This window comes from Cariama cristata, unplaced genomic scaffold (assembly GCF_000690535.1).
Source record: "Cariama cristata isolate BGI_N322 unplaced genomic scaffold, ASM69053v1 scaffold39050, whole genome shotgun sequence".
Lineage (NCBI taxonomy): Eukaryota > Metazoa > Chordata > Aves > Cariamiformes > Cariamidae > Cariama > Cariama cristata.
The window spans coordinates 1-59,953 of NW_009595954.1; the positions used below are offsets into that span (position 1 = coordinate 1).

The following is a 59,953-nucleotide window of genomic DNA, read 5'->3' on the forward strand; positions in this document are numbered from 1 at the left end:
GCACGGGGCGCCTCCGCCCGGCGGTGACTTTCCTCTCCAGCAGATGGCGCTGCCCGCCCGCAGCCCGCCCCCTGCTGCCGCCCGGCACTCGCCGTCGGTCTCACGGTCTCCTCCGCACCGTGACCTTTGACATCAGTCTGAGCTTTAGATCATACGGAAAAGGAGCGTTACGTACACCCAAGTTGAATATTCATTAGTACCTTAGAAATGCGCGGTTTTGAACTTGAAATGCTTTTAGCAATAGTGGCTCCGTATCAGTAAGGACTCGGTACTACCACTTCACAGCTGCAGAGTTGTGAAGAGATGGTCTCACGTCAGTAGTGCCCGGCAAATTTTTTTTCTGTCATAACACAGACTGAAATGGAAAGCATGCAGCTAATGCATCGATTCTGCTTTTTAATATGATTATCTTACCATCTCCTCTAAGTTACTGGAAATATCCACATGACACATTTCCCCTTCCAAAGATCAATATGTGGTATAAAAATAAATGCTGTTCTAGATGGAAAGCTGGCATTCAACAGCACTTGATTTCCACTTGCTATTTGCTGTTTCCAGTAAAGCTAGATACATGTTAAGACATTTAACAACCATATGATCTGTGCTTTGCATGAAGTGTTGACTTTTCTATAGAAAAATCTGTACTATCCGTTAGCTTATTGGTTTCTAATGACAAAATACACCACTTCATTAGTTAATTATGCTCTTTCATGCTCTTCCCCCTGTAAGAATACAAACCTGTCTTTTCTGAACCTTACTAATCAAATCACTCATATTTCATGTGGATTTAACTCTGTGTTTAAAGGGAAGGATGCAGAGTGTTGTAACATATTCTTAAGGAGAAGATGGACCGGAGTGGTGGGATGTATCAGCAAGCTGACTCACTGCCGTAGTCATTCTGGGCCACCAGCATGGTCAGAGCCATGGACAGCAAAGAGGGGAGCGGGGTAAGAGAAGAATACTTCCAAAGTAACTGGACGTGTGAGAAATAAAATGGCAGCAACTGTTACCTGGTCAACTGCTGTGTGAAAAAAAGCGCAAGTCAGGAGATGATGCTGCACTGGGCCTTTGCTCTTGAGTTCACATCCACGAGGCACAACACAGGATTCCAGGAACTCTGATCCCAACCGCTGGCTGAGCATTCCCACAACATCAGACCTCTGGCTCTGGGCTTGGGTTTTGAGACTTGCACGCATGTACAAACCTGCACATTGACTCTATTTAGGCAATGTCCTAACCAGGTCCCGGGCACTGGAATTGTAAACAGCATGACATCAAGGCACAAGGGGAATAATAAAGTAAGTAGGATGGGTCTTGAGAAATTTACATATTCACTTATGTATTTCAGTCAAATATCTAATTGTAACATCATGCTGATGTAAATAAATTTCAGATTTCACATGTAATGACTTCTAGTCATGCATGTTTTGAGGGTAATGCTTCTAAAATGTGATGTTTTTTCTTGCAAAATTTAGCCATCACCAATAACTAAGTGTAGTCTGAACTGAGAACAGCGTATTATTCTACTTATAATTTGCATCAATTTTGTACATACAAAACTGGGACTCTGCAGATTTGTTCCTGTTTGTTTTCTTTAAATTAATAAATGCAATGAATCAACATTTGCTGTGGAATCTGGTTAATCTGTCTGAAGTTATATGGAAATATGGGAATAAAGATGAAACAGCAATCCTAATTAACTACGGATGCTCATTTTGTGATTAAGTATGAAAACAGTCTCCTGACATTCTTGTGCAATTTTCACTTGAAGAATCATAAAAACTTTGGCAAACCAAATTTAGAAAACATACACACTAACACCATGAAACTTAAGATATAAAAGCCATTTATTCAAAAAAATGTGGTGGTGTCAAATCACGTACACAAGCCAATATTGAGCTACAAACACAGACCAAACAGTTCTATAAACAGAAATTGGAGTGTTCATATACCATAGTACCTGAAAAAGACCGTTAATAAAAAGGAGTCCATAAGTATTTCATTTCACTTTTTCTATATGGCTCCTTGCTGAATGTCTTTACCTAAGTTAGTGTACAATGAGCCAGAGGTAGAGTCCCAAGTAAAGCATCTAATGCCTCAGGGCTCCATTAAAAACCTTTATTCTTCTAAACAAAAGGAAAGCCTAGCCTATAGTTTTCTGTATGACACTGAAGTAAAGCCTCTTTGCTTGAACAGTACGGCACTCCCAAGTGCATTTGGCATTAACCTAGATTGAGACTGTGCTTTGTTGAACCGTCTCAGTTCTCCTCCCCTTCAGACTCCGACTCTAGAAGAGAAGTAAAAGACTTCATGTAGGTTGCACAAGGACAGATGTGAGTAATTCTATAAAAATAACAAGATATCCTTCCAAAAATCAAATGAAAATTTTCATCAGACCTACTTCCTAGGAAGGGCTGGCAGATTAAACAGTAAACCAGAAAGAAACACATAGCTTCAGAAGACGAAGATCTACTCTGCTGCCCTCCACTGTGGAGCTCTTCATTTACAGATCTGTCACTAGAATTTTAACCAGATCACTATGAAGTATTCTCTAGATTATTCTGAATATCACAATGAATTATTCTGCTCATCTGCAGAGCCATGCAAGGCGTATCTGAGCTTAATAAAGAATAAGCATTGTTTGCTTGCTCTTCTAATCTCTGAGTAGGCTGTACTGCTATCATCCAGGAAGCGCCCTTTAAACTTTTTGCTCTGCAAATATTGATCATCATCATCCAGCCTATCTAGAAAGGCATATGTGGTATTACCCTACAGCAGGTATGAAATCTGTACAAACAGAATTTTTTATGATTTGTATAGCATAAAAGTAATCTAGAAGTAGAAGGAGAAGTAGAAGTAAGAAAAGTAGAAGTAATTTAGAAGTAAGAACATACACGGTGTTTTTGTCACCTAAAGCTACTTTGCATCATACTATGTTTCTGTCTGTGTTCACCTGACAGGAAAGGGCTTGCTGCCAACAAATATTACACATTCGATCAGATTTCTCAGAGCAAACATGGTCTACACGTTCTTACAGTAACATTTTGTCTCCATTTGTACCGGACATTGTAATTAAGGACATCTGGCAGAGGGGGCATGCAGGAAAGGATAAAAATAAAGAGCAACAGAAAGGCATACAAGCAGAAGATTAAAAAGGGGAAAAATGCTTAATTAGACCAAGATTGCTAGTCCAAAGTCTCAAGTGTGAAAGGAGCTACCATTTTTATACTGCTACCTGCACACATGATTTGCGGCAAAGTTTTATCTGCTCGTTGGCATTACTACATATTCCCTCCAAGCTTTTAAAACTAATAACGTTCAATGGATACAAATGAACACTAATAATTATATCCCTATCTTTACACATGGATTGATCTTCCCAATTGATGTGGAATCCTTTTCTGTGCAAAAAAGATAACTTATTTATTCAGTACAAACCAAAATATTTCCCTATGTAGAACATGAGAAAAACAAAGTTAGGGACTTAAGAAACTAGTTCCTGTCCCCAATAACCATTTTAAAGCAGCAAATACAGAACACATATCAGCCTGACCGTTCAGCTAAAAGCAATTTCAACTGCAGTTGCACAGGCAGGCTTATGCTATATTTATGTCGCCAGTACAGATGATAATAGCAGAAAAGGCACTGATACAGAAAACTGTTTGATTGCGCATGCTAACACCAAGGTGCTTCACACTGTCATCAGTGCAGCGTTCCTCTCTGCAGAAGCTTAAAGAATTTATCTCCAGACAAGTGGTACCTGATGACTTAAGGACTTCACAAGGGCACCACAAACATTAAAAAACAGCAAGCGTTGTTAGGCTCAGGCATGACTGGAAACAATCTGGAGCAGTCAAGCCTGCTATTTTCTGTTCTAAGTCTGTATACTTCATATGCCCGGTACAACTAAAAATCTGGAAAAATAAATTTGATTTGCAAAGAGACTACCATAATTCTTTAAATAAATCTGTACCTTCTTCAGCGTTTTGCAGCCACTCCACAAATTTCTTCATCTGGTCAAGAAAAACACTTTTGCCTTTAGCAACATGCGCTTCTTTATACCACTTAAGGATAGCCTCTTCACTCAGAACATCAGCTGAAATACAGATCAGTGTTTTCTTACAAACAATGTATTTTTTAGAGGTTAGAAGATTTTGAACATGAGGGAAGAAAGATTTTTTAAAAGGCATCATAAAATAAGTTAATGTGATTGCAGTGGAACAAGTTTGCATGAACTATATTAGGCTACAACTACAGAATCTTCTGATGCATATAAGGGATTCCAGATGCAATAAAATGTGTAACATATTAGGCTTAAAGTACCAAACACTGTGCTTCTGTAAAGGATAGTTCTCTATTCATCTGCTTTAAATACACCACGTAAGATCGTTGGATTAAAAAAAAAAAAAAATCTGCACATTTTAGAAGTTACCACAATAAGAAATACCATGCTTTTTCTTGCTGTGGGATCACAGAACTGTGTATGGTTCTAGAAATCTGAAGTGACAGACACCTCCTGATTGAACAGTTAAAAGATGGCCAGTAGGGACTTTTTGCTATCATTTTTCCCTGAAGGTTTTATATTGTTTTTAGCTAATAAGCTTTAAGGCCACTATTCAGACCACCCATTTTAAGGGACTGGCTCAGATGGACAGCACTGCTGACATTTTTCTGTCAAGCATCAAGAACAAAATAGCTGTCAGTGAGGGAATGTGAGGCTGAGAGAGATTCAGAATAAAGAAATCCTAATAAACAGCAAGGACACTTATTGTTTCCAACAGATGCAAATTTAGGTCTAGCTCTAGCCCCAGGAACAAAGCTCCTGCAATCCAGCCAAGCCAAGTATCACAGTAATTGATGGCTGTGGAGGCAAAATCTGGGATCCACAATGGCATTTTGGCAGTTACATAATACAAGAGGCAAGAACAAACAAAGAAACAAAAAAATCAAACTGTATTTGTTCTACACAAGGACTAAAGAGAGCTTTCTACATCTCATTAAAATTTCCATTCTCTTTGTCTTTGAACAAACTACCCTCCCTTGCTCTGCAAACTCAACATATTTACGTAGAGTTCTTCACTGCTTCCTTGAGCTCCTTGGTGCTGTTCCACCCATTTGGCATTCATTTGCCGAAGTGCTGACCCTGACCGTCACCTTCTGCTTCAGCCTAAAGGTTATAGCAGATGCAGCAGGGAAGGGAAGGCGGCAAACTGAAATAAATGACACCAAAACCCCAAAGCATCTGATCAAATGAGATAGAGTCAACCAATTTCACATATGCTGTTGAATAATAAACAGATGGAAGCAACAAGGGATACATTTGAACTTAATCAAAACTATCCCAAGACATCCAAGAGTAACTGAATATGAAAGTCTCCCTGAAAACTTTGAATTTAGTGAGTGCGTGTGACTGGAAGTTACCTTGTCTCTCAGAAACTTTTCCAAAATAAAACCTCTTTGCAGTTTACTGCAATTGACAGTAAGCTGAAGATGCAGGGAAAACAGGACTGAGCTGGTTGCGGGTTTTTTTCAGTACATATAAAGCTGCGCATAGTGAACGCCACAAGTGGCACATAAAGCCGTGACTTCCTGAAATCACAACTCACCACAGTGAACTTTTCCTCCAGTGTAACAGAAACACTGGAGCCAAGAAAGAGGTTTCAAACATGTGGCATTAAATACTTGCCAGTAGTCTTCAGCAGCAGCTCAAAGGCATTACAGCATTAAACAAATCAGGATTTTCATTTAGCTAACCTGGAAATATTTCACATGGACTCTCATGAAACTGCAGTTTAATCCCTGCTTGTAAAAAGCTTACATTAACCACAACGTCCTGAAGTTCACAGAACTACATCTGCAGAATTACTCAGGGTGTGACACGTATTATGATCCTTAAGGACAGGCAAAGCGAATCAGGAGAGACTTCAGGAGGGGGAAAAAAGAAAAGGAAAAAAAAAAAAAAAAAAAGAAAAAGAGTAGAGCAACACCCTCCCCAGCTGAAGCTAGCTCTTGGCCATTGTGGACATGTGAAAACATGAAGTTGCTGTATAGAAGAAGCTGCAGAATCCCGTTGCTGCATTACAATCCATATTACGATACTGTACAAGGAAGTGCCTCCAGGTAGGCACGTATCTCAGTCCAAGAATAATAGGATTTAAGTTTAGTTTTTTGATTTGCAGACTGTAAGCTCAATGGGTTTGTTGCCGAAGCAGAAGGGGGAGCTTCTCCCTCCCTCCTCAAAACCCCAAACCTGACAATAGCAGCATGCAGCCTCACTGTGTGCCTCAAATATTAAAACATTCTCAAGTCAGGTGGATGAAAAATTTGCCTGTATAAAACTCCATAGCAATAAGCCTCCTACACTAACAAAGAAGAACAAAATGCATTCAACTACAAAAAGGATAACTGCAACTCTCCTTTAATTTCTGAGCAATATTATTTGTAATACATTCATGCCTCCAGTGCTCATAAGAGATGATACTCTCCTGTCAGCCCAGAGATGCTCAATTAAACAATCATGCAGGACAGGGTGTAGTTAATCATACCTCTAGCTTGCTTGGAAGCAATGGGAACACTTGGGGGGATGGGAGGAGGAAGAGAATGATTCATTTTGTGTATATATAGTTATTCCTCATTAAAGCTGATTATAGATACATTTTAACGACTGGAGCTGAACACTGTGGTTTGTGGGCATGTGCACATCATTTTCACTGCAGTCCCAGGTGATGTCAGCACAAGGGAGCTGGTTTTCCTGCAGGTGCAGCCAACTGCCACTCAAACCACCCACAGCCAGAACCTCGAGGGACATCCCTCATGAAAGGGAGAAGCTGCAGAGCAGAGAGACTGAAGAGCGCAGTGTCTTTACTGCAGGATTAACGGGAAAGTTATTTGAAGTTCAGGTCTCAGCTTTGTACTAAATCACCCAGTTTGAATGAATTTCTGCTTTCAACTCAAACTGCATAGCCATCGGCAGTAAAGGGAAAAGCACACCCTGTCAGCTGCCCACACAGTCAATCAATCTGCAAAATTCAACTCTATTGCAGCTAACTCAGTTGGGAGGACAGAGCCTTAAGGCAAGAGCTCTTTCAGTGCACGGAATGTCACCCACAGTATGGTTATGGTCTTTATGGTATATTTTTTTCTTTGCTGGGAAAATTTTGCATCCAGTACCAAAAGGAATTACTTGAATAATGAAGATATTTAAAGATAATTGTGTTCAATGAAAAAACAAAACCTGTGTATCGAGTGGAACTTGAAGATTCAGTTCTTTTAAGCGCAGGATTCCCACAGCATTTGAGAAGACAGTCTGCATCATTTGGTTACATCTCCATAGTGCAGAAGGGTATCTCTGAGGCCTAATTACGCTGCCACAAACCAGAGCACTACTTCACATGTACTTGTGATTTTTTTTTTTTTTATCCAATATTTTCTAAATGTTGTCTTGAATTCTAATGCAAAAGTACACAGAGGCTTTGTGCCTGCTAAGGTTGTTTGCTGTTCAAAGGGTGAAATTCTGATCCTCATGAAAGGAATAGTTATTAATTTCAATAGTGTTAAGATTTCACATTTGAAATTTCCAAGTTGGACACAAACTAAAAGAAAGGAGATTCTGCAAATGAATACAATATATACCATGTAATCCAATAACAACAATGCTTGTTTTGCCCACAGTTAAGCAACATGGAATAGATTAAAAACCAACGTACATCGTACAGTGCAAGCATAACTAGCAAGGAGGCTGGCAAACTTATTAGGTGTCACTCATAAGGATTCAGTAATTCTTATTCTGCAACTGGCTTTTAGATTATTGGTCAAAATGCAGCTGGCAGATTTATAATTGCACTGGCTTTAAGTGATAACTGAAGATACCATAGCCAGGGATCAGTACAGAACTGGACAGCTTATTTTTCTCTATATTGTACCAGGAACACAAAGATATAATAATAACAACATCAAGAAGCCTTAACTGGCTACAGAACTGCTTTTGCAGACTGTACCTACAAGCTGGTAGGAAGCTGCTGCCACATAAGGGAAAACAGAACTTCGGCTTTCCTTGTGGGAAAAGTGGATATTCCTCTTTGTTTAGAGATAGAATAAAGAACACAGGCTTTCAAGACCTTCTAGGTCCTAATAAGCCCCACTCTTCCTGTTAATGTGTTTAGGTATTTCCAGGTAATTCCCAGCAAAGTAATCCAAAGGCTATTTTATGAGAGAAATATGAGAAGGATTTAAATGCAAAATGTTGGACATGCTGATGAGAGTAGTCATACAAATAAATTTGTCAAAGCATGAGTGGCATTTGGTGCCTATCATCACTGATGACTATCTTCATGCCCAGGAAGCACTCCCTCATAATAAGCAATAAACTGTCCACATTCATGCTGGTAGGTAGCTGCATTTCTGGCTGCCCATCCACAGATACTTCAGATGCCTTTATTTCGGACAAGAGGAAACGGTCTTGCACCAGGGGAGGTTCAAGCTGGATATTAGGAAGAACTTCTTCACTGTTAGAGTCGTTAGGCACTGGAACGGGCTGCCCAGGGAGGTGGTGGGGTCACCATCCCTGAAGGTGTTCAAAAAACGTTTAGATGTGGCGCTTCGATACATGGTTTAGTGGGTTTAGCGGGCATGGTGGCATTTGGTATACGGTTGGACTTGATGATCTTTGAGGTCTGTTCCAACCATAAGGATTCTATGATTTGTCACTAGAAAAAGTTCATTAGGTACCCTGAAACCTCTCCAGATCCTGTGCAGGTTACACTTGAAGCACAGCAGAAAGGCGAATATGAGTGTCTGCCATTCCCTCAACACCAACATAGCCAGTAACAGCTTTTGGGGGCTGTTATCCTTGACTATTAGGAAACAGAAGATATGCCATCAGCATCAGATTATCTACAATAAAGTGTACGTCTCTAAAAAGACTTGATGTCTTGTTTGTAGTGGATAGGTAGGTATGAACTGGGCAGAAGGAGAGGGTGAGATCTGCCAGCACTGAAATGAAGCAGAGGCAGCCAGCATGGCTCCTGACAAGCCAAAGCCATGAGCCATTAAAGCTTGGTAATATCATGTGGGAGAAACAGGAACTGGAGGACTAGCGTTCCCAGAATCTTCCCTGGTTAACACAGTAGCATGTCTTCACTTAATGGACACTGTTTAACTCCAAAGCTGCCTTAAATAGATGGAGTTGATGACTTCCTTATTGTGTCCAGCGCTCAGAAGGGCCCTATTGCTAGTGGCTGTAAGGTCAGATGAGCAGTTGCTAGTAGGCAGCAGTAAGCCTGCCAAAAAGGGCAGACCCAGCTTCAGCCTAAATGGGGTCAGGAAGGACTGGCAGCTGTGCCGCTGCATGACTGTATCAGATGGCAGAGAGGCAGGTGCTCTGGCACGCCTGCCCAAGATATTCCAGGCAGGAACACAGGCACGGTGAGTATTGCACATACTGGACAAACTAAACTCACGGCTTCCACCGACAGGCCATGCGGTAGCTCCAAACATTCTTCTAGACATCATGTGAATCCTAAACAATATTGTGGCACCTGTAGTGCTGAGGCTAAAGTCTTCTCACCCTTCCTAACAAGCCTGCCCAAGTACATGTCCAGAGTCAGAACAAGAGCATGCAGGGTGAGCGGAGTAGATGGGAACTGGGTTCTTAGAGCATGTTATGTTTAATGTACAATTTAGTGATTTATTTTCTTTTTTTTTTTCCTAAATATTTTGGAATGTCAGGGTTGTTCTTGCAGGCTAACACAGTAATGAATTTACAAAAATTTTGAAGGGAATCCTACACAAGACTGTTTCTGGTTTAATCATCACCTATGGTCGGAGTGCACAGAGTTACAGTGCTCATTCACCACGTCCAAAGTGAATTTTCTTTTCCAAAGAAAACTGAATAAAGTGCTTGCTGCAGGTTGCAGTTTCAAGTTTGTCCTCAGACATTAACAGTGTTCACAAGTTGTAGAAGTTGAGGGCAGAGGGACAAGGTATATTGCTTTTTCATTTGAACTTTTGAGGCCACGCTATATCGATACAAGGATGGAAATAAATCCACAATTCACTTATTTCATGGCTTCAGAAGCCATGAAATTATTTTAACAGTCTGAACTTGTTTGCCTTGAACATGTACCTGGACACAACAGGGTGAATAAAGATCAATATTGAGTTTCTACTCCTGCTGATTTTTCTCCTTCAACTATTTATAGCAAGAATGTCAGAACAAACTGCTTGGCACCCACCCATCACACACAGTGCAAGACCATTAGTCTCTATGACAACCCGATCAGAATAAACTTGTGAAGAAGTCAAACTCATAATAAAACTTAAATCCCTCAAACTATGGCACTTGCAAGAAACTGGCAGAGAAAGAAAAAGGGAAAGAAGAATAAGGAAAGCTCCTTCTGGCAGGGAGAGAGTAACAAAAAAAACCCAAAACCTAAAAAACTGAAAAATCATCCTGCCAAGAGGGTTTGCACTTTCAAGGTTTCTTAAAGCCAAGCTCTAATCTCCTTTTTAAATCTGTCAGGAATTTATAGAAATGTCTTCCTCAAACGGGTTTTATACAAGGACTAAATTGCACTTGAACAGACTGTGGACGGTGCTTGGATCCTGCTAATGCTTCTTGACTATGGGATAAACACAACAGAAAGAGAAGGGCTTGTTTCAGCTTTTCCTGCTGTCACACACTCCTTTGAACTATTCAAAGCGTAAGGTACTTCAGAGTTCAATTCCAACACAACCTTCTCACGTGCAATACCTGGTGAACGTCTGTTTCCTATTACATCATAGGTGAGTGGTTGGTAGAGAGAATCTACGCACAGTATACAACAGTGGATATAGACTTTTACCTTTATAAAAGAGTACCACTATCTTCTGAAAGGCTTTCATGAAGTGGATGTTGTCGTAACAGTACTCCTGCACCTTCTGGAGAAGAATCAACTCTGACTGGCCTTGAGTGCTGAACACAGCAAGCAGGGGGGCATATTGCTGAAAGGAAGAGAAGGTAAAAAGCAAAATGCATGTCAGCATACTGAAAAGAAATAAAAAAAATTTTTTTAATGCATGTATCATGAATTTCATCTCTGAAAATCTGTTTCACTGAAACCTTAGATTTACTTGCCAATTGTGTTTACTTAAGCACATGCAATGCATATACATAAATATCCATGAGCTTTTTTAAGATGAGCTGCATGCTGTGAGCTAAAATTCAGTACCACTTATAGATATTGAATTTTGTAAAATCACTTTATGAAGTCCACATCTCCAAGTACTGCTGTTCGCACATTTCACAAGGTAGCATGCTGCTGATTCAGGATTGATACTTTATTGATGTTCACAACGTAAGACATCCAAGGATGAAGTGCATGAAAACACAAATCTCTAGTTTCACAGGGGTTTCAGAATTCCCAGGAAATGGAATTAAATTAAAATATTCCAGGTTAACTGTGATTAAGTATCATTATTTTTTCCTCATTATCACTATCAGACTATCATGACAACCTTTGCTTTGGTAAACAGCAAAGTTTTCAAAGCACAGTATGAACTGCTAATGTTATTCTGTCAAGACAGAGGCAGTACATTTCATTGTCTTTTCCCGGAGTTTATTAATATAATAAAAGATAAAGCAAAAATATTTTTATTATGCGATTTTCCCCCTCTTATTTCAGATCTTAAAATTAAAAATTAAGTTAAAGGACCATATCCTGTTTCACTCTTTAAAAAAAAAAACGACAGTGTTTCTATCCGTATCGCTCCAATTTCCTTTCCTCTTAGCCTGTGATGAGTCTGGCTAAGACTGCAATCATAAATTTAAGGTAATATTAAGACCGCTTTTCAGAGCTAAAGGGAAGACAAATTACCTTTGATCTTCAGAGCCCCTGGCTAAATATACATTAAGGTTACTATTTAAATTGGTCTTACACTGATCAGCTCAGCCTTTCTTCATTGTTTTCAGTAAGACTCTCAGTTTGACATCTTTCAGCTGGATTTGCAATTGCCTGATATTGCAGAGTTCTGGTCTGTGCAACCAGGGCTGCCAATGGACGCGGTCAGGTCACAAACCACCCATCACCAGTGGCACCGATGGACATGTTCAAAACTACATACACTCCAGGACTTCTCTACAGGAGGCTAAATGCTGCGGGTTTTACTCAACATGATCCATGGAAAAAACTATTAAAACACATGAACATCAACTGAAATTTGAAAGGTTGGTTCAGAATGTCTTTTGCAAAATAATTATCAGCTGTTAATTTAAAGAAAGAGAGAGCAAGAAACCACACAACCACCTTTAACAAGAGCGGCTAGGCAGACAGACAGTGTTACTAGTTTTGGAAGAAACTCCTTTACAAAGTAACTATGACAAATGACTCGATGTAGCTACCATCAGAGGTTGAGTTTTTCCCACTCAGGGCAGGTATAGCCACATCTTTAGAAACAATGTTACTGTTTTGGTAAAAACACTGCAAAACTTGTGCAGGCTTTGGGTAGCAAGACTCTCGCTTTTTCCCCTTTTGGCCCTTGAAGCATCCAGCTGGTATCTAGGCAAGTTGCAGGGAAACAGGGCAATATACATTGCAGTTCGTTTATTTAATAGCCTCAGCAGAACCCACTCCCACCCACAGGTTTGTGAAGTGCTCCAGTCTATAAGCGCCAAGTAATTTATAATAAAAATCCTATCTTTTCAGTTTAGAAGAAAGATACCTTCATTTTGCCACATCTGACCGATTCACTTCGCATTCCTCTCTTGCTCATCAACTGGTACAGACTTACAACTATGTTTCACAAGTGTCTAACTGAGTGAGGAACCATAAAATTAGCTTCCTCTCATTGCTGTCTGAGCTAAGTGGCATTATTTTCCATTCACCTCAGGTTAGGCAGCAGTGGGTCAGCAGTCGCAGTGCCATGAAGCTCACACCACGGCCTTGCCTGCGGTGCCAGTCGTCCAGAGGGTGCTCCCCACCCACAGTGAATGTCTCTTCTCTGCACTGGAGGTACCTTCGGGGCTAAGCCCCCATGTCACAGCAAGGTTACTGGGACAATGAGGAGTTTATCCTGTAAGATTCAGGGTTTAACAGCTTGCCCCATCTCCTCCTGAGTTCAGCTCCTGCCAGTCCTGCCATACGGATGGCACACCTGACATTTAGCGTGCTGCCCAAGTACGCCAGTTCATGGCTGCTCGCCACCTCCATTAGGAAATCACCCATCCAGTAAGGCTTGTTAAGAACTGTAAACTAGGTCAATATTCTGTGCCTTGATACATCTTTTCAGGGGTGCCTTGTATACGGCTTACTAAAAGAAATCTAATAGACTGGTACTCAGATGTCAAAACTTTGGGAACTGTGCTTTGTGAAAGTTATTTGTCAGGTACAGCCATACAAGAATAGATCACACCACCTGGAATGTCTCATGTCAAGTATGTATTTATACACATCCTGACTCACGCCACCAGGGCAAGACAGCTCCAAGATTGTTTCAGGGCATGTCGACACACAGGAGGGCACAGGAACACGGCTCTGTGTCACACTCACAGCGTTAATCTGATTTCTGGAGCTGGCTCACACATTGGGCCAGCTGAGAGCCCAAAGAGAGGAATCCACGATCTGTCCCTACCTATCCATAGAGGAAGAGTGCACAACAAATGCTGTTCATTTTTGAACACCGAAATGTAAAGAAGCAGCTAGTAAAGTCTAAATTTCTATTTCTACTGCTTCTGTCAAAATCTTACCTGTAAGTGCAAATAGTAAATACCCCATACAAATTTGTCCTCTGTTTTTAGACAGTGGATGTAGCTAGAAAGATGCCTATCTTATATAGGCCAAATGACTTACCTAATTTAGTGGGGTTATATACATAGGTGATGGCTTGGGTCAGTGAGATGCATAGGACTAAGCATAAGGTCAATAATATTTGTACAAAGCCAGCTATGTTTCTCTTTTCCTAATGTTCAAATATTCCAAAAAGTGTTTGTTAATTTGCCCTGTGGTACCAGACAATAAATCTCAATGGATACTCTGTTACAACTCAAAGAGATACAACCAATTTTTACATCAAAAGAACAAGAAAAACAATGTCTCTTCCCCTTTCCGGAAACGATCTCATTTTTCTACCACTATTTGGGTCACTTGAGAAGACTTCAAGGCATTAAATCTTACCATCAAAGACTACAGAAGATCCCAAGCGACTACATTTCTAGGATGACTGATTGGGAAACCAAATTCAGATGAAAGGACAGCAGTAGTAGGAGCTAAACCAACATGGGAACTCCCAAGTATGGAGAGGCATCCAATATGAAGAAGAAAGGAATTCAGATCAAGCTTAAGATCCATTTTACCATAAGGAATAAAGTACAGATTGTTTCTGTCCTAGGGCAAATTTTTGCAGCCCTGGCTATGAGGGAGTATTCTCTTGCTCATGGTTTACCAGCTTAAAAGGACTAATTCTGCTGAAAAGCCTTTCTGCCTCTGTTCTCACAGTGTCTTGCATCACACAATTCCTTCAGACTTAGATGATGAATACCAACCACAGCAATGACACTGATGCTTCTGCATTGTTTTTAGGTTTCAGGGTTTTTTTCCCCTCTAAGGTCATAAGGGTTTTTGTACCAACATGCAACTCTGATACTGCAATCTGTCATCACTTAACAAACTACAGCTGTCTTTCTACGCATTCAGTTCTCTCATCCAGCAGGACAGTACCGGGAGAGTAACCACACTATACAGTGCACATGCTCTCAAGCCAGCTCCTGGCTTACTAGTTGACAAGTTGCCGAGTATCCAGCTCCCACAGTGAACATTGGCAACAACCATTTCACATATTCAAAGTTCAGCAGTCCTGCCTGGATCTAACCAGGTCTGTGCAACGCCAGCACAGGTGCTGCCTCACCATGCTCCCAAAACTTCTTCGCTTCTGGCAAAGACGTTGCAAAGGCAGTTCCTGCAGGCTTACTAGTCAGGTCGGAGCAGAGCTGAATCTCAGCATTTACTACCATTGTTCCCAGTGCAAGGAGCCTCTCAGGATCCAGCACACTGAGAAGGCACAATGCAGAGGTGCTCAGGCTGTGACCACCTCAGTTTGCCCTGGCTCTCTGCACTGTATGCCTCAGGGCATCCAATAATCTGAACTACCTCAATTTTGCATTCTTTTGACTAAAGGAAAAGGGACTATACACAATGCCTGGTGAGCTCAGTGTCAGCCCTCAAAACTCTAGTTGAGGGCCCTAGTGTTGATTTAAGTCTTTGACTATGATTATATAAACAGAACCTCCTGGATTGAAACAGGTAAAAACTTGACAGCTGTAGAATGTATTCTGTTAATTCACAGCAGCTCTTCCCTTCTTCACCCATCTACGCACCTTTAGATGTTTGAGGGCTTGCTCTGCAACTAGCTCTTCTTTCTTGTTCCATTCCACAGCATTCATGACACAGGTCCACAGGAGACCGATCACTGCTGGCTCTGGCAGCTCATTTCTCTTCATTTCCTCTTTTACATAAAGCACTACCTGGAGCAGGAAATAAACTGCTGTCTTAAGCAATATTTCCTATCAACCAGAAATTATGCCGACTTACCAAATACTTGCAGACATTTATAAATAACACCATGGTATAGAAGTAATAAGAAACAAAATTAGAACAAGAAATAAAAGGAAGCATTTAGCATGTTTTTATTTTGCAATATTACTGTAACTTGACTACAAGTTTTGTCCCTCCCCTCCAACCTAACAGTTAATGCAGTTAAATGAAACACATTCTCATCAAGCATAACTGAACAAACCCTCCACCCTGTAGTCAGCTGCACCTGTAAATCCAGAGGATGTTCTGTTGCTTTAGTCTTAAGCACAGAGTGAACTGATGAATAAATTAGAATCATTTAACAAAAAACAGAGGTGCTCATATCTGTTCCTCTCTACCCAGTGTAGATTTAAGTCTTTGACTATGATTATATAAACAGAAAGTTGTAAAAAAACACCCTTTACCTCTTTAATTGGGAATTCCTGAGAGAGACGTTCTTGTAGCTCTTTTTGAAGTTCTTTACGAGTCCCCAGTGACTGTTGAACTCTAAGGAAATCTGAGAGCTCTTTTAGACCTGCTTCAGTAAAATACTTGGCAAAATGGTCCACATTCTGCCGGTTGGCTGGAAATAGTTCCTAAAAAGACAGGAATGCTCTCTGTTAACTAAATAACCAACTATGATTCTTGACAGAATGGAAGGAACATTTTTTAAGAATGAACAGTAGGAATCACTTGGTACTGCACTAAAAAAAAAGTAAATTCTTGTATCAACACTGGAATAGTCAACACTTCATTCATATTGTTGTGTTTCATTATAGTGGAAGGAAAAAATTATAGCCAGCTATGCAAAAAACCTAACACCCACTCCACACAAAGTGCATGTACTTATGAATAGCTGTGAGTTACAATACTGCTCAAAACAGTCCTCAGAGAAACTATATCTTTTCCAGAGTCCAAGAGTCTTATAGGAAAAGTACAAAGGAATAGATGGTAAAGCCATTATACGCAAAGCACATTTACCATGCCTTCCCAGTGTGTCCACACATTAACCTCTTAAGAAAAATACACTTAGCAATACATAAGTGGCCCAGGCACCCTGGCCTGATGTTGCTACTCTGCTGAGCAATGATTACCATTAATGCATCATTTAACAAAAATCACAAAACCCACTATGTGCTGTTAACATTCGATCAGAAATACCTACAGGAGTTAAAGACATTGTCAATCTATGATTTATTAAAGTCCAGCTACTTAGAAAAGTTAAAATTATTCTTAAAAATTGCTACAGCAAATGCCTCATCTTGGCAAGGATTCAACGGCATTTGCTTACCATTGAGTTCTTGGTGTCCAACAATCATTTGTGGAATGGACAGCACTTTTTTTTTTTTTTTTTTACAAAGAAGGTAGAGACCCTCAATCTTACTGAAAATGAGATTAAGAAGAAACTTTCATGAAGGCATCTATGCTAGGCAACATCATCTGATACTTCATAGGTGTTTAATATAGCAGCATAATGAGAGCCAACAGCTGAAAGTTTAAGTCAGTCAAGTTTGAAATAGAAATAAGATGCAGTTTGCTTTTTTCCCCCTTTCTAATAAACAGTGCAATTAGCCCATTTCACAGCTTCACAGCAAATTATTTATGACTTGGACTCTTAAAATCAAATACAAATTGAAGAGATGAAGGGGTGTGGAAGGCTGCTTCACTTTTGAAAGATTCTTGCTTAATCACAAATTACTGAGGTAGAAACAGGAAATATGCTGAGACTCTCCAGGCAGTGCTACACAGGCTGTAGTGTACTTGATTGGATTATCACAGCAGCAATCTTTTTAAGGATTAAAAAAACCTTATTGCTCTTCAGAAAAACACTGGGAGAGAAAGACACATGACATCGCTGCATATTCACACATACTCTTAATACCTCAGGCCATTGCTACAAACCCAGAATACGGGCTTTGAGTCCAAAGCATTGCTCCTACTAGGTCTGCTGTCATCACAGCAGGACCATTTATGCTACCCAGACAGCTACTGCTGCAGAAAATTAGATTACCGTGCTTTCGCTATACTATTTAAACACTGTTGCTTTGGAAACTTACATTCTAATCATAACCGTTTATACTTTCTTTATTATCCACAAAAGTAAAACATATTTCAAAAAAATAAAAGCCCTCAGGCACAGTTGCTGGTGGTGTGTGTTTTGTTAGCAGTGGTTAGAAAAAAAAACATTTAATTAATTCACATGCCTCATATATATAGTCATTTAACTACAGCAAAAATAGACCCAGAATGTAAAAACATGTGATATTTAACATTCCTGAACATGTATCAATGCTACAGCTATAACAATATTGCTGTGATTCAAAATATTTTAAAAATGCTGAGAGTCTGAGGGGGAGTTAACATGCTTAGAGCAAACTACCATCTGCAGTTTCTTTCCTTTCCCAAGGAGAGATAAGTATTATTGAAAATATATTACACTTACTAGCAATCTCTTATCAAGGTTGGCTTTTCTTAAAGCAGAGGTAACAGAATTGGCATCTTTCTCTGCCATCCATGCTTTAAAAAGCTTTACAGCAAAAGAGGCTGCAATCCCTGTTTGAGAAAAAACACAAAACATGCTTCAGCAATTTTCAACATGAATTAGAGATGGCTATAAGAACTACAAGGTTACAAAATGATTACAAGAATATGGAATGAAAATACATTTATCACAACAGGACCAAACACGTAGAGCTGAAATGTTCATTTTTTTTCTTTAATGCCATATTAATTTTCTGAAGTATGCTAGATTGTTTGAAAATCTTTTCAATCTATCGCCCATCTCCATTCAATTGTTCAAAGATTTTCTTTGCAATTATTTTTTCTACCTCCCCAATTTACAGACCAAGTCCAATGCAAAAGGAAAAATTATGCGTTAAATCAGTTAGGAAATGAAGGCACAAAATAATAAAGGATAGTCAGGAATAAGAACCGGAAAAAAACGTATCTTCAAAAGGTTTTTTAGCAAGTCCTGGAATAGGGTTAAATAACTTTGCAACTTCAAGGTAACTGACTGTACTCCATCCTCCTAGGAGGCATTTAGTAGCTGGTAAGACCAGGCACAAATACTATTTTAAGTGGAAAAATTCCTTCCTCAGGGCACAACTTAGTATTTTGTGCATTAAATCAAATGAACTCTACCTCTGCTAGCTGTAGCCTTCCCAGGGGAGCTAAGAAACCATTAGCCCCACACCTCCTCTAAAAAAAAGTCCCTTCAGCAGCACCACCACAGCTCTGCTCTGGCTTCTCCACTGCAAGTGGCAAGCGCAGGGAGCTGAAGGAAGCTGAAAGGTCTCAGAGATGGAGACCCAGCTCATCCTTGAGGAAGCTCCCCTGTAGGCCAGTTATGTTTCTCCATACTATAGTCACATCAACATTTACAGTGCTATTGAGGGTGGTGATAATGGTATCACTATGCTATAGCCGGTCACTACAATTTTGTTTCACCTCCAAACAGTCCTGAAGCTCTGAGAGCTAGATGGGACCTACTGGTAGGAAGTAGCTTCATCATTCTTTACCACTTTATTGATAAACATCCATTCTTTTTATTTCTAAGACACAATGATTAAATGAGTTATCAAACAAGAACAGAAGAGATTATTCCCGGAGCAGTGTAAACTTCATTAACATTCATTACAGATCTTGACTGTTATGACAGTTTTGGCAACCTTATTCCAGAGCTTAGTCGTAAGGCACGATCCTTAGAGAAGTACTATACGGAACCGTGGATACACAATGCCACGCCAAGAGAGGCCTTACAAATACCACTTTGGGCTTGTTTTACATGTTGTACAGCCGGTTCCAAGTGACACCAGCAGGATGCAGCGATTTTAAGTACTGTAGGCTGACTAGTCAAGACTGACAAAGCCCGATCAACCAACAGGGAACCTAGGCATAACTTCCACCTGTCATTTCTGAACATGCAAACACAGTTCAGCGTATCCAACATGTCCTTTTGTGTTCAATACCAACATTGAATGCAATGATCTCTGTCACCGAGCACTGTCCTTTAGGACATACTCATGTCCTAAACCCTTTTTCAAGTTCTAGCTTAAAACAAAACAAGTTTCATGCCAGTACCAACATTAGAGGGAGGTTGTTCTAGGGCTTCACTACCTGCATATGTTTTCAAACTTACTTCTAATTCACAGCTCAAATTTATCATTGGCCAGTTCCTATACTCTATTCATGAGCTGCCACTGTCTTTTCATTTAAAGAGCTCTTCTCTTTTTCTGTTTTGTTTTGTTTTTTTTTTTTTTCCTTTTTTTTTCTTCCCTAATTGCAGAAAGTAACTTCAGCCATTCATTTTATTGATTAACCCCATTAGCTGCTCTTTGCATTTGCACTGTTTTTTCAGCATGGTTGACAAGAAGGGTACACTTAAGTTTGATGAGGTTCCACCGCTGCCTAGACCTTCCCAGTCTCGGCTAGAAATCCATCAGACATCCTCAAAAGACTTTTTTTCCATCTATACTTCACAGTAAAAGTAATGACAATACTGAAAAAGGGTAATCCTAAAATGAATTCAGTAATTGCCTTCAAACCTGACAGATCTCCTGTCCGCACAATCTACCCTTATCTCACTTTCATCCAATTCTTTGTCAATGTTATAATTCTCATGCTGATCAACAACTCCTTCAGCTCACCTAATTGTTTAGTCATGTATTTTAACCTCATCTGCCTGCAGTATTCTTTTGGCAAATCAAAGAAAGTATCAAGTTTATTCTTATATAATCTACCTGTTTTAAGCCCTGCTCTTTTTCCTGTTTTTCAATTATCTTCGCTTCTTTAATTATTCTTCCATAAAAGATCATTTCCAGAACACTGTTTGAACAATCTTTTCCTCAAATGCTGACACAGGTACATTGTTAGTATATATAAACCAAGAACCAAAAGCGCATGTAAGCTCCCGACAAAAGTTTAGGGCTCCTAGAAACTTAAGTTCATGATGCAAATGGAATTTGTTCTAGGATTTGTACATAACAATTGTATTCCTAAGATGTTAAATTTAAAATAAATCACTTGAGTTTTAAAAATTTGAGTTTTCAGATGCCTCTTGTCTTCCCATAACTAGGAACAGAGTTTGATTTAAAAACATTGCAGAGAATCACCCGAAGACATAGATTAGTGCTTTTGTTTGAATTTTCTCCTAGTTTAATTCTGATTTTGAAAGCTGTGGGTGATGACAGAGAAAAGCTGCAGCTGTGGCTTTTCTTTCTGCAGCATTTAGAAAACAAATGTTATGGTTAGCATGCTGCAAATGAGAACATGAAATTAGAATTCTTTTTTTTTTTTTAATGAAAGTTAGAATACATTTTAGTCAATATATAGCTCTTTAACAAAACCAAAAAGATTTCATGAAAACTGTTCAACACTGACAGTGCATTTGCAATTATTCCAGATAGTCAGTAACTAGCAGAGAAAGACATTGTTGAGCAAGCATTTGGAAAATCAGGACTCCAAGGTAGATGGCTATAAATAAACAACTAAATAAAAACCTTCAAAAAAAACCCCAGAAAAATGTAATCTCAAGAAGGCATTATACCTTGAAACTGAAAGAACAGTTATTGATCATATGGTAAATACAAGTCCATGGGAAAGTGTATCAGTCACTGATCACTACTGATATGAAGGCAAAATCAGGGTTTGAATTTTTTTTTTCTCCTTTCGCAATATCCAGTTGGTCTGCATGTGCTCTCTGTCCCACTTCACACTGACACACACAAGGTATTGGCAACATTTGAAAAAATGCTAGTAGACATATCTCAGGAATAGATGTTATACTACATACTTTCATAGCATCACAATACATATATTCTACAATTTTGCACACACATGTGTAACTTCCAAAAAGCATAAATCCTTTGGGGTTTGTTTTTACTTTTTGTTACCTTTTTCCTATGTTTGGCTGCCCTCTTACTAGATTTCACAAAGTATGTTGGCTGTTGCTGTCTGTACATGCTTCAGCTTTAAAATACTGATTTCTGTTGTACAGTTATAGGCTTCCAACATATAAAATAGGCTGCAATAAAATACATTTCCTATTAGAGCTAATGCAAGAAAAAATATCATATAGAAAATTACCTTCTTTGACTATATTGTCAGTGAAGAGGCTTGTTAAAATCGTAGCAGGAAGAGTCCCGTTGGCTAACAGGATGCCAGAAAGCATTGCCAGCTTTGTCTGCTCCGTCTCAGTAAAGGCTTTAAGAAACAGCAGAAGCTGTGGATCAGACAAGAAGATGGGGGGGAGATATATTTGAGCCATAGGACACTGATAACAGGTAGAGATGAATATTAGCACACAGTTTTAATTTCTTATTTCTCAAGAAGTCCCAATATAATTAATAGCAATCACATCAAAATCTGTCCTGAATGCCAGCAATGCCATTTCACTTTTCGCTTGTAATTTCACTTTCCGTAAGGATGCGAGCTCCTTACTCAGGGAGACAAGGCCTGTCTTCTCCAAATATACATATATGTGCATAAAAATAAAAGTGCTTGTTAAAGGCTTGAGACCCACAGAAATTACAGGATCCCAGACTTGCTGATTTCAACAGGCTGACAGGAGGCCACCCATTCACATCTTCAGACTTGGGACTAAGCTCCACACAGTTGCAGTTCATTTTCAAGCTTACAGAAGCTATTACTTATGCAAACAATAAAAGCATGAGAAAGTTTCCTGTTTTCCTTTTGGGGAAGGGAACACAGCACAATTACAACAGATTTTCTATTGGTTAAAATAAGAAATATATTTCAAGTTCAGACATTCTTGATAAAGCTGACAAAGGACAGACAGGAACAAAATCTACTTTAAGACCTGGCCATTCCCACTACTAATTACAAAAGGAAACAAATAGCTTGAGAAAAAATTAGAAATCTCACCATCTTAAGTGCTAGAAGATCTGAACCACATATTTACCTCTTAAAAGTCTAAAAATGGCAATTAAGTCTATTTTAAATATCTTAATTTTATAAGTTAAAATTAATGAATTGAAAGTGTTTTGATGAAGTACATTACACCTCTTTACACCAGGAAAACAGTTGTACAAAATGAGATTTTGTCAATAGCATTACTGTTAACAATAATGTTTTCTTAACATGTTTTAGCAATCACAATATGGCTGATGAGAAAAAGGAGGCTAGACAGCAAAGCGCAGCTTCATTCATTGCAAAAAGCTGATGACTCCATCAGAAGCTAGCTTACAAATTTACCATCACCACAAAAAAAGAAAGAAAGAAAGAAAGAAAGAAAAAGAACCCCAAAAAAAACCAAAGAAAAAAGACTGCAGACATAAATTTCTGAAGTTAAAAAGGAATTCTCATTTCCTTCTTCAGCTACCAGAGCTTTATTCAGCTACCTTCTGCTGTCATGACACCCTTTTTCCTTCTCCAAATGAGTAATAAAAGCAATCAAAGCAGAACAACTCATTCTGATGGAAAATTCCCACCTGGTTTCCAAATTAAGGGTTTTTATTAATTACCAAATCCTACCAATTCAAAGGGACAGAATATCACACATGTCCCTGTGCTTGTTTGTTACCAAGGACAGTGAGAGCTCTTCTCCAAGATATCTAAGCAGTTTATCATTAGCTGTAAAGCTTTCTGAATGTAGTGATGTTTTAAAAATCTGGATAACTAACGAAGCAAGTTATTAAAAGTCATGCAGTGTATTATGAATAGCTCTGTTCTGTATCAGTGAACAGAACTGGCAAAAAAAAAACCCCATTCATACGGTTGTACTTACATAATAACATCAGCTTTTAATTACAGCTTACAGGCCTGAATGATTCAACCACAGAGAAATCATTTGGGTTTTTTTTTAGTGGGCTTCAGCCAAATGATTGCAACATGCAGTTTTAGCTTAAAAGAAAAATTATGAAACTATAAAATCTCAAGGTGTAACTTTATTTCAACTAACTGACTCACAACCAAAAAAAACCCAAAAATTTGGGATGCAGATGAATGGAGTTATTATTTCTAAAAGTATGGGTGAGAAACAAGTGGTGTGCTGTATTTCCAAATGCAGCAATTAACTGGTATATATAATGGTGCAGGTAAAGGAACTCCAGGGCCACATTTAACAGGAAGACCGAAAACATTTTTACAGAATTTCAATATAGCCTTGTGTAAAATGGAGGCCTGGTGATTTAAGGCTTTCTTTATACAAGCTTTATCAACAATAATGTACCAAAATGAGATCTGCACAAGAAAAAAATTGGATTTAGACCTTTTGCTGTAAGTACTGAGACTGTTAATAAGAGGAAATGACTTTAGATTTCTGTGTAGCCCTTTTAACTCTTTTTCCTTCTGCTCCCACATAAGCAACAGATGAGGATTTTGATTAGAAAGTCATCACACTGACTACTTTAACATGACAGACCAGGTTTTGACATACTTCTAAGCTGTAACCTCCACTGGGTTTTGTCGGTAATGAGTAGATCATGAACAGTTATACCCGTTCATGACAGATTTGAGTCATGAAAGCAACAACAGCAGGAAATCCAGCTGCAAAGCCAGAGTTATGTAGTCCAAGGTGGAGAAGGACTCTAAGAGAAGGACATCCAAATATTTATCAACTCTGGTTTTGAGAAATCTGCATTTGTTCAAATGTTTTGGAAGGTCTGAAATCACATATCTATGAAGTTCACAGCCTCATCCCTCTTTCCTTTCCCCTGAAACATGCTTCTTGCTAGTCTCCCAGCATGAATCTGAATTATGGTATTCTTGAACTGTACTCCACTGCAGTATGTTTTGAGCAGGAACCTAGTCTTCTACACATCTCACTACTTGAAGTACTGTTGGTGCTACTAGCATAATTTTTGTTTTACTAATATTTTTGAAAAGCAGCTCAAATAAACTTAGACATGTAATTTTCTGCTGTTCAAGGATATTATTCTATATTTTCAAGCAATTGTGAAACAGTCTAATTTAGGGGGAGACTGCGTGATAGGAAGAATCAAAACCTTTAATAAACCCACTTAAAAGCCATCAAAAAGAACAAAACGTTCAGTTCAAAGCTGTTGTTTCAGATTTTTATTGCTGATTAAGAGCTCTTCTTTTACCATCACGATTACAAACCTCAGTAGGGAAGTCACAAAATGTCCAAGTCACTTCAGAATAGTACCACACCACCCACAGAAAGTTCTCCAAGCTGATGCTTCCCTGCTGTTAGCCAAGCACTGGCATTACTGCTTTTGTAACAGATACAGACTGATTCCAGGCATAAAATGCGCAGTTCTGGCTCACAATTTTGTATTTCTATCATAGCTAAAAGAACTCCCACCTATTTAAGTGGGAGTTCAGAATGCCTGATAAGCACAAGACCAGACCTAATGTACTGTTCCATGCTATTTTTGTCTTTAAAGAAAAAGTCTTTTAGGCACAAATTCTTGGGCATAAAAATTTTGGGCATAAAAGATACACACAAGTAAAGACACACGCGCAACATTAAAAAGCATACAAGAAAACCAAGTGCTTCTGATCTCCTTCTGCGATCTGGAAACCTTAACAGTAAAAACTAAGGAACTTTATCCACACAGGGAGTGTGATGTCTTTTTACATTTTCATTATCTGAAGTGGTCTGTTGCTTTAGTGTCTGACAGTTTGTCACCTCTGTAGACAGCATTGAATTGTCAGCAATGGAGAAGGCAGTTAACATAACAAAAGATAACTGTTGACTGATTCTTGCCTTTCATTTAGTTGACTTAAAGCATCTCTATTTACTCCTTATTTGATCTCAGGATGTTCGTCTCCTCTTATTTTATAGGAAAACAGGAATACGAACAAACGACCTCAGAACATCTCCCAGTACTTCAGATGTCCTCATATGTCTCAGTAATACTTAGCACTGTTAAGACCAAAAATATACTTATCTGTACCTTATCCCAATTTTGATAATAAAAAACCCTATATAGAATGCTACTTACACATGCCATCACATTATATAGACAGCTAGTATTGCATTCTGTTCACTGACCTGAACAGAAATACATATATAAGAAAGATGAACACAAATTTGGAACTGAGAATTTTACTGAAATTATTGCAAAATGTTGTCACAGGTCTATGCCAGTACACTGGGTAGTGCTCATATGAACTTAAGCTGCTTACATAAAAAACCAGCAGGTGAGCAATGCACTTAAACATCCTTGTCTTTTGTTGAAATTGCTTGCACAAAATAACGGAGATGTAAAAACTTAGATGTATGGTTTGCTTATGTCACTAGAAGAAAGAATAACTGGCAATTGTGGGGAGAGAGAGTTAAGAAAGAATATTTGAAAGCTAGAAGCAGACAAAAAAGGGAAAGGTGCTGGGAAATAATAATGTCTTAACAACAAAATTATGAACTAGAAGAAAAAGCAAATACTTATACAAATACTGCCGCTTAAGACAATCTCTCTTGGAAGAGAAGTCCCACTGACACCATCTGCTTCTTTAGAGTGAAACTGTTAGTATTGCCTTGGTTTTTTTAACATGACTTTTTCTGTGAGAAGAGCTAATTTTCCCTGAAGTGCTCTACCTGCCTAATGAATCTGCCAAAAAACCACTTTCATTGCTGGAACAGTGACCCGTGAAACAACATCAAGGAGTTGCTCTCTTGCTTTTCTAACTACCAAACTAACTGCAGTAGTCTTCAAACTACTAAACCTTGCAGAAACACCTTCTAGAAATACTAATGTATCTGTCTTCTGACCTTCTATGAGCAGCTACTCTGATACAAGTTACTGCATGCAGGGATTAAAGCATTAAATAGTTAAAAACCCAGCAGCCTCATCAGTGAGAAGACAGTCACTTGGTGGGTTCACAGAAGTAGCGGGAGGGAGAAGGTAAGCAAAAGGCGTCTACAAATAGTCCTGAAGGGTTTTAAGGCAATGACAGTGCAGGTGCGATACACAGGCCCAAACACCTTCACAACTACCTTCCTAGTTTCTCATTCTCAGATAAACTGCATTAACGAAGGAAGAGAGCACATCTGGCACCCACACCAAAAGGCCAGGTCCCCAGGATTTGCACCAGCACTAAGGGTGGCGATGGAAGGGCAGATGGAAAAATTCCCCCTCAGCCTAGGATCACTATGCAAACCTGATCTCATGATTTGTCATACAAAATGTAATCTGACACTGAAAACTATACAAAAAGCATGTACATAAAATTGAGATTTGCAGTCTGCAAGGTAAACAAGCCCAATCTGACCCTGCGCTGCCATGGTTAGGATGCTTCCAATGGCTTTAAATGAGTAGCATGACTCCAGTCACACTGTACCTCAAATTATTGCTCTCTCTCAAGCTAGTGTATGGCTAAACTTCACATCAGAGACACTTGTTCCTCAGCTGAAGAGTTAAATTATTATATATTAACCATAGTCTCACCTTATCGCTAAGCGTGCAAAGTGAATTCTTAGAAACTTAGAGGATTCAAAACCAAGCAAGTTACAGAAGAGAGAGTAGGCGGCTTGAATTGACACGGCATTTGCTTACTATGCTGAACACTCTCTGAAACTTGAATGCTATGAGTCAGCGCTTCTTGTGTCAATGATTATAGTAATTAACAGCAAGAACATCAGATTTGTGTGGGGACAGAGGTAAATTTAGGTCTTTAGAATGATGTATTGAGCAATCAGCATCAGTTAATAGGCATGCTGGCCACAAGCACAAAAATAATTTCCTATATGAACAAAAAATGTACAAATCAGAGCCAAGTTTATTCAGCCACAAGAGGTGGTGGTAAGGCATCATGCTCCAGGCTTACCCTCACTTGACCCTTGCAGCAATCTTTCTAATGTTTAAATAATATGGAAACACACTTCGACTTTTAAACAAACATGGTATTTTAGTCACAGGACAGGGTTTGCCATTATCAGCATGCCTGTTAATTTACAGCACAGAATAGCGTTACTTATTCAGGCCATTAGAAAAAGATATTTAAATCTGTTACTAGGATCTCAAAATCAACAAAAGAAATCTGTATTTTGTTTTTCAAAAATTTCTACCCACATTTCTCCTGTCTCTTTAGAATTCAGTATCACAAAACAAAACAGTATCCACAAATATCCACTACAGTCTAACGGGCAAATCTTAAGTGCTCTGCCAGTGGTGATGACTTTCTCTTGCACGTATCTATGGCATCAAATACAAAAACTTGTGGTTAGGGTCCATTCCACAATGCAGGAGTAGATTAATACTCAGACATCAAGCACAGTAGATTTGCATTTATTCTATGGAAAAACCACAGAGGATTCTATTAGGAGGACAGTAACACCATCTCTCATTAAGAACTATACCCCAAAGCATATTGAAGTTCTGCACAAAAAAGGCTGGGATTAGAAGGTGAGTTTGGTCAAAGCAACGAAAGGAAGCATTAATTCAAAACTACCCTATATCAAGTGCTGCCAGCAGTAGTCCCACAGAGCTAAATTCACAGACTAAAGCTGCCACCTGTAGATTCCATCCTTTTTTCCAGTAGAGCTAAATAAAAATATATAACAGCATCACATTTGTACATATACAATTATATTAGACATAGGGTAAAAAAATATTAATACTCAAGAGACTGCTACCAACATTACCTTTTTGATTTCATCTTCAAATGCTTTCTCCAGATATTTGTATCTCCTGATAAGTTTATTGAAGACCTAAAGATAAACACAGATTAACTTTAAAAATTTAACAATTGCAGCCATCCTTCTTTACAAAAATGGCAAAGGGAAACAAGACTGCCACTACTGAATCCATAAAGAATATCTTTTGACTAATCCATGATAAGACAATTTTTTCTTTTTATTATCTCCACAGCAGGAAAGAAAAAGTAGGAAGCACTGCTGGCTTCTCACACTCTAATATTGCACTGCAGTTTTCCTTTAGACATTGTTTCCAGGAAATAAGCAGCCAGCAGAATGGTATTTCTGCAGTTATCTGTTATGCTATCTGTCTCTTGGCAGATCACAAAAGACTCTTCTCTATTAGTTTGTTCACAAACGGAAAAATACAAGTTTTGCAATTCTTGCTTCATAGAGCAATATTTGAATCATAGAATTTACTGCAGTTTGAGAGTTGTCTTTTTCGTATTTCTCAAAATTTTTTTCCTACTCTACTTTTCACCCTACCTGTAGATCAAAAGCAGAGGAAAGGAGGAGGAGAAGGAGGTCAACTCTGCACCCTTCCCCTGTTAATGCAGCTGTCTGGGGAAGTTGTCAGGTGTAAGTTGATGGAGTGAGGCAGTCAGGTAGCACTGCTGGGCATCTTCAGTAGATGCAGAATATTTGCCAAATCCACTAACATGAATGCTTACAACAAAACACACTACTGCCAGGGAAAGAATTGACAAAGCTTTTACAACAAGTATGTTCTTGGAAACACTTGTTCTCCGGTTTTCACCATTTGTTTCCCATCATGCGATCACAGATTATGAAAGTACCCAGCAGAGGTGCAGGGTGCATTCACATGGAAGAAGGGAGAGATAAGAAAATAAATAAACAAATCACTGCTCTCACTACTGTACAAAGGGCACAAAACATATGACTCACTGTCACAGGTAAAAAGGTTTATATGGTGAACAAATTACATTATTGCCAGGTTGGATGGTGGTGGGGGGAGAAATCAAGTTTAGAAAGTTTCAATTCACTTTTCAGAGAACGTAAAATACATCCAAACATCCTAAATGGTAGTACTTTGGCTCAGAACAAGTGAAAATCAAGTTGTGCCATGCTGAGAGACAGAGACACACAGAATTCTAATAAAATAAGTTGTAAAATTAGGTATAAGATAAAAACCCAAGCTAGCATCTTGTTCATATTTCCAAACAAAACTTCACATATTTTTATAAGTCCCTGTAAATGACAGAAGTACACTTCATAAGCAGATAATCTGCTAAAATATCAACACTAGCTTTAGTCCATTTTCTTGAAGACTTTTCACTCTTTGAATTGTTTCCATGACTAAAACCACAAAAACCAGCCAGACTACTGGTTCATGTGGGAGTCTGGGTAAGAAACTACCTAGAAGATAAGGAAGCTCTAAACTCTATTTTAACCTAAATCCAGTTTTTCGTAATACAGTAAGAGCTCTATTTCCCATTATGCATTAAAAAAAAACGGCAAGGTCTATAAAAGGATACATCTCTCCAGACATTAACTACAAAATTATTTTGGTGGCTTTTGGTTTGAAATGCAGAGAATACATTGAAAATTCCACTGCTTCAAATTCTGAAGTCTTCCTTTCCATTTTCCAACATGCAATCTTTTACTTTAAATTTCACCTTGGATGACTGGTACTGCCAATTTTTATTATCAAACCATTAAAATATTAAAATTCAATAAGACAGAATCAGTGTTTTTACCAGTAACAGAGATTTTCCTGAAGTAGAATACCCTGGTTTTAAGAGATGATAAAGCTGATACACAAGATACATTGACTTCCTTTCCAGAAATAAGTATATTTCACCTCTTCAGATTATCAAAGATATGTTTTTAAAAGAGCTTTCTGCTATTTAGCAAACACTTGTTACAGATGCAGATTCTGATCCTAGCATCCTTTAAACCAACTACACACCTTTTCAACAACTTACCACCCTCAACACCTTAGCAGGGACAGTGGCTTTTATGTTTTCACTTACTGTCTCTAGCATCCTAATAATAACTAGTTATTTAAAAAGATAAATATGTTGCTTAGTTAACAATAGATTTTTGACATATGGCAGCTTCAATGGTATTGCATTTCTATGCAATCCTCCTTGTATTCAGAATTGCATGGTGGCTTTGAACTCTCAGTAGAATTCTTACTGTATTTTATCATATAATTATTATCTTCCATTAAGGAGTTACGCAACGTTGGTTTCTCTTCAATAACATTTTAAGCTTCATTGTTTTTTTGTGTTAATTTCACATAGGCCTATTTGTGCAAGCCTTATTCCTGCACAAAGAAATTATATATCACATATGTAGGAGAAATGAAAGCTCTTGGAATATACACCAATTCCTAACTAGTTATACAACTAAAGGTTGGAGGCATGAGCTTTTTATTTTTTGTCATTCATATACTTCATAGAATCATGTAGGTTCAAAAAGACTTTTAAGATCATCAAGTCCAACCATAAACATAGCATGGCCAAGTCCACCAACTAAACCATGTCCCTAAGCACCACATCTACATGTCTTTTAAATACCTCCAGGGATGGTGACTCCACCACTTCCTTGGGGAGCCTGTTCCAATGCCTGACAACTCTTTCAGTGAAGAAATTTTTCCTAATATCCAGTCTAAACCTCCCCTGGCACAACTTGAGGCCATTTCCTCTCGTCCTATTGCTTGTTACTTGGGAGAAGAGACTAACCTCCACCTCACTACAACCTCCTTTCAGGTAGTTGTAGAGAGCAATAAGGTCTTCCCTCAGCCTCCTCTTCTCCAGACTAAACACCCCCAGCTCCCTCAGCTGCTCCCCATCAGACTTGTGCTCCAGGCCCTTCACCACTTTCCTTGCCTTCTCTGGACACGCTCCAGCACCTCAACGTCTTCCTTGTAGTGAGGGGCTCAAAACTGAACACAGTACTCGAGGTGCGGCCTCACCAGTGCCGAGTACAGGGAGACAATCACTTCTCTAGTCCTCTGGCCATGCTATTTCTGATAGAAGCTGTATTTCTGACACAATTCATGTGTTTCTGCAAATATGTTCATACAAATCTTTCAGGCTGCATACAGAAAAGGTCAAACAAAAATAATAAGGATGGTGCCTAAAAATATACTGAACCAAGAGCAGACTGAAATAAGTAAGACTGCTATCTGTAAAAGAAAGCATTGCCAGCTGTGATCAGATTATCTTAGACATCCTATTTCCTTACCTAAAATGTAGAGGTTAGGACAGATTACTGGTTATCTGAATTTTCAATTGCCCTGTAACTAGCCTATTGCAGCCTAGACAGTCTGCAGATGTTCCAGTGTAATCCTTTTTAATACATAAATGGAAAACAGTAATCAACCACATCTTTACTGACCTGAGCATAATTTCGGATGGCATCATGATCTTCATCTGCAAAAAATACACAGTGGTTGGTCATCTTGGTCTTGTCATTGTCATCTATGCGTGTGCCTCCAGGAGCTAAAAGAAAAAGAAAAAAAAAAATGCAAGAAACAATTTATAAGATTTAATACATTAAGGGTAAGAGCTAGCAGCAGAGAAGGGGAACAAAGAGAGACCAAGCTTTGTGAGGCTGTGGTGGCACCTGACAGAAGGGACAGCTGGCCAATATGCTACACTGTAGATCACACAGACCTCACAGGACTGAAAGATTCAGTTCACATTAAGGAATCTCAGCTGTATTTGAGAGCACTGAGTGTGATCAAATAAGTATGGGTGGAGCATAACCCATGCACATATTTTAACCACTACTTTAAACACCACAATAATGTAAATCCTTTCCAAAGAGAAAAGTATCAGCACTGTGTTACTAATCTGAGGACCTGAAACATCCTTCTAACCCCTGTAATGCTTACCAGGACCACGTAAACATTCAAAACACTGCTGCGCAAGTTTTCTCCTGGCTTATTTTGTTGAGAGCTTTTTCCCTACGTATTTCCACTGGCTTTTGTTTTCTGCATTACCTGGTCTTACAAAAATGCTTCTCCTTACATACCAAAGAGCAGGAAGCAGGAACCAAACCAACATGACCACTTAAGAAGAACCAACTTATTCAAAACACAGAGGAAGGTGAAAGGCATGTTTTTGCCCAAGCTGCCACCGATACCTGGGCAAAATATCCCATAAACATACACAAAGCACTCCTCATAAGCACTCCTCATTATCCTTCACCTCTCCTCTTAGCTAGCCTTTGTTGCAATGTCAACAAGGCAAGCTTTGCAACAGCTAATAACCTGGAGTGCTGTATTACACCTTTTTATGCTAATAAATTCCTCTGTTTCCCCTAGTTAGCATCTCTCTTTTTCTTTGCTGTTGCATTTATATATGCTGTTTCAGTTCTGACTGAAGGCTTCCCAGGTCAGTATCCATTTTTTGTGATATTTGCAGAATGCCTCACACAATCAAGTCTCTAGGTATTACTGCACTACAAACAATAAACAATGCTATGATACGAGACACAAGTAGTACCTAGATAAGTGAAATTGTAATACAGTTTATAATTTCCACTTCGAAAAGGAAGACAGCATCTTAAAAGGAGCAAGGCTGATTATCAAAATTCTGTATCAGGTACACTGAAGATTACCTAGCATGCTGCCAGCTACCAAAATATCAAAGAGTGTGTCGGCATAGCGGCGATAATCAAGCCGTGAGCCTGTTGCATCCAGAAACTTGGCTATAGCCTCCAGGTCACTCCCAGCTTCATTGAGGCCTTGGACAATCGTATCCCTGAAGACTGTGGGTTCAAATTTCTCCTTTTCATCTGGAACAGAGATAAAGGAGAAGGAAAAGGAGAGTTAGTTTTTAAACTTTCTGTTAAAACCCCGTATCAGCCAGCAATTGAAATGATCATAGCACCTAAACATATTCTTCCCATTCTGGTCAACACACCGAAAGTTTGTTTGTTTGCCTTTTATTGCCTTTGGAAATTTTGCAGTGTTTACCCTCGTTTCCCTCTCCTCAGCCCCCCAACACCAAAACACACACAAACATACAGGAACAAATAAATGAATGAAGAGGAGGAAAAGCAACTATGGAAATCGTTTTCAAATTTCATACTCTTGCTTCTCTTGTTGGAAGATATACACATTTGATAATATCATTGTACATTGCTAGATCTGATAGCAGAATAAAGGGAATGTCAGTTATGTGTACATAATCTCATTGTAGGAACACTCCATTTTTCATTTCTTGATATTTTTCTTTAAATAACTATGGTCACATATCTAAAACATTTTCAAAAACAAAAGTCGTCAGGAAGAGAAGAGATCAAGGTATTAATAAAAATAAGTTTTTGCATAAACATTCAGGACCAGGCAACACAGTGTAACCAAGAATTTATTTTTCATATTCACCGACGTAAGCAGCACTAGAGGCACAGAAATACAGCGCTCACATTGCATTTTCTACAGTTGTCCCTGGATGAACTCGATTAAGGTACAGTCTGACCCCCAGACAACATCCCTATGTCATGGCCATTAGCCACAACAGATATAACTGCAACCGCCAGATAAAGCTAGGTAGATTTACCCATCCCTCCTACTGCTTTTTCTTGCAGGCCGTTAACAGCTTACCACAGACACTTGAAGCTTCTTAACAAAAGAAGTCTTGGCTTTATATAAGTGCACATACGAAATGCTTGTTACCACCAAAATAACTCCGAACTTCAGAAACCTGGAGCTGTTCTGTGGCACTCAGAAAACAAAACTAGTTTGTTATCACCTGCTCACACAAATGTTGATACAAATTATAAAAAAACCTGCACATATTATATCCAGAGGATAAATCCAGAGACTTTCAGTTCTTAAGATGAATGAGGTAAAATCCCTGTCTAAACATGTGCTAATGCAGTCTGAAACATGCCAGCTGCAACTCTTGCAGACTTTTTGGGAGAAGAGGCTCTGGACTTCACACATCCCCTGGCTGCAGGTTTCCTTTCCCTGCAACTCATAGTGCAGCTTTTTATTCCAGTCAGTAACCAGAAGACCTTGGTTTCTGATAGCCTTTCTTCCCCCAATCTCTTTCCTCCTCCCACAGTAGTCTTATGGCAATTAAATAACTATTTTACACACAATGCCCACTTTTATTAGCTTTATTATTTCTAATATAGAAAAGTTTCTCTCTATTCTTGTTCCCCTGAATGTACCTGGGGTGCTCTCATTCAACCATCTTCAGTGCATCACTGGCACATTCTCCCCCTCTTCCAATGCATCCCCTTCCCCCATAACAATTATATCTGGAAGGCACAAGGCAGTCCCTTCCACTGAGTGTCCCGGGCCACTGGGAAGCTCAGAGGACTAGTCAGCCGGTCCTTCCAAGAAGGCTGGCAGCACACAGCCAACAGCAGCTCCAGGGCTGTCTGTCAAGTGCTCAGAAGCACTGGAGAAATGAAGCATCACCTTATTTTCCTGAAATCCCCTGCTATACCTAGCTTTTAGCAGCTTGTTGACTCTATTACCCCTCTCCACATGGCTTGCTGTCCCATCCCCCAAATCTCATCTTCTCAGACCAAAGCTTAGGATTACCCAACTCCATGGATACCCATACATATGCTCATGAAACCACCTGTTCCCAAACCCCAGCTTGTCCTGAAGCGATGCACTCAACCATAGTGCCAACCTAGCTTCTCCCCTACCACGCTCTCGTCATCCAATAAACTACTCAATACACCCCTTCTCTGGACTGCAAATGACTTCTTCCCAGGCTTTTACTTCACCCCAGACCCAGGAGATAATTCAGACTCTCAGCTGCCTTACCTTGACTTTCAGCTGTGATGAAGATCTAGAGTCTGCTGTTTGAGTAACCATCTCTCATATCTGCAGGGCATGCCCGTGGTGGACAAACCAGAGAGGGTTGAGTGGGGAAACTGAAGAACGTGCCTTTGCTCTGGGGAAACGCCTACAGAGAAGCATACTGCTGGAATCCTGTCTGAGCTATCAGATCAGTTACCAAACACTCAGCTGAAGCTCTCTTACAGCTTAAAGTACTAAACCAACCCAAAACAAGCAACAAACCAACCAACCGACAAACAAACAAGCCTTTTACTGAAGTAAGTGTAAGTACTTTAGTATGTGTACTTCAGGCAGTTTTATTTACGCACAAGAAATCCAGCTCCACCCATAAACAAGTATCTAATTATTCTCTTTCAGGTTACCAAATAAGTATGTATTATTTGCAGGGTAAAAAAAAAAAAATGCTTGATCGCTCATTAATCAGTAAGAAGACAGAGTTCTGTCTTAAGAGAGGAGTTAAAAAAATAATCCTATTTTACTTTTTCAAATGTATTTTGTCTAAAAATTTAAGATGTTCTTGTCTAAACTGAAAGGTGTTCTATGCTTGGTACCATGGGTACACAGTCCTCAGTAGAAACACAAACACCATGATTAATATTTCTCAGCTATTTTAAAGAGATTCTTCTGCTGCCCCAGAAGTCCTCCTCTCATCTGGAGTGCCCTACTATTTCCTTGTCTATCACAATATAAAAATTTAGACAGGAAGAGGAGGTGAATTCATTGCATGAAAAATTATTTATAATTTTATTGAAACATTTTCCTACCAAGCTAATATGCTTGGAGGAAGCTGGATGTATGTTGGGGAATATGCTGATGTAGTACAACAGGGTGAGTAAGAAGCCATCATCAAGAAGTGGTGACAGTATGTTGAGCTGTCAAATACACAATTAGTAAGTAAGCACAGTTTCAATTGTAGGCTAGCAGAGGCAGGTGTAGCTTGCAGATGTGATGCATACGATATCCAATGCAGCAGTGCTATACACAGCTTTTAATTTTCATCATGTTTCTAGATCATTATATCCTTTTTTGTGCTTCTAAGGAAATCACAAAGTACATTTATACCCTTCTCCTTAAGGATTCATCTTAACTCATTAACAGAAGGCCCACAACTGTATTTTTGTGGAAGAAAAATGAGATGCCCTGTTTGGCCCCTCTTCTTACTTCATGTTAATGTAAAGGTGTTAATACTGATTTTTTACTAGAGAATTTTCTTCCTGAAAGAAAAGAACATACATCATTTTGCTTAGCTTCTTTTTATGCTGCCATGTACCTTTTTGCACCAGTTTTTTAGCAGATATTAACTCTATGTTAGCCACACCATGGGAACAAACTTGGGTCTCAGGTATTGCCTGTCAGCTTACTTTAAACAACACACATTGTTTGCTCCTATGAATGCTTCAGGAAGCTTTTTGTCCTGTAGGTAGTTGTCAACTGTCTGGATACATAAATTTCCTTACTACCTACTGGCATTTTTGCTACTCCTATTTCTTCCTCTTCCCTTTCAGAAGACATAAAAACGTCACTTAGCATACATGCAGTCAATACAATCCACACCCCACATATCCGCACTATAAGCACAAATACTGGCCAGATGCCAACTATTGCTGACCCTCACCAAAAAAAGCAGTATTGAATAGGAAATGAGATTCTACTAAGAACTGACCAAACTATTTCTTTGCCCAGATTGCTAAAAGCTTGAGAAGGATGTATATCACAGTTCCTTATCTCAGAAAGTTCTTCCCTTTACAACATCGTTTTTCTTCCTTCAAATATTTTCAAAGTGATTTTAATGTCTGCCACTATATATGCTGGAGGCAAGGCTTATACCTTTTATTAGGTCAGCTAATAGACCTGGAAGGAGCAGGATTTACAAGCTCCTCCTTCACAGTCCTCTCTCAATAAGTCTTAGGACCCATTATGCCAAATACAGTGCAAAACATGTACTGAAAAGAAAATCTTTTTGAGAGAGAGAATATTTTCTAAGACAATTTTATCAAATAACACATGTACCATAACTGACTGACCTAGACTGAATAATACATTGGATCAATCCAGCAGTATGCATATCTAATTGCTTCTACTGGTTGATCTGACAGAGGTATTTCTTTAGGGATTGTTAGTTCCACTCCTCTAGCTACATCTACGCTGTTGCTAGTTAACATAGTGTACAGGTCCTACTGCATAACGTTCTGGACCATGCCGATAGAAAGTTAATCCCACTAATTACTGGAGCATCATGACATATAATTACAAACAATATAGGTTTCTTTTTTTAATTAGTTATACCTACAAATGTTGTATGTGCATCACAGAAAGCAGATTTTCCATTTAACAGACCGCACCAGTCAAATGAACCAAGGAAGTGATGTGCACAAGGGAGGAAAGATGAGAAAAAGCTGGCACTGCATTTAACACGACTGAGAACAAATCATTTTGCAGTTCTCATCCAAGCTTCGTGATCATCCTAGATCTTAAGACACTCACTCAGCTTTTCAGACTGGTGACAGAATTTGTAATTTTCTGAGAAAGGTTACAAACTCTTTTTATTTCTCTCATCCACACTGAGAAAATGCTCTTATTTACATTTTCTGTCACAAGACGTTAAAACCAGATGTTAGCTTTTGATCAGAAACAGGAAAGTGAAGACAGAAAAAGTCTGTTACGTGACAGACAGGAACTCCACCTGTGTGCGCTACAATAATCTGCTATTGCAACAGCAAAAAATCTAAGCCTTCTTTTCACAAATCAAACTTATTTTTTCCTGGAAAAAAAAATAATCATTTATTACATATATTTTTGCTCTCTGCCTCAAAGTGCTGGGCGTTCATCTCGGACATCTAAACCCCTGGCAAATGAACTCTAAGTATAATATGAGCAAGCATGTTAGGATGACACCTGTTGTACAGAATACCTGGATGATCAGTGCATTTAGCACCACTTAGCTTTCTTTAAAAATTGATGACATATTGTACATAAGGAAAGAGAGTGTTGGTCATGTTTACAGAAAATCAGTATCACGATGAGTAAAATGGGACTTAAACAATGGTAATTGTTTTAACAACAAAAAAATCACAGCAGAAATAAATATTTGTGAAAAAGGAGCTTTCAGAAGCTGTTGTTACAGAAAGCTAGGCCAATGAGATGATCCGACTGTCTCAGGAAGAAGGAAGGTGAGAGAATTCCTTTTTAGATGTGAAAGGTTCATTTATAGAGATGGCATTGATTTGAGTCAAAGAAATAAAAACAAAAATCAAAACCAAAAAAGCCAGACAATTTTCTTTACACTACCTTTAAATAAAAGCTCATAGTTTGCTTTCTTAGTAAAAAAGGACATTTTAAGAAATACACCTAACAAACAAACACCTAATAAATTTTCTTCCTCATATATAAATATACTATAAACTCAGTTAGAATCTAATTTGTTAACTGAGTCTTCTACAAGACTTAATAGCTAATAAATCCATAATTTACAGAAAGCCCTAAGATACATAGCAAAAATAATAATACTCATAGATCTTGGTTAAAAATAATATCCGCACTCTTAACATGGCTGAAGAGGAGAAAAACCTTAATCCTATTGAACTTCCAGTTATTCCACCTACCCTGTTTCTAGCCATTTTAGCAAAGAGGAAAATAAAGTAAAAAAAAATGTAACGTAACCTACCCCTCTTCCTAGTTTTGAACCGCTGGCCTGTTAGCACCGGCTTCTGATTCTTATTCATAAAATTTCTGGAAAAAAAAGAGAAAAATTTATTTTTACTATGGCATTTACAGACAACAGTTTAACCTAAAGGCAAAATAAATAGCATAGTAAAATCGCAACATGTGAAAGGGAAAGAAAGTTCTTAAAGAATAATTCACATTATCTTAAAGATGAAGAGCACTACGATCAAAAAATAACTTCAATGAGATGTGCTTCTCAAAATCTGGCTCTTAGCATCCCTATAGAAAACCCTGAAGGTTCAAACCTGAGCAGGAAGGTGACAGAGCCTCTGCCTTTACTGCCGGGCAAGGGTACAGCAGTGCTGCCCACGCGGTTGATGGGGATGCTCAGGGGCACAGACGTCACCAGGGTGCAGGAATGGGAACCACCCTGGTGGGGCTCAGCATGGCACAGGTCTCGCCCTCCGGCACATTCACCAGGCAGATGGACTCCCAGGGCTACACGCCATCCTGCTCAAGCCATGACTGTCGTCTAACCACAAAGTCAATATCTTAACCTTCAAATCCCGCTCAAATGTTCCTTCCAAGCATCACTGTATCTTAATAACTTTTAGTTCCTAAAATCACGCAGGTGTGGTAAAAATAGTAAAAGATAACCAAATCCCTCCTCCCATCAACTCTGTGTATAAATACATCGTTAAGGACCTACATGGCACATCATATAATAACATCAACAGTAAAAAACATTGGGCTTATATTACTACAGACCTTAACGGTGAATCTCAACATGCAACGTTAAAAAATTTGGGAAGTGATCATACATTAATGCTGGTTTACCTAAAGAAAACAAAACTATTTTTCAGCCTTGGATATAATTAGTGTAATCACACGAGACGCAGCTTGCGCAACGAGCAGCTAAACCGACAGCCGAATGCAAACAGCAGCAAATACAAGGAAGCTTTGCAGCATGTGGCAACCATCACTGGTCACCCCCTGTCCTGCCAACAGCAAGTGCCAGCGCTGAGACTTACAGGCCACCTATTTCACACCCTGCAGGTCATTAGGTCACTGTTACGTATGATTTGCTCATCTAGAATTAAGCCTAAGAAGCTCTGTCCTTTAGGCATGTTCTTCTAGTAACTTCAGTTTTACAAAGAATTGTTATCATTTGTATTTCTTCATTGTGGACTGTGCAGGTCTAGTTTAAAGTACATACATTTGCCAATACTTCTTCCTACCACAAGCAAAGAGAAACTCAAGCTCTGTGGCTAGAAAGATGCCATCAATCACACGTTACTATCCAAGTAATGCTCTCTCTACCCCTGAAAGTCCATTTAACAACTCTGTTAACAATGCTCCAGCTATACAAGATCTCCCCTTTCACCAGACTACCTCTTCTAGTTGCAGCATCCATAGCTGGCCACTTCTGCAGCATTTCAAATGTTTAACTTGACAAACCACTGCTTTACAGCCTAGGTCTACCACTTATCCACAGACAAAAATTGCCTGCACCTACTGGAAATAGCCAGTAAAGTTCAGAGTGAAGACTGGTTTTGCTTTCTGCCAAGTCATAAAAAACCAGAAAGACGCAACAAGCAGTTAAACTGACAGGTTCACGTTCATCACGGAGATTCAAAGCTACAGTTTTAACAGACCAAGGAGCATTTAGAAACAACTGCGACACTAAATAGCCTTCTGGAAAAACAATTTGCCCATTTGCAAGGACAGTTAAACATAGCAAACTATGATTATTGTGGGATCTTTTCAAGTGCTGTAAGATCCAAGCCTCTCTTCACAGCAGAGCTCAAAAGTCTCTTTCCCAAACTTAGCTGTCTCGGTGGCAGAGAAACAGGAGGTGCTTCACAAATTAATCAGGCAGATAATCTAGCAGTCAACAGCGATAAGCAACAGCCCAGCCTCTAGCTGGTGACTGGCTAGACTGGACATATTTATCTGGTTTGTCTTTCTGACCTTCAGTTATTTGTAAGAGACTGATCTGTAATATGTGCCCAGGTATTTTTGACCGCTTTTATGCTTGGTCCCAATACCATACACTTTGTTCTGGGTCTAAAAATGTTCATTTCAATAGATAGCAGGAGGAGCCCAAGAGGTTTGGAAAGAAAGTGTCAAGCAAGCCACACAGTAGGTAAGAATTAATCCTCTTGTCGCAGTGCTTTCAGAGCACAAATATGCCATTGGGCTGGGATCAACACTTCCCACCTCCTTAATGAACACACAGAAGCCTTGGGGGCAATGAAATGAATGACACCTGAGCTTCAACCTAGATGTATTGGTAAGGTTTCCCAGTTGCTATAAAAGATATAAAAGCATATGCTAAATTTCCAGCATAAGATTTCTCCTTTCCTTTGATGCAGTGTCTTTTTAAACTGTGAGAAGAGTTGCACACACCTGAAGCTTGACTATCAGATTTTAAAACTGTTCCCTGTGAATATAAGATACACCCTTTAAGAAAGCTGGTAACAAGATTTTTAAAAAGCAGTTAAAGTAAGACTCACCACTTGTGGCAGATTTAATGACTAGAGGTTCAGTGCAACAGAAGAGACTCTCGCATAGATAATTACTAGGAACGCAGGATCTGCCTTCTTCTATATTTAGCTTTAAATGCACTGCGCTCTAATCTGCTCGACTGAGGGTCAGGCTTTATAAGGCGCTCCCTCCCTCAAGTACTGGCCCAGGGACAGCAGAGGCACTTTCATCAAGGAACTGCAGCATAAGCCTGAGCAAAACCAACCCAGTGATCTATGCGACAGCCCGGGATGTATCTATACTACAAATGACACCCGCTACTGCAAATGAGATTTTAAAGTGCTGTTGCCACCACAACAGGTGCCTGGATGATAGTTTAAAATTTACCACAGTTAATGTAATGCAAAAACTTTTTTTTTTTAAATCAAGAACACACCAACGACAGCACAAAAGGGACGGCTGAAGGCTGTAAATTCAGGGTGGCAGGATACAAACTTACACAGTACATTTGATTGCATTGCAGTGCAGCCTGCCCCTAATGTGTCATGTCACTATAAAGCCTTGAAATCATAAGAGACCTTGAACTATTACATATATTCGCCATTTTGAAAGGTACAAGATCTGCATAGGTCAAAGCCAAAGGCAAATTTTGAAATGCCAGCTAGAGAAGTCATAATGGTTTCAGAGGAGTAAAGATCTTGAGGATGGGTAGGGGTAGGAAGGAAATAGCCTCAAAAAGACAACCCAAACCACCAGTCAAACTTGTATCTTGCCCTCCAGGCTTCATACGAATTGCCAGCAGGAAAGAGAGCAAGAGATATGGAAATAATAGCTCCTTAGCACACTCCTTTCACAGACTCCACTCTTCTACAGAAGATGGGAGAGGCTCACCAATAGATGCTTTACTCTTGGTTCTCCCTTCAGGATTCAGAATACCTCTTGTAGCAAACTCACGTGTTCAAACTCCATACCCAAATACTTTTTATTGTATAAGTAGGTAAGTCAGAAGCTTGGGCTAGACTGACTCAAGCAGAAGACGTCAGAGAGCAGTACAGAACCAGGCACGACACTCCAGAACGGGCTCATTTTCCATACAAACCTCAAAATGTCTAAGCCTGATGATAACTAACATGCAGCTACAAAATTCATCAGAAAAATAAAAAAAAAGCATGACTTAAAACAGTTTCCCAAATTCCACTCCTACTCTTGTTAACAGGCTTCTACAAAACAGATTTATAGTTAAAAAAATACGTAAGTTGTTGAGTTGCTACATTCTCCTGAAACTGCCTGAAGTCCACAAGTTCAGCTTTCTCTACCGCTGCTCCTCATTCACGTGCTAAAGACCCTAAACAGTTAAAATAAAACTGAGGGACATCTACAGTTGCAGATATCTAGACATATATTATATAGCAGTTTCTATAATCGACCAATTCTTCTCACACAATTACTAAAAATTGTAACAGACTTAATTAATAAAACTAGCAATAATTAATAAAATTAATTTATAAAATCAGCAACAGATGAAGTAGAAGTTACTTCAGAGCTTCAGTAAGTTCAAACTTGCTCAACAAGGTAGAAAAATGCAATCTTTGTCCATAACACAGGGAAATTCTTATGATGATTGACTCCTAAATTATTTAAAGCCTTGATAAGGCTGAAGTTTCTACCAAGCTAAAATACTGGAAACATTTTTTCTTGTAAACATATTGCTTACATTAAAAAAAAAACCCACACAACAAAAAAAACCTGAAAACCTTTATCCAAACCAATACTATTTTTCTACGCATCATTGTACACTTCTTTTAACTGAAACCTCAGAATCATCTGAGATTCTTCAAACATTAACACCCTCACGATGAATCCAAGAACAGTTGCTTCACAGCAGCGAAACTTCACTGCCCTAGTTATGTAGAGAGAGGGAAATCAATGCCAGACAACATCGAAAAAAAAAAGAACTACCATTTAATAAAATTCCCTACCAAGATTTTATGGCTCTATGTATGCAGGGCACTGTAACAGTGAGGGAGCCCATGGGGGCAGGTGGCGACCCTTTGGGCAGCCCACTGTCAGGCTCCAGTGGCACTGCTCCACGGGACGCTGCTGCTGCTGTGGGGACTCGTGCCAATGGCATTTGATTGACAGGGTGCTGGAGAGAGCTGCCAGAGCACCACCAACACAGCACCACCAGTCTTCACAGGAACAGATGCTTGGCAGGAATTATTTCCATCTCCTTTCCTTGCTTAGACATCATGCAAGACAGGAGCACTCATCACAAAGTCAAATAAAATAAAAGCTTAGATGGGGAGAGTTTCTATGAAGGAAAAACCCCAATCCACATATTAAGGTCAATCTTTCTTCCCCCCAGGAAGTGGAATATCCAGAACATTAAAAGGCTTTATCGGGTCTTTTTCATCCAGCAATGTTACTAGGCATTTTCATCCTCTCACTGTTATAGTTCCAGCCTTAGGATGAAAATCTAAAGAGGGTTTTCCTCTTCTTTCAGCAGCAAGCCAAGGAGTTATGTTAAAAGCAAATTACCAAACTTGAGCAGCATGGAGGGAGAGCTGCCCTTGCACTTCTGCTGGAGAGGAAACATGTCAGCACACAGCCAGCAGCTGCCTCCGCACCCCGACAAGGCAGCGGAGAGCTAGCTTATGAGCTAACAAAATCTGTAGGTGGAAAACTCATAAATCATTACCAGGACAGAGGAACAGAGCGATGTTAAGGGAACGACAGGACAGAGCAGATGCAATGCAGCCGATGGTTCTCGACAAATCCTCGTCAGGCTTCTCACTTTCCACCCGGACACTGAGTCCCTGCAGGGACTCTCGCAGCTCCTGGTTTTCCACAGGCACTTCCCAACACCCCGGTGCAGCGAGAGGCGAGTGATCACAATACGCATTGGTCACATAGCCTGCACAGTTGCTGCAACATTCACTGCTGTGACAGCTGTGAAGCATTTTCTGCTTTAATACAATTTTCGCACCCTCATAAGGCTATGAAATCCACCTCAGCTGCCAAGGTTCAGTCAGCATGAAGGAAAAGTGCTTTATTTACACATCCGAGGCAGTATGATGGCTACCCTGCAACATGAAGAGCGGCGGCAATGCTCACTACCTCCTGCTAGAGCTCACTTTGATACTGTTGAAAAAGAAGGAAATAAGAAGCTCTATTTGCTGCTTCCCAGGGTCCCAAGTGCTGAGAACAGGACCAGAGAAGCACTAAGAAGCCACCTCTTTTCTCTCCTTCATTGCATGTCTGGGGAACCGGCAAGACCAAGCCCCTACACTTAGTGAGACACGCTGGGTTTCCTTTATGCAGGTTGACTTGTGGTATTTCATCACCATTTTCCAACTCTCGCCCTCTGTTCCTAAAACATAGGGTTTTTTTAAGAAATGACTAATGACCTGGAGGTCTGTAACTTCAACCATGCTACAAATCAGCAAAAACAGAAGATTTATCTTGCTATTTTGTCACCAGCAGAGGCACAATGTTTATGAAACCTCTAACCCAAAGGTCCCACTCATTACAAACAGTAAAGCCAGAGCCAGGCTCTCACTACATTGAAATCCCTTCACTGATTTTACTGCACAAATGACCTCAGTGGCAACATGCAAGGACTAAGCAGTCAAGTAACAATGTGCAGGGTAAATACAATCAACCTCATGTTTTAATATTTACATGAAAAAGGGATACTGCTAATCCACATGTTTATTGCTGAAAAATACATCTTCTGTTATGCATTAATTTTGCTTATGACATTACAGTACATGAAGCAACTAGATACTGACCTTTGATTTCATACTTGGAAGCATGCCCTAGTCACCAGTGGCTATCATGTGTAGTATCTTAAGATAGTTTTGTAGCAGGTTTTCAACATGCACTGAATGCCCTGTCTTTCCCAAAAGAGCCTTCCAGAAGATCTTATGGCACTTAATCTTTTTTAATCACAGGACACTGTTTTTCCACAGTAAAGACTAAGTGTCCACTCCAATAGAAGTACTTGTCTTATGTATGCCTAGTGGGAGAGGCAAAACAAAGAGATGAAACAAGTGGAATTGGTTTCATTTTGCAGCAAGTACAAACAAATACTAAAAGTGAAAGAAACTTACCACACATTAAATAAAAAATAAAAAATTGTGCTCATGCAAGATTCTTCAGCTAAGAATTGTGCATGCAACCTGTGAGTAGTTATCCAGCTGAGAAATAAGTGAGCCCAGAAAAAAAATGAAAAGACAAACTCACCAAAATTTGCACCATAAACGTCATCACCTAACTGCTAAATTGGGATGCATAGGAAGATGTTTCTTGAAAAACAGTCAAAAAACCCACTGCCACGAATTAATGTACAATCACACACTGTATTAAAGATACAGCTCACTGCACACACTTCAGGAGAGTAGGTATTTCTTAGGTCACTAACCAAGAATTTCTACAGAAGCAGCTCAGCTGAATAACAAGGTAAAAACAAGACAGAAACCTCCCATGACTGAAGCACTCGAGATGCACTTCACAAGGTCAAGAGAACTGTAAAATTGAACGACTGAGGCAATGGACTTCTCTGTCTCTTAATCAGCAACCATATGAAAAATGCATGAGTCATGGCACAGTCAGTGGAAAAAAAAAAAAAAAAACAAAAAACAAGAAAAAAAAACTTTTAATCACTAACAGGTAAAAATATAATTCAGGATAATTAAACATACACTTGCGTTGACACATACAAAAAGTTATCCTTCGGTAACAAGGTTTCTTTCACCAACTAAGAGGAGGAATTGGATATAATTCTTCAAGGACAAGGTATTAGTTGGAGCTTTTCTCAGACTGTGGAGAGCTCTGTTAGGCTGCTGTGCTCCTAACTGGAGTACCCTGAGATAATGGAGATGGCATATTGCTACGAATCAGTTCACACCCAATTAGCATTCATTTTAAGGTGATGGCTAGTCATCCAACTCCAAGCCTGCATGCTTTGCCAGCACGAAAACATCTTAGAAAAAGACAGGGATAAAAAGTATCAGCAGAGATCTGGGTCAGGTGAACTTAGAAAACAAGGAGAAGACAGCACTCTTCCAAAGCTAACAAGTTTTTTTTCCTTATACAAGACATCACTTTCAACGGACTGTGCAGATGTTAGAACAGGATTCTTGAATTTGGAGGGACACTGAATGTGCTGTTTATCCTCAAAAATATAACCATCTCAGCAATCGCTAAAGGAAAAAGAGTGTAGCCAAAATTCTGTAGACACATGATGATAAAGGTACTGCTGCAATTCAGCTCAACCCTTTATTAATGTTTGTCAGAGAGAGTTATACTAGCCACTGTTCACAGTACACTTGGAAGAAATCATTAATGGAGTTACTTTATAGGGTCCCCCTGAACCAGGTCTCCAATAAACCAATAAGTGCAAGTATTCGGAAGAAAATATGTTAAAAAAATTACAAGAGAGGCTTCATTCCTAGCAATGCAGTCCATCAGACACAACACAAGAACAGGTCAGTAATAAAGGCCAGTGCAGGAAGAACAGTTTTCTCACGTAGAGTACCACTCCTCTGCTCAAGTCCACCCTGCTTCTCTTTTTTTAATGAATCAGCTCACTGAAAGTTTTCAGTGTTGACCCTACTCATACAATTCAAACATCACAAGAATAAAATTGGAAGATATGCCGCTTCCATTTTTCTTGCTACCTCAAAGCGCTGAGCAGCAGCAAAAGCACAGATCATCAGTGTCTCCAGGATCCAGCACTACAGCATTTGAAAACCCAAAAACTGTCTTCAAAACCACAAGGGCCAAGCTTAAAACTAAAAAAATAAATACAAAGTGCGCATTCTCCAGAAAGTAATGCCTCCCAGTTGCTAACAGTTTATTATTTCATGAACTAAATACAGTAATCGGAGGAGGGAGGTATTAATAGCCAGCACCTCCTACACACTTGCAAGCGGTGAAGGCCTTGGCTTTAATAAAATGACAACTGCTGTAAAGCAGTAAAGCAAGTTTTAACTTAGAACTCCCCAATTCTTTCTTCAAAGCATGTGCAAGGGGAAGGAGTTCACTAAGTTAACACATGGCTTTTTACCTGCAGGACAGTGAATCAGCTACCAGATACCTTAATTCTGATACTTCTGGCTAAAAAGAGACAGCACAAAGAGTCAGTAGCGGAAACGCACAACACTTTGCACCATGTCAACTATTCCAAACATACCAGCTAACACTGATTATGCTGTTAGCAGCATTCACTTGGATGGAAAAGGAGTCCATAATTGACTTGTATCACTCTGCATCCCAAAAGCAGTCCCACATTACCCTGCAGCTGCTGCTTCCTCCTCTTCAGAGTGGGTTGAACATTTTGACAGAACACACTAGTTTGGTGAACAAATTCCTGGAGTGAGGGACAAAAGTAGTCAACGCTCAGATTGCTTCAACCTGCAAATAGTTATTTTCTAGGCAGTGATGGATCAATCTCTCTCAGACCAAGACGAGATAATTCTATGGCAATAGATACTGATTTATATCCACAAGTTGGCTGTTGGAAAAAAAAAACCACACACAAAAAACCCCAAACCCACCCAACAGTGTACAGCACAGGGTGCCTGCGCAATCGACTATTATCCTGGATGAGTCAGAAAAATAGCTATTACAGACTGAACACGCAGAGAGGGGGTACACACTTGCTATCCTACCCACCACTTGGCAGCTCACATACCAGCACTCTCAGCCTGACTTCAGAACGTCATTTCTTCACCTCTGTATGGAAGCCTGAAAGCTCTTAGATGGATTCATGGAAGAAGAGTCTATCAAGGGCTATTAAACACAGGGATGATACAACCTTCTAAGCTGAAAATTGCTGTAAGTATGACAAGAGCAGGAAAGAAAGAAATGTAGCACTCACCCCTATCTACATTTTTATACCATCAGATCCTTTCCCTCCCTCCCCTCCTTTGTTTTTTTTACACCTACCCAACTCTACAGGCTACTTTCAGAGACCAAATTCCAGTCCAAAGGCCAATTTCTCCCAGTAACTCAAGCTTTGGCCCGAGGTCAAGCAACTCACAGGCATCATATATCCCATGTAGCTCCTTCTCACTGTACTTCAAGAAAGGCTGTCTCTTAAATCTACAAACACACAAGACAAGCATTACTCACCCATGACAGCATACTTCACTACAAGAACAGCACTGAGAACCTTCAGTAAGGGCAGGTGAGGAGGAGAAGTAAACAAAAATCCCAAGAGGACTGATCTGGGTCAGCATATTGTACTGCTAATTTTGCAGGAGGACTTTAGATTGCTTCTTTTGAGATGAAGAAAAACATTCAAACTAGTTGTCTTCAGTGACAAAACCAAAATCTTTGAGCCAGTCTGTACAGAATATTGTGATTCAACCCACATATTTCCTCCCAACGATTGAGGATGCCTAGCATCGTGTCAGGGAGCATACTGTAGAGACTGGTAATAGGAATCATATTGGTATTGTGATTGAACTGTGTATTGCAATTGCTTTATTTTGTTATGCGTAATTTACATTTGTATTGTGTTTTCAGTATATTTTGCTAAATCAGAAATCCCATGTAACATCAACTATCTTCAGATAAGTAAAATAGATATTAAACACCACACCCTTCATGTATGGAATATCTAAAAGAAGCTGGTCAGAGAGTATTGCACTCCAATGTTATTCACACATCAGAACAAACTGGGAGATCAGTCTTGGTCTGGTAATGAAAAAGCTCAAAAGTTAAGCAATCATGTATCACAAAGTTTCCTCTATTTCAATATACCATACACAGGCACAGTCACGGAAGTGCTCAAAACACCACATCTTCTCTCAGTTTCAACAGTTCAGCTTCCCTTTTCTTAATCTTCTTCCTTGATGTATCTGGACACAAATGACATTAAATGCAACACTTATCTGAAAATACGAATGCATAAAACCAAGAATATGTCTTTGTTAGTAATCCAGATTCAGGAAACTTTGACATCCACTAAACTAACCCAAAGAATTCACGCTCTATCTATAAACACAGCATTGCAAGAAATGGCTACTATTAATGCTATGAATGCACCTTGACAGTTTTGCTCCTCAAAAAGATATATTTATAAGCAATTTTGGTCATAATTGCAATCAGATGAAAACTCAGTTCTCAAAAATACATTTATATACACAGGTGGCCAGGATGTCAGATTTAAGACACACTGCCATGAAAGGAAGTCAAATAAAGTAGCAATATACATCACCTGAGCTAGACAAAAAATAGAGTAATTAGCCTGTTGCTTCACTAATTTGTATCTATTTTCCAGTATTAGTGTCATGTGCTAACAGCATAATCACATTACGGAAAGCTAGCAGAAGTTATTGAGTGAAAGGCATCTGATTCACCCAGATGTAGACCAGAGCAGGTATATAATATTTTACCCTACTCCATCACAGAGGCAGCAAATCCCACCTGCAGGCAGTACCATTTACAGGGCAGTAGTTCCTGAAGTGCTTCATGCCCACATACTGGAAATGGAAGCACAGACAGCTTCAGTCAGCTTAGTTCAATGCAAAACCTGACAATTTAATTGATGCTATTGGTTGTGAGGACCACTAACTATTCACTGTCAATCATTTTAGGAGGCAAGCAGCTAAGCCAAAATCCATATCCTCTATTCTTGATCGAACAGCCAACTGTCAGAACCCAAAAATGGGGTGCATTTCACCTAACTTTAAAAATGAATGACTACAGACACTTAAGTCGGACCCTGCAATCCTTGCCTCTTTTTACCATCAACGGAGAAATGTAAACATTTCCAGAAAACAGCTTATCTAAAATATCCTGCTTACCCATCTGAGGGGGAGATCTCAAGGGAGTATTTTGTGAACAGCTTCACAGCTTCAGCTTTAGGCATGTTTTAGATATCTGAACTAGATCAAACTTCCTCCATCAGTTTCCACAACAGAAAATCACACCTGCAGATTGGCAATCTGTGTGAAAGTCTATAGCTCAGTGACACCTAAAAACATCTCAGGAAGAGTTAAGAGTCTAATTACACACCCAAAATTAACAACAGCACAATTATGAATGGTATATTATTCAGTTCTATAGTTAATTCAGTAGACCTGCTTGTCTGTCTTTCTGAAATGATTCACAGAATTTCCATGGTTGGCTGAGAAGTTTCAAAATCCAGCGTACCACAAATATGCTGAGAGAATAGCCTCGGCGTCAGACCACAACAACCCACCTACACCCAACCCAGTTTCTGAAGCCAAGTGTTACTGCGGGAGTTATGGATTTCTAACCGGAATAGGTTTAATATCCTTTTTACTGGGCATAAAACATCACTACACCAGCCAGCCTGGCTTCCTTTGGCAGAAAAAGCATACATCCGCTTTGTGGTTGTTTGGGCTGTATCAATGTCAGCTCAGCACAATGATATTTGACACTATTAATAGGGAAATCTATTTTCTTGTTTACAGCATCATTGTTCATGCACTGGAAAGACCGATATCAGCAACCTTCTTCTGCAGATAACATAATAAAGGTTCCATGGGATGTATATCTGTAGGTGTATGCACACATACATACACACAAGAGAGTACGAATATCAGTAAAAGCTACGTTAGATTTCTACAACTCACTTCCTGCATGCAAGACATGAAGAATTTAAAAGGTTTACTAACCAGACAGCTAAAGGATTTTTTTTTTCTGGACTGAGAAAACACAATGAAAGGCTTGGCTGGTTTCTCTGAAGACTTCAGAAAGGCATGCCAGTTAACCTAAGGCTCTTGAATGTGGATCTAGAAAAGGATTCTACAAAATACATTAACTTTCAGTGAAGATGAGGCATATACTTTTCAGTGCTACACCTCCTGTCCTTTTGAAAGGAACAGAAGCTCTTCAATAGCCGAAAAACTGTTAACAGCTGCTGCATCTATCATGCAATGAGGAAAAGAAAAAAATTAATTCTTTCTAATTCTAAGAAGTGAACTGATGCTAAATCCCAAAACATAGATCTGTTCAGTCATGGATACAACCAAACCCTCAAAGTCAATGAACTGACTGTTAAAAACCATGCAGACCAATGCATTTGCATCCCACCTTGAATGTTGCTCTGCCTAGTTTGATACGCTCTATAGAGTTGAAGAATTAGAAAACCTGGCATATGTTCTTTGCTAATGGAAGATAAAGCGCAAAAGTAGCAGAAGTGCCAACCTGAATTTATTTTTTTTTAAATCTAAAATAAAAGAAAGCAGATATTTAACGTGATTCTCAGTGAGGGGCTTTACAATAGGTGGTATTTTTCCTCTATTCTTGACAACGCTGCAGAAACAGAGTTGATATTTCAGATTAAGAATATGTTGATATGAACCTTTATTAACCTATTGTTGAGAACACTAATTATGGTAGCTACTCAGTAATCTAATAACCTAGTTATTAACAGGAACTGAGTAATTTATACTGGAATTACAAAAAAACAGTAACAAGGATGCTGAAAGGAATAGATGGAGAACATCTTAGTCTACACTAGGAAGAGAGTGCCCTTTTCCCCATCACCAACATCCTGCTCTCCCTCAGCTTCAAAAGATTTTTTTTGTGTTGTCTCCTTATACCTTAACACTGCTTTTGCAGCACTGATACCTACCAGGTCAGACTGAAAAGGTCAACAACTGTTTAAACTGACAAGACAAAGGAAAATGGGGAAAGAATCAGGCCTTCCTATACTCGGGAAACAAAAACCACTCAGGGAGGGCACTAAGCTACTAAACTAAACCTAGCATCAAACAGGCTACCCATGAAATGCTTTGGCTTGACACATTTGGCTTCAGGGAGCTGTGGACCACTGCTTACAGATGAAAGTTCAAGAATCACACAACTTCATCACAGAAGAGACCTGGTAATCTGACGCCTCGATGATTTAGCAGTGTAGGTCACTGAACAACCAGTCCACTATCATAATGAAGGATCTTGAAGGTGCAACAGCAACGCAAATAAATTGACATACTGATGGCAGGACACACTGGGCAGATGGCACTTTTCAGTACACATCAATAAACATCTTAACAGGAATAAAACAATCGAAAATATAAAGCTCTTCCCTTGACTCCTTTGGAAAAGTAAATTATGAGTATGTTTTACTTTCTCTAATTCAAGGAAAAGTCTTCTAATAAAAGTTCTGCAAAACAAGATAGCCAAACTCAAAACCTGGCAAAAGACCTCATTCACATACTTGAGCACAGGAGAAGCAGGTGTTTCTGTGTACTGGGAACGGAGCTGAGACTCACGTGCAAGACGATGAATATCAGCAGCAGAGCCAGGGATTCAGGTGGCCCTGAGGACACACTGACTGGGGCCTCTTTTTGTCACAAAATGTAGGTAAAAAAACCATCTAGGATAGAATATGGGATTCAACAGCATAACAACGAGCTTCCGTAACACTGGCTCGTGATTTGGAGATCCCCAGGTCTCAGTCACAGGAAACCATGCACTAAGATAATATAGTCAAAGCAGACCTAAGACAGAAAAGAGACTTAACAGTGCAGGCTTCAGGAACAACCTCAGAGAGGTATAGAGACATGGGACAAAACCAGCAATAAGACTCTAACCAAACTCTTATCAACATTGGCACACACAAAGAAGGTTGTAGATTGAAAAGAAACTCACCGTCCCCTCTCCTTTCTAAAGAGTTGACTTCTTGAGTATTTAAAAAAATTAACATATTTTGTTTTTCTAATTTTCTATCACTTGAAGCATAAAATGGTAGTGAAAATAAATGAGAAGCCCTGTATCCGCTAATGCTCAGTAACACGTTCCTAAGATTTCATCCCTATGCCTTATCAGAAGAAAAATGACTAATGTATAACTTGAATGCACTGAATGAATTTTTCCCTTTTAAAAAGATTTCTAGAGAAGTAGAGTATTTTATTTATGGAAGCAAAACCTAAAATGAAAAGATCACTTAAGCTTGCAAATTAGAAACTGTTGAACTGCTTAGACTTCTTTTTCCGCATGAAAAGAAAGCACATTTAAGGAAAACACATGAAATAGTGGCTATTACAATGAAGAACAACCCCAAAGCCATATTTAATTGTTCTGCCTGCAGTAGCTGAAGGAGTTGTAGAAGTGTGTAACTCATTGAGATTCAAGACATCACAGGAGATGCTTCCTTCCCATGTCCCTGACCAACCTCTCTGCCCCAGACTGCGTCTAGCGTTTTCCTTGACTGACCTGTCTGTCCTCAATTCTAATTCTCACCAGAGGTAATCCGTCCTTCTTACAGGCTGACTAAAAGCAATAATCTTTGTCCGCTACTATGAGTCTGCAATAACTGCAAGCAATCTCTATACAAAACTTCTCCACCTGACCTAAGAATAACTCAGATTTTGCAGAGCAAATCTTTTTACAGGACTCCAGAACATGCCTATGGATGAAGTACACAATGAATAAAATTCCTACAGATTACTCTATATTTTTTGTACTAGGAAAAACCACGTTTCTGATTTCAAAAGCTCTTAGACACATAGCAACTAACAGCTCTTATAGACAAAGTCCCTATTATGGTAGGAATTACTACTGATTTACTTCTTGGAAATATTTTCCTGACTTCTGGGAATTCAAAACCCAAAATACATAACTTGACAAAAGATTATTTGTTTTATATGGCACATGTGAGGAAGTTTTTTTACTATATTAAAACATACTTAGTGATAAAAGTATATCTACAGATGGAGTGGGAACAAGAATGAATAACAGTAAAAAAATAGCTCTTACCACATGTATCAGCCATTACCCAATGTTTCAGCTTCCGTACTGACTCATGACCAGCTTACCTCTCAACTACTTTCCCTTTGCCCAAGAAGTACACACCAAGCACCTCCTAGTCTTGCAATCCAAACTACATGAGCTGCCACTTGCACCTATCCAACCCCATTGCAAAACAGTGATCCAAGTCAGAAGGTTTACCAGAAATATGTTACAAATATATGATTTCACTTTACTGTGCTTGCACTATATGACCACACTTTAAAGAAGATGAAAGCTGTTAAACACTGAAAGTCGAGTGTTTCATTCCGCTCTCAGCTTTACGGCACATACAAATCTTGAGGAGCACTATGGTGCTGTAAATATGGCCACCACTCCACCGTACCCATCCCTTTGGTCACTGGACTCTCTCTTCATTTTGCTTTTTATTTTGGAATAGCTTTTATTTTGACTTTTGCAGTCTCTTACAAGATCTACAGCTAGATTTAAGAAGTATGGTACAGCAAATTCAAAAGGGTTTTCAGGCATGGCAGAATATTATTGCACTCCACAGACTTCTCTCTAGGGAAAAGTAGTAGATCTTTTCCATTTGTTAATTTTCCTCTCACACACCAGCATTACCTCTGAGTGATCCTTGAGTATTTTAGTTATCTTTGAACAGATAATTACTATTTTAAATTAACAAGTAAGTACTACTGCAGTTGAAGGGAGGACTCGTATTTGATCAACAACCGATCACATGGAAAAAGAAACAGGATCAGAAATCAAATCCACAGTTTAATGGGCAACCACAGCAGTTCACAGGTGAAATTTATTGGACATGAGGTATCAGAACAGAATTACTTTACTTGTAGGTTCAGGCAGCGAGACAGATACAGGTGACAACCTATTGCCTCACGTGCAACACAGACATAAGAATTCTTGAATTTAAGTAGGAGGAATGAGGACAGAAAATAAGCTGAAGAGTAAAAGATGATGTCTCTTAAAGCAATCTGAACTTAATAGCACATATCCATTCAATATGTAAGCTCATTCGTCTGTCCCAGTAACCTTAAGCCTGCAAACAGGTACAGATATCTCTAGATAACTGTAAGCTGAGTTTAAACAAACTTGTCTTAGGTTAAAAAATTAGTTACAAATCAGATCTAAGTAGATATGTTTAACCCAAGTGCCCCCACCATTCTTCACCAGATAAAAGGTTTCATTGTCACTGACTAACGGCTGCTGACATTCCCAGGGCCTTTATTTTTCCCAATATTGCACTCATGATTCCCAAAAGCTGGTACAGGGTCTATACATGCTGTAAAGTTTTTCAATGTCTTTCTACATGGAGAAGTATTTCCCTTGCAGCTTTATGTAATTTTATTTACTTTACATCTCTGAAGTTTTGAATTTATTTTAGTAACACCTCTGTAAAAATCCATTGCAAATCAACTCTCACAGAAGCCGTGCTAATGCATGATCGGGTTATTGCCACCACTGGCAAAGCTGAAGTGAGAAAGAACTTAGTCTTGTCCTCGGCTGGCCCTCTGACACATACTGCTCTACAGTCACCAAACACACCTCAGTCCTCTATCAGCAAAAAGCTGCTTGTATGCCATTTCTTCTATTACATTTACAAAAAAAATTAAGTACTTGCCTACATGGAATTCATAGGCATAAACCAATTTGTTTAAAGCTTGGATTTCTCTTAATCAAGAAGAATTATACTGACTTCAAGTCTCATATGAAGAGCAAAAAAGATGTATTGTCTGAGCAAGTTGTTCATACTAGGATCCCCTAGAACAAACAATTAAGAGAATATGAAATCATCTTGCAAACGAGCAATTTATTTTTTTCCTAAATTACAGATCCAATGTTGAGCATATAAATGGAACACATATCTGGTTTTGTTATGAAAGTAATGCTGATTTTTTTTAAAAGAAGCTTTTAACCAAGTAGCACAAATACACACTTATCTAAGGCATTCACATTGCCCTCATCATCACAATACCTGCATGCCTCAAAATTCCTTCTTCGCATCATTAACCCTCACTATCTGTGGCAAGATTATGTGGGTTGCCCTTGCATGATCAGCACCTAAAGATATACACAAAAATAAAACCATATACTCAAAAATGCACTGTGCAGCCTATACAAATAAACTTGTGAGCAGTTCTCTCTAAAGAAACGTCTATAGATAGCTGCTATGCTGGCCATATTCTAGGTGCAAAAACACCAAAGCTAGCTCTGCTCAGTCAGATCAGGTCTAGGAGCAAACCACCAGCACTCATGCTAAATCAGACTAATAAACCCTGTCAGGAGGACCATATCATTATACGAACCTTCAAGTCCCAAACTGGTACTTTAGCACTTCTCTGTCCTGTATTTTCCGCTGGAAGACACTGCTCACCTCAACCCTGCCTACCCAGTAGTCTGGACCAGACAATCTTTTGGAGGATACTTTGGTGTCCTTCCGTCCCATATGCTTAAGAATCCTTCAAGTCAGGTTCAAGAAAAGATGAAGCAAGCACAGGTCTCATCTTGCCAGACTTCGGATACAGCTAGAGTCAAGTGCTCGGATTTGCTCCTAAATTTCAAAGTGTAGAGAAAGCCTAACTTTGCGCAAGGTCCCACAGGGAATTGGTAGCAGATAGAGATCTCTATCCATGTCTCAGATCAGCACCTCAGCCATAGGAATACTTTGTCATTCAAAGTTATACCTATCGTGTTCAAACACGTATTCTGCTCGTCAGTCTCTGGCTGCTTTCAGTTATTCTTTGGCGATCTTTTTATAATCTACCTTCTGGTACAAAACAAGACTTAGCAATGCTGACAGATCATATCATAGATCCAGAGGCTGTCCTGAGATCCAAAACCAGATGAAACCTACAAAAAAAACCCCACTTATAATAAAATAAAAATACTTAAGGCAGTTATACAATGCCAATCAACTGTGGGGGCGGGGGGGGGGGAGGAATCCCACCAGGGTAGGATCTGGGAAGGAGGGGGGGGGGGGGGGGGGGGAAAGTAATCCACCCAGGTTAGTATCTGCGAGATCTGAGAGGAAAAAACTGAGGATGTTTCTAGCAATAAAATCCCTTAAACAGATCTAAATGAATAATCCAGTTAGATATTTCTCACTTTGGCCAGGATATAACTATAAGGACTGGAGACAGCAGGACCAAAACCCAGTGGAGGTCTGACTGAAAGGCTCAGCTCCACATGAAGGAAACTTCCCACAGCCCAGGCCATGAAGAAGATGGAACCATTTTCAAAAACGCACTTGAGAATCATATGAAATGGCTTTTATATAGGAATGACTAAATAGACCTAAGACGTCAGCTTGGCAAAAAGACAGTGGCAGGGGATAACACAGGTCTGTCAATGCATGACTGCACGTCAAGGATGAACAGGGAACTATTATTCATCATCTCCCAAAACAGGAACTGGGGGCTGGGGAATCAAATGAAACCATGAAGTAGCAGATTCAAAAACAAATAAAGAGAGGTCCTTTTTCAAACAGTTGTGAAAATTATAATCACAGGATGCTGCAGACACAAAGCTTACCTAAATTCAAAAAAACCCACCACAGGCTATGAAATACAAAGGCAAACACAAAGATACCACTTTTTGCTGAGGAAGTCCTTAGCTGCAAACCTCTGAGACGGGAGCTAGGAAAGTAAGTCACAGGAATATCAGTACTTGTTTGACCTGTTCTTTTATTTTTCCCTAGATAAAATACAGTTGGTCAGACCAAGTTTCTGATCATGCCAAGCCCAGGCATAGAAAGAGGCTATAGGACCTTTGACCCATTAGCAGACCAGCAGAGTAGATGGCCATAATTCAAGCAAGCCTCCAAGACACAAGTGAAGGTTAGTCATTTGAGAGAAAACAGCTCGAAACCAGTGAAACCAGTTCAGCATCTCCTTTTCCTCTTTTCCATGTTCAAGGCCTGAGTTTCATGGTGTGCTCTCCAAGGCATAAGCCAGTCTCTTCTCCCCTAGCTTGACCTGAGAAAAAGCTTATTGTTTTGTACATTCACCAAAAGTGAATGTTACTCAATTAAAGAAATCCGTTATTTTCTTGCACGAATCTTGCTCTAACAACTACAGAAAACATCAGGTTTAGGATCACCTATACATCAATTACAATAGCCACCATAAATTCCCGCAAGCACACCTGCACACACTAGAACCAGCAAACCACAGAGGAAAAAATGTCACCACTGGTACCTACTTCACAAATTGAAAGTATCAGATGTATCACCTGATGAGGAAATAGGTGTATATTTTATATGTAACACTTATCTTTTGAAATCTAAACAATATACTGAGTCACAGTGAGGTTAACATTTCCTTCTCCCTCTGTAATACTCAAAACTTAAATTATTAATTGCCACACAGTAATACCTACAACTTAAATATATGAAACAAACAGATACAGTAAAAAAAAAAAGAAAATGCATTAAGAGGCAACACACAAAGGTACAGAACCTACATTTTCATGTTCCAGTTCCCTGCCCTGACACAGACTTTCTATGCCGCCTTGGAAAAATCACTTGCCGTCTCCATGCTTCAAATTCCATACACAAAATGGAGGCAATGCCACTTCATTACCTCATCACGATCTCACAAGGATAAACTGAAGATTGTGAAATGTCTGCATATGGGATTGAAGGTCATACAGAAACCTTCCATAAGTAAGAATAAGAAACATTTTTAACTAGTGTTAAAGTATTTTATTACCCTTGCAGATGGAGCGCTCCTGCAGCCTTAGTCACCAAGTCAGCTCCAGCGAGGCTGCCATGGAAAAGTTGTGTTTGCCTGTTCGCTCTATGAGCTTGGATGCAACGACAGTACTGACATTCTCGCATTAAAAAAAAGGAATGCAATATGCATACTTCTGTACATTGAATGCCTGACAGGGTTTTTTTGGAATATGAAAGGAAGCTTGTAGGTTCTTGTTATTTAATAGTGCCACAGAGATTATCAGCGTACTATAAAATCACAAAATTTGTTCACAGTAGGTAAAATTCACACCCTGCAGTGAACCTACAAAAGACGACTTAAACCCTAACTTCAGCCTTCACAGTTGAGCCAGTGACAGACTTCTCTAAGCACTACACGGGAATATCTTTCTGAACCAGAATACAAAAAGCACTTTTGTCTTGAGGGCATTTCCTTCAAGGCATTTTTGGTTTCCCACAAAAAAATGTCAAGGGAAGCTGCTATAATCGCAAGTCCAAAGCAATCTCTCTTATTTACACTTGTTGATTCAAGTAAAACTTGAGTTGAAAGTGGTACATTCCTGTATTTCCATGATCTTTAAAATCAGAAAAACATACAGAAATTGGATTTTTTGTTAAAATAAAATCATATCACATTTTGGTTTTGTAACCAAATAGTTATGAAGATACACTAGATTCAGACAGCATGCTCTCCTATGAACCAGGAAGCAAACAATGGGACTTCACCAGTTCTGAAAGTCAGTCAAGCAATAATCAAACGTGAAAATAGAGAACAAGATTAGTATTTGAGAGAGAGATTCAAATACATAAGTAGCCATGACATGACCTGGAAGTACTAAGGAAAGAAAAAAATCAGCTTGCTGATAAAGCTATGCATTCAAAAATTAGTTACAGGAAAATATAGGTTCCTTAAAAGAAAGGATACAAAAAAATATACATTGAAGAGCAGGACAAAGGAGGGTAAAAATCACCAAGTACTAGGGTTCTCTCTCTCGTACAAACACACACAGAAATCAAGGATGTTAAACCTCAGGCTCTGTCCCTTGCTGGGGATCTGTAGGATTATCCCTGTGCCTACCGAGCTCCAACTGGAGGAGTGGAAAGTTGGATCCGTAACAAAGATCATTTTTCCACCGACGGTTTAATTTTAGAAAGGCGCTAACAAAAGGCACCACTCTAAATACCCCAAACACGTTATTTCCCTTCCCAATTTATCAAAGTCTGCTTCCTTTTGGAGACACGATGCCGTGACACAACCAGGGCTTTATTCGGCCGCTTCAGCCGAATAAACAGCTTTTACTGCCCAAGAAAAAACCACCCCACAAACCGATTCCGCAAAAAGGCACGCAAGCAGACCCCGCGGAAGGAAGGACGGACCGCCGGGT

The 59,953-nt window shown here is 39.2% G+C and overlaps 1 protein-coding gene across 2 annotated transcripts; it reads right to left on the bottom strand.

Annotated features, from left to right (window-relative positions):
• Positions 1 to 1,829: 1,829 nt before the first annotated feature.
• Positions 1,830 to 38,683, bottom strand: BZW2 (basic leucine zipper and W2 domains 2). Of its 2 annotated transcripts, none has more exons than XM_009704068.1 (11): positions 38,622 to 38,683; positions 32,752 to 32,928; positions 31,525 to 31,628; positions 28,108 to 28,173; positions 21,627 to 21,762; positions 17,986 to 18,095; positions 15,968 to 16,138; positions 15,460 to 15,493; positions 10,842 to 10,895; positions 3,974 to 4,096; positions 1,830 to 2,287 (listed from the first exon to the last, which is right to left on the bottom strand). In XM_009704068.1, the coding sequence occupies exons 1-11, from the start codon at positions 38,677 to 38,679 to the stop codon at positions 2,259 to 2,261; spliced, it is 1,062 nt and encodes a 353-aa protein (XP_009702370.1). In that variant the 5' UTR covers positions 38,680 to 38,683; the 3' UTR covers positions 1,830 to 2,258. The 2 variants fall into 2 exon arrangements, with proteins under 2 accessions (XP_009702370.1, XP_009702362.1); XM_009704060.1 differs by having other exon boundaries at positions 10,842 to 10,980; positions 15,347 to 15,493.
• Positions 38,684 to 59,953: the final 21,270 nt, after the last annotated feature.

Bases quoted from the DNA above. Each gene is read 5' to 3' on its own strand.
- BZW2 (XM_009704060.1), bottom strand. From the start codon at position 38,679: ATGAATAAGAATCAGAAGCCGGTGCTAACAGGCCAGCGGTTCAAAACT. The intron at 16,139-17,985 runs GTAAGTGTAATA...CTGTCTTTTTAG, and splicing joins ACCTTGATAAGAGATTGCTA to GAACTATTTCCAGCCAACCG. The intron at 2,288-3,973 runs GTACAGATTTAT...CTTCTCTTCTAG, and splicing joins GCTGCAAAACGCTGAAGAAG to AGTCGGAGTCTGAAGGGGAG.